The 72,089-nt window shown below is 44.0% G+C and overlaps 1 protein-coding gene, 1 long non-coding RNA gene and 1 pseudogene across 5 annotated transcripts; 1 reads left to right on the top strand and 2 right to left on the bottom strand.

The window, feature by feature from the left end:
- Positions 1–13,729: 13,729 nt before the first annotated feature.
- LOC131808924 (uncharacterized) lies at positions 13,730–19,085 on the bottom strand. 3 transcript variants are annotated; one of them, XR_009344993.1, is made up of 4 exons: positions 18,811–19,085; positions 15,191–15,286; positions 14,737–14,840; positions 13,730–14,652 (listed from the first exon to the last, which is right to left on the bottom strand). It is a non-coding gene; the product is annotated as an uncharacterized LOC131808924 (long non-coding RNA). The 3 variants fall into 3 exon arrangements; XR_009344992.1 differs by having other exon boundaries at positions 18,580–19,084; XR_009344991.1 differs by having other exon boundaries at positions 18,908–19,083.
- Positions 18,242–29,270, top strand: S100A10 (S100 calcium binding protein A10). 2 transcript variants are annotated; one of them, XM_059135232.1, is made up of 3 exons: positions 18,242–18,261; positions 25,775–25,927; positions 28,863–29,270. In XM_059135232.1, exons 1-3 carry the CDS (start codon positions 18,247–18,249, stop codon positions 29,022–29,024), a joined length of 330 nt encoding a protein of 109 aa, XP_058991215.1. In that variant the 5' UTR covers positions 18,242–18,246; the 3' UTR covers positions 29,025–29,270. The 2 variants fall into 2 exon arrangements, with proteins under 2 accessions (XP_058991215.1, XP_058991216.1); XM_059135233.1 differs by lacking the exon at positions 18,242–18,261 and adding an exon at positions 18,381–18,537.
- Positions 29,271–70,866: 41,596 nt separating this feature from the next.
- LOC131809061 (zinc finger protein 277-like) overlaps positions 70,867–72,089 on the bottom strand; it is a 2,121-nt pseudogene continuing 898 nt past the window's right edge.

Raw genomic sequence — 72,089 nt, forward strand, 5'->3', positions numbered from 1 at the left:
TCAAATAAATAAATAAAATCTTTTTTTAAAAAAATGAATATGGAGGGGAACGTGGGTGGCTCAGTCAGTTAGGCAGCTGCCTTCAGATCGAGTCATGATCTCAGGGTCACAGGATCAAGCCCCACGTGGGGCTCCCCGATCAGCAGGGAGCCTGCTTCTCTCCCTCTCCTCCCCGCTTGTGCTCTTGCTCTCTCACTCTCTCTCTCAAATAAATAAATGAAATCTTAAAAGAGAAGAAGGAGGAGGAGGAGGAAGAGGAGGAGAAAGAGGAGGAGTGGTGGGGGAGATGAGGAGAACAGAAGGAGGAGGAGAAGAAGAAGAAGAAAGATGGAGGGGCACCTGAGTGGCACAGTCGGTTAATCATTCTGTTATTGATTTCAGCTCAGGTCATGATCTCAGGGTTGTGGAATCAAAACCCCAGTCAGGCTGTGTGCTTAGCAGAGTCTGCTCATTCCTCTCCCTCTGCTCCTCCCCCTGCTCACTCTTGTTTCTAACAAAGAAATAAAATCTTAAAAAAAAAAAAAAAAAAGGACAAAGATATAGCAGATACATCAAGCCCCTTTCCTACTACAAACAATGCTAGATAAAATAGAAACCCCTCCCCCTAAAAAGTTGAAATACTTGGTTAATCAAAAGACAGAAAGAGAAGTAGTCAGATGCCAAAAGCAAAGAGGGAACTCAGAGCTATAAGAGTACACCAGAGTGGAGGCCATATGACCTAGGGCTGCAGTGGAGAACAGGAACTGAGCCCTTAGCTAAAGGAGACAACTATAAGGGACAACTATTCAAGAGTTGCACTGTCCATGCAGAGACTGGAAAACTCACCCTACCACCCTAGACAGCACTTGGAAGGAGCTCTGGGGTCTCTCATCAGAGAGACATCAGGGCACCACACCTGTGCTTCCTGAAGCCATGGAGTTCAAACCTACACTGCTCCCTGTACCAAATCCCCAGGCAAAGATACTAAGAAGCACTCCAGAGCAGTGAGCACTATAAACCCTAGACAAATGCAAACCACTTCATGAAGACAATCCAGCTATTTGGAGGATTTCTACAGGAGATAAATCCTGCTAAGTGGGCTCACAGACAAACATTGCATTGCCCATGAAGCACCAATAATTTATGCAGCAGAAGAGATACTTTGCACTCAAATAATGAGAGAGAGCAAGCAATCTGGACAGGACCTTAACATGAGCATGATTAAAATGTTCAAATAAATCAGGGTACCTGGGCGGCTCAGTTAATTAAGTGCCCAACTTTTGATTTCAGCTCAGGTCTCTATCTCAGGATCTGAAGGCCCTGAGTTCAAGCCTTGTATTGGGCTCCACACTGGGCGTGGAGCCTACTTAAAGAAAAAAAAAAAAAAAAAAAAAGTTCAAATAAACACAGCAAGAAATAGGACACATAAAACAAGAGCAGGAATACACGAATGGAAAAACAGAACCAAAGAGAGCTTCTATAAATGAGATATAGAGTGATGCAAATATATAAAGATGGTGAAGCTGGGCATTCTACCAGCAATTCATGGCCCAGCTCCAGTTTTGGGGGAGAAACTCTGCCCTCCCCCACCCCACCTGTCGCTTGGCTGCACCTCAAGATGACCTTGGTGCCTCACCGCCCCACGCACCTCACAAGCACCCTTTTGTACTGCCCCTGAACCTGGTGAGAGAAGTACTGGGAATTCAGGCAGAAAGACGGTGAGGACCACACCTGCACTGGGATATTGATAATTCATTCTTTGTTCTCTGTCCTCTCTAATCTCCTTAATCTCCCCCAGCGACTGCTGAAAGCATTCCCACAAAACTGCAGTCAAGAAAAAAAAAAACTCTGGGAGGGAAAGGCAAGTCTGCACTGGCTTGGAACTAACTGAGTTCACCTCGCAGGCAGTGAGGGCAGAGAGACACAGTGGTAATCTGGAGCCCGAGCCCCACCTCTCTCGGCAGAGAACTTGACCTTCCCAGAGAGAAGTGTTCCTGTTACCAGCTTCACATTTTATGCCCACAGCAGCTTAGTGTCAACACCATCATTAACCATGATCCACAAAGTCACCAGGGCTCCTGGTAAGAATGCAAAACAAAGGCAACATCATAGGAACCTTGCAAGTCCAGTCTGTAAAGAGATTAACTTTTGGCAAAGGAAGAAAACCAAATGTAAAAGTCAGGGAAGGTGTAAATTAAAATCAACCAGGCAGCAGAGGTTAGTTCATAAATGCTAATTCACCTGCTCTGCATTTCCTCACCACTAAACTTCCTCAGCTCCCTTGCAATCTGGCTGTTTTCTCCTCTCCAGCGCTCCAATCTCTTCCCCCGGGGTCAGACAAATCCTTACTGAATTAGCAAATCCAGTAGCAGGCTCTTCACCTTCCCAGTCCTCCACTAACAGCAACACTGCTGGACACTGGAGCTGAAAATCAGCCCCTCCTGGATTCTTACCGCACCATGAAGTCTCCTTCCCTTGGTCTCAGAATATGTGAAGTCTGGTTTTAGACAACTGTGTGATCTTGAGCAAGTTCTCCAAGTCTCTCCCTCTTTAGCGGGAAAGTAGAGATGACACCGCCTAGCCAAACTTACTCCCACGTTGTGCTAAGCCAGAAGGGAAATAGGAGTGTGAGAGTGCCCTTAAAGGAGAATGCTAGGTGGGAGGCCTGGGTGTTCAGTCAGTTGAGCGTCGGCCTTGGGATCAGGTCCCGATCCCATGACCCCCGGGATGGAGCCCCACATCCAGCTCTCTGCTCCTCCAGAAGTCTGCTTCTCTCTCTCCCTCTGCCTCCCCCCACTGCCCTCGGTTGTGTGCTCACTCTCTCTTGCTCTCTCTCTCTCCCCCCCAAAAATAAATAAAACCTGGGGTGTCTGGGCGGCTCAGTGGATTAAAGCCTCTGCCTTTGGCTCAGGTCATGATCCCAGAGTCCTGGGATCAAGCCCCATGTGGGCCTCTCTGCTCAGAGGGCAGCCTGCTTCCCCCTCTGCCTATCTCTGCCTACCTCTCTGCCTACTTGTGATCTCTGTCTGCCAAATAAAGAAAATCTTTTAAATAAATAAATAAATAAAACCGTTTAAAAAATAAAAAATATATATGATCAATATATACCTAAAAAAGTAACAAGAATTCCTTAATATAATGTTCAAATATTCTTCAATTATCTCCTAAAGGTATTTTCTTATAGCTTGTTTGCACAAACTAGAATAAAATAAGGTCCCCTTAGTGCAACTCATTGACATCTTACCGCTCTTTTACTCTGCAGTCTCTCTCCCTTTTCCCCCCTGTCCCTTGTTATTTATGTATTGAAGAAACAAGTTCATTTGTCTTGTGAGATTTCTCATAATTATTTTGCTAATATATTTCTGTGCTCATGTTTAATGTGTTCCTCTTCTCCTATACTTTCTAAAGATTAGAATCAGATCTGAAGATTGATCAGACTCAGGTTCAAGTTTTTGCTAAGAATACTTCAGCGCCTGTGTGTGCTTTCATCCTGCAGCATCTGTTTGATTCTCCTTTTGTGAAGTCACCAATGTTCACTGATGCTCATTATCCCAATCCATTATTTCATTAGAAGTTGCAAAATCAAAATAGTTTTATTCTATTCATTTTTAGTTATGATGTTTTTCAAAAGAGAAACTCTTCATCAACTGTTTGATTATCCTAAAAAACAGTTTACAGAGGAAGAGCAGGGTAAATCTTGATTCTTTCTCTTTATTTTGAAAATATACAGTTTTCAAAGTAACAGTTGGCTCCCAAGTGTGATACTGTGATTTATAATAAGAAACATATATTTGGTCCTTATCCCCATTTCTGGCACAGAGTTCCTAAAACTCTTGGGATCAGTCTTTTGTTGTGTTAAGGAGGTGACTTATGGAAAGCACCTGAGGTTGGGGCTAGTTACCAGGGGAACCAACCATGTGATGGAACAGCTGGAACTTTCAGTCCAGACCCCTGACTTCGAGGGATGGGACAGAAACTAGAGATTGAGATCAGTTACCAATGGCCAATGATTTAATCAGTCATGCCTATGTCATGAAACCTCCACAAAAACCCAGAAAGACAGGGTTCCGCCGAGAGCTTCAGGGTTGCTGAGCTCGTGCAGGTGCAGGGAAAGTGACCTTCCAGAGAGCATGGAAGCTCCAAGTCTCTTCCCACATACTTTGCTGAATACATCTCTGCCATCTAGATATTCCTGATTTACACCCTTTTATAATAAACCAGTGACCTAGTAAGTAAAATGTTCCTCTGAGTTCTGTGAGCCACTTTAGCAAAGTAATCAAACCTGGGGAGGGGACTATTGGAAATTTGAACCCACAGCCAGTTGGTCAGAAGCACAGGTGGCCCCCTGGACTCTCAATTGGCTCTGAGGTTGGGGATGGGCAGTTTGGTAGGACTGAGGCATGAGCACTGGGTCCCATGCTACCTCTAAGGAGACAGGGTCAGAATTCAGTTAAATTGTAGAACATCCAGCTAGTGTCAGAGAATTTCTTGATGGTATGGGAGAAAAAAAATGCACACATTGTGGCTGGTGTCAGAATCATTACCTAGCATTCTCTGAAACTGAGCAATGAGATCATTTTGTTATTTAGTTTCATTAGTAACTCACAGATTTAAGCATATTTAGTGTGTTTCAGTTGTGCTCTTGATGCTCCTATTGCTCATTTCAGCCCATGGAAGCTCTTTTGAGTTGGGTCCTAAGCCCTTTTGACATGACTCCACTAGTCTTTGAAAACTTCAGTGCTTTCCGAAATAAGGTGTTCCTGGCTCATCTTGTACATTTCCTGCACCAGATCTTTCTTCAAGGACCCCTTCTTCCTTTCAGCAACCCCTCTCACTCTTCGTTTCCTTTGCCAGCTCTTCTCCCTGTGCCTTAACTGTGTCCTCTTATGTCCATCTCCGCTTGTGTCCCTTTAATCTCTCCCATCAGTGAAAGTCTAACCAGTAATGCTTCAACTAGCACTTCATGCTGGTCTATATTTTCACATTCCTAACAAGAATAAGTTCTTCAACCTGGCTTGACTTCCACTGCACCTTTGATGTTTCTTCCTTCATCTGGAATTCAGTTTGACATAATTCAGCTTAAATTTATTGAGTATCTTCTATGTCCCAAGTGTTGTATTCTCATTGTTGATATTGGTAGTAATAACAGTAATAGCTAGTAACTTATGGAGTACTTATTACATGCCATACACTAAGAGTCTTATATACATTATCTATTATATTCTTTTACTAATCCTATAACATAAGCTCAATTATTAACCCCTATTTTACTGAGGTGGATACTAAGGCATAGAGAGAATCAGAACTTTTCCCAAGTCTCAAAGCAATTAGGGAAGAGACAAGGCCAGGTGGCCTGACTCCAGGTGATGGTTAATACTATGTGTCTACTTGAGGGGCGCCTGGGTAGATCAGTGGGTTAAGCCTCTGTCTTCAGCTCAGGTCATGGTCCCAGGGTCCTGGGATCGAGCCCCACATCGGGCTCTCTGCTCAGTGGGGAGCCTGCTTCCCCCTCTCTCTCCCTGCCTCTCTGCCTACTTGTGATCTCTGCCTGTCAAATAAATAAATAAAATCTTTTTTTTTTAATGTTATGTGTCAACCTGACTTGGGGAAGGGATACCCAGAGAGCTGGTAATACATGATTCTGTGTGTCTGTGAGCATATTTTTTTAAATCTCTCGTTTTTAAGATTTTATTTATTTATTTGACAGACAGAGATCACAAGTAGATAGAAAGGCAGGCAGTGAGAGAGGGAGGAAGCAGGCTTCCTCCCGATCAGAGTTCGATGCGGAGCTCGGAGCTCGATCCCAGGACCCTGAGATCATGACCTGAGCCAAAGGCAGAGGCTTTAACCCACTGAGCCACCCAGGCGCCCTGTGTGAGCATATTTTCAGAAGAGATTAACATTTGAATTAATAGACTAAGTAAAAGCAAATGGTCCTTCCCAATGTGGGGTGGGCATCCTTTAATCTGATCCCAAATAGAACAAAAAGGCAGAGGAGGGGAGAATTTGTCCTCTCTCTGTTTGAACTGAAACTGCCATCTTCTCCTGCCCTTGGACATCGACACCTGCTTCTTGAGCTTTCGGACTCAGGTGGAGACTTACATCATCAGCCTTCCAGATTCTCAAGCCTTTGAACTTGTACTGAGTTATACCACCAGCTATCCTGGTTCCCCAGCTAGCAGACAGCAGGTGCAGAGTCCGCTCGGCCTCCACCACCTCTTGAGCAGATTTCTACATTAAACCTCCTCTCGGTTCTCTTTCTTAGGAGAACCCTGATACTTTCCAAAATCCAATCTTGGCCACTATGCCATTCATCGTTTCTCTCCTCTCTGTGGGGCCTAATCCCACACATTCTACAGACTTTACCTCAGGTCTTACGTCTTCCAAAAGCCCCCACACCCATTCTGATCAGCAGGGCTCTCCCTCTCCTCTGAACTCCTGCACCACCAAGAAGCACCTGAGAACACACTGCCACGCATCTTTGTTCCACTCCAACTGCAGAGTCTGGTTCCCTGGGCCTGGGTACAGCCCAGGCTTCTGCCTTTCTAACAAGCTCCTGGGGGATGCCACTGCTGCTGGTCCATGAGCCACACTTTAAGTAGCCAGGGCTTAACAGATATATCCATATACCTTCATTGAGTATATTTTCCAAAATGTGATCAAGGGCTACCTCCCGATGCTACCCCTATTCTTTCTATTTCTGTATTTTCCATTTTCCTATCAATGGATACAGATAGCTCTTGTCATTAGGAAGACATAACTATTAAACTTTCAACATTCCTTATGATATTCAAAATAAAGTTCAAGTTTCTTCCCTCAGCACTGGAGGCGCTTGATGATCTGGTCCTTCAAGGATTCCATGTCCTGATCTCCTACAACCTGCAAACATACAACCCACATAACCATCAAACCTTCCAGATCATCTATTATTTGTCCACATGCCTCTTCCTTACTCCCTCATTCTCCCACCTTCCTAACCTGGATAGCTCAGACTCATCCTTCAGATTAGCCTCAAGGTGACTCCTCCTGCAAGAAGCCTCCTCCATCTCCCCCACCTCTGCTCTCTGCTCTGCACTCCTGCAACAGCCAAAGGCACCTCGGCCATGATGCTATTCACCTTTGCATGTAGTTTGGTCTGCCTGCCCCACTGGACTGAGATCCCCGAAGACAGAGACAATGTCCTTATTTCTGGATCCAAAGCTTTTAGTGTCAGGCATAAAGTTGGTGCTCAACTTTCTACCTGAATATACCTAAACGATCTATAAAATGCAATGATTTTCCCAAATATTGGTTACTGTTATCCTCACTTTGAAGATAAGCAGCTTAAGAAAGGTGAAGTGACTTGCCCTAGTTCTCAAAGCTAGTAAGTGGGGAAACCTGAACTCAAACCTCATCTTTCTAATGCTCTTTCTACTTCACCACAGCTGCTACCATTAAATATTAACAAGGAAAAAACAATGTTAGTGTGGGTTGGGTCGAGTTGTCGGACAACTGTTTCATAGTGGAAGTATTTCTGTCATTAACAGACCTTGATGACACATCTACCATTAACTTTTAAGAACAGATCAAGCTGAGAAGCATGAATGTGTTTTAAAACATGAAGGGATTTAACTCGTATTTGCTAGAGTAAGTGACAGATATTAAATCACGTTTTTCACAGAGAGAAGTTGGGCACAGTCAGGCTGAGCTCAGCTGTAGCTCTCCCCCCACTCCATTCTCAGGTATCCCAGCGGTTCTTAAGCAAAGGGTATGTGGCTCCAAGCCACAGCCGCTGTCCTCAGCAGCTCGTGTTGAACAGTGATTTACACTCTCTGCCAACATCCCCCACAGTCTGCTCAGAAGACACCACACACCAAGACAAATCTCTGTCCCCAGGAAACCTACAGGCTGTGAGGGAGACAAACAACTTCATAAGCAATTTCTACACCCCGTGATAAGGGCCATGAAGTACCAAGGGAGGCCCAAGGACTAATACCCAGCTCCAGTCTGGGAGGATTCAGGGAAGCTTCATGATGGAAACAACATCCGACCAGAACCTGGAGGGTGCCCAGCTCTGCAATCAGCTAATATTTACTTCCACCTCCTGATCTCCCTTCACTGTCTTCCCTCACAGCTTGTCTCCTCACCTGTAGCACAAATTCCTCTCAAGGACTCCATCCCAGCATTCCCTGAAGTGCCTTGCCCAGCAACTACAGCCTGCTTTCCAAATGCCAGTATGACATTCTCATCACTAGACGAGCCTGGCCAGGAAAACCTCTGCGGGCACTAGGCATCCTGCCAGGACCTCAGCCTGACCACCAGCATGTGCAGGAAGCCACCAGGCCCTGTCCAGGGAAGCAGGCTCTGTATAGCATCAACTGGAAAAACCAGTGTCTACAAGCTCTCCCAAGTCACCATGCCCGGGGTAGGTCCAACAATTTGAGACTCATCACAAAGTAGGTCATTTCCACCTGGAATCCCACCAGCCCCTTGTTCAGCATCTTCCTGTGCCAACCAGGGTCTCCTCCCTGCATTTGGCAGGCACACAATGATAATAGGTGCCCTGGCTGGAAAATTCCAGGGGGTTGTGCTCCTTCCTCTTCCCCGTGTCCCCAGCTCAATAGGAAAGCCCCGCAGATTCTCCTGAAGTTTGTTCTCAAACAGTGTGCACCCTCCTGCCCATTGTCACCACTGTCATCTGAATTCAGGCCTCCATCATCCGAATTCAGGCCTATGTCATCCCCACCATCATCTACTGGCTCCCCCTCCCTGCTCGATTGGCGACTATCGCTTCTGTGGTTTAATTGTGTCCGCAGTTTAAATCTTTAGCACCCACTCAAGCCCTTTCTAGTTGCACTTACTTTCTCCAAATGTGTCCCAACATTCGCCCCTCTGTGGTTCTGTTCCTATTAACCCCCAAACTGCCCTCCTCTCTGTGAGTGTTCCACGTGTCACATCAATGTCTATCAGAGGGAAGAGCACCCAGCCTTCAAGGCTCACTGCAAGCCCTGTGTCTCTCCCCTGAAGTTATTCCTAAGGGTCCTAGCCGATAGGGAGCCTATGCTCTGAATCCTCCTGGTCTACTGTCTACACTTGTGCAACACTGGCCACATATGGGACCTCCTATCAGAGCTGCTCATGTTTCTGCCTAGATTCTGGTTATAATCCGAGGCAGCTAGCTGTCCTCATTGTTGCTCTATCCAAAGAAAGGCAAAGAGGGGTGGTGGCAAGAGTGAGACTTTGAAACTAGGCTTAGTGTGGGTTCTGATAGGGCCATAATATGCCCTGAGGTAAATTACTTAATCTCTCTGAGCTTCTGCTTCTCCTCTGCAAACAGACTTAACCTCGATCATACAAGCAGTCTGGGAGACTAGAGATAATATATGCAAACCACAGTGATTTACAATGACCGTAACAATCAATCTGAAATACTTCTTGAGGTGACTACACAGAACAAATAAGTCAGAGTATTGCAGACTATAAAATTATCATGTCAATTTTTTAAAGATTTTATTTATTTATTTGTCAGAGAGAGAGAACATGAGCACGAGCACAAGCAAGGGGAGTAGCAAGCAGAGAGAGAAACAGGCTCCCTGCCAAGCAAGTAGCCCAGTGCAGGACTCAATCCGAGGACGTGCTTCATGACCTGAGCTGAGGGCAGAAGCTTAACCGACTAAGATAGCAAGGCAACCCTATTATCAATTTTTAATACGTGGAATTTGGATTATATTTCTGTTCTTACAATAGGACTAGTATAGACCTCAAAGATGCCCCTATTGATTATCAGCAAACACATTCTCCAATAACTAGGCACTCTGAATTTCAACCTATCTTGCTCAAAACTGTTAAAATGAATTTACTTAAAAACCAACCAATAAAATTGGTTGAATTCTATGCCCTATTTGAGGTTTTGATCCCTATGGCACCAAGCACTACTTTAACCTAAATCTCTACTTTTGGGACACCTGACTGGCTCAGTCCATTAAGAGTCTGTCTCCAGCTTGGATTGTGATCCCAGGGTCCTGGGATCCAGTCCTGCATCAGGCTCCCTGCTAAGCAGGGAGAGTGCTTCTCCCTCTGCCTGCCACTTCCCCTGCTTGTGCTCATTCTCTCTCTCTCTGACAAATAAATACATAAATCTTTTTTGTAAAATAAATATCTACTTTCATTTTTTGTCTGCTGTTTGTTTTTCTGGTATTTTGCATCTTATACATGGAAAATTCCTGGAACCTGAGCTATGCTACCAAAGGCATGGGCGAATAGGGCAGGGTGCCAACCTAAATCACAGCCTCCATCACAAACCAGCTAGGTAAATTTGCCGGCCCCATATTCACTCCTGGGGGCCCTGGAGCAAGGTTTCCTGAGCATTAGTCTACTGGGGCCACGCCCAAGAAAACAACATGCACAGCAGAGCTACTCACTCCGCGGCCACTAGAGGGTCCCACAGCATTAGGTAGGAAGCAAGGACACACCTTCTCCCTACTCAAATCGCTGAAGGCGCCTCTTGCGGCCCTCGCTTTCAGACCGGAAACAGGATTGCCAGGAAACCCCAGAGTCAGCTGCTGGCTGACGCTGTGGAGGTATCAGTTCTGACAAAGCAGCCCACTCTTTTTCTTTTCTTTTCTTTTGCTTTCTTTTTTTAAGATTTAAGATTGATTGATTTCTTTGAAAGAGACTGAGAACTCACGCGGGGAGGGGTAGGGAGGACAGAGAAATTTTAGCAGACTGCTCAGCCGAGCTCTGAGCCTGAGGCCGGGCTCTATCTCACAACCTCTAGATCACATACGCCCACCCCCACCCCAGAGATCGCTGACCTGAGCCAGCGGAAACTTGGTTTCCGACTGTGCCACCAGGAGCCCCCTCACTAAGCAGCCACTTTTTACAAAGGGTTTGACTCACGAGGGCCCCATAGGTCTGAGCCCTCCCCTGCCACGATCCAGTATCACCAATGAGCACAGTCTCTGTGGCTTAAACAACTTTTTTCCATACAGCCCGCAGATTTTTTGCCTGCTCTCAAGGGTTAATAAAGGAAAAGGATTACAGCCCACAAGAAGCAGCTCCTCCCCTGCAGAGTCTGCCCCCAGCACCAAGCATTCTTGGAGTTCAGACAAGCTGGTGTTCTATTACCTAACTCAAAGTGCACGGGTCTTTATTCTTCCTCTTTGCAAGAGACCAGGGAAATCGGGATCTCTGGTGATGAGAAAAATGGAGCTAAAGTTCCCAGATTTTTCTTTTTTAGCCACCTCAATCCATAACACAAATGGATTCACAAACTTTTTTTTTTTGGGGGGGGGGATTTATTTGAGAGAGAAAAGGGGGAGAGGTACAGAGGAGAAAGAGAGAGAATCTTAAGCAGACTCTTCGCTGAGCCCAGAGCCTGACCTAGGGTTCGATCTCACCACCCTGAGCTCATGACCCTGAGATCACCACCTGAACCAAAACCAAGACTCAGAAGCCTAACCAACTGTGCCACACAGGTGCCCCAGATTCACAAACTTATAACAAATTTTCATTCAGGTTTTGATTATCTCTTTTGGAGCATTGCTAAGAGAGTAGAATATTCAGGAAAACATTTTTAAATAATTATAAGACCTGGGGCACCTAGGTGGCTAAGTGGATTAAGCATCTGCCTTTAACTCAGGTCATGATCTCGGGGTCTTGGGATGGAGCCCTTTGTCCAGCTCTCTGCTCTGCAAGGAGTCTGCTTCTCTCTCTCCCTCTGTGCTCACATATTCTCTCTCTCTCTCTCTTTTTCAAATAAATAAAATCTTTTTAAAAAATAGTAGTAAGTATAAGACCTTGAGGGATTGGTTTCTACCATTAGGATGACTTCACATAAATCACCTCATATAATTCCCATAATAATTACCCCCCCCCAGGATAGGAATTTAAGAAATTTTATAGATGAGGAAACAGAAAGCATAGAGACTTACCTGCCCATGGCACAAAGCAACCCAGCATAACCAGGATTCTATACAGGCTCATCCAGCCCAACCCACCAGCCACTTAATAATAATTATGGTTAATGTTAGTGTGGTACTTACTATAGGTCAGGCACTCAGCTAAGCATTTGCAAGCATTTTTTCATTTATATTCATGACATCCCTGTGAGGCAGGTTCTAAGATCAAGTCCCTTCTCCAAATGAGAAAACTAAAGTTTGGAAAGGTTAGGTAACATGTGTGAGATCACATGGCTAAAGAGAGGCATAGAAACTAGGATTCACCTCAATTCTGTGCTCATAACCACCATGTTAAGACACAGCAGATTGTGCCTTCACCTCATGTCCTATCACTCTCCCCTCTGCTCCCCACCATGCTGCAAGCACACCCATGGCTTTTCAATTCCCCTGCCCACCTCCCAGTCTCTGCACTTGCTTTTCCCTCCACAGGGAAAGCTTCCTCCTAGCTCCTGTTCTATTTGCAACCCTAGTTCCTTCTCTTCCTCTATGTCTTCAGTATACTCTTCCATGACTTTTTTTTTTTTTTTAAAGATTTTATTTATTTGTCAGAGAGAGAGAGAGCAAGCAGGGGGAGCTTCAGGAAGAGGGAGAAGCAGACTCTCCACTGAGCAAGGAGCCTGATGAGGGACTCCATCCCAGGGGCCTGGGATCATGACCTGAGCTGAAGCCAAACACTTAACCAAACTGAGCCACCCGGGTGTCCCTCTTCCCTGACTTTTTACCTAAAACATGTCCCCTTTAATCTTTCTCTCATTCAGACTCTTGTTTTTCCCATCATGTTCCTCATTACAACCTACCACAATTTTTATATTCGTTTAGTTTTCTCCTTTGCTTGTATTTTGTTTGTCTTTCCCACTAGAATGTAAGGCCTTGGAAATTTTTCTGTCTTGGTCATTGACATAGCCACAGTACCCAGACCATACCAGGTACCAGAAGGTGCTCAGTTAAAAGAAGAAGAGGTGGGGGGGGGGGGAGAAGAAGAAGAAGGTGCTCAGAACATATCTGATTGAATATAACCATTATAATGTGCAGTTCAGCTATAGAGGAAGCATGTAGTTTCCAAACCCAAGCTAAGAGTTCAGTGTCGTTGTTGTTGTTGCTGTTTTTAAGATTTTATTTATTTGAGAGAGAGAGAAAGAAAGAAAGAAAGAGGCAGACAGAGGGGAGAAACAGATCCCCCCACTAAACAGGGAGCTCGACATTAGGGCTCAAACCCAGGACCTCGGGGATCACAACCTGAGCCACAGGCAGACATGTAATCATCTGAGTCACCCAGGTGCCCCAAGAGTTCAGTGTTTAAAGGAAGGGAGGGAGGACGACAGACAAGCTACAGTCTTTCAACTTTTGCTGCCCCAGGAGACAGGTTAGCAGAGCAAATACAGCCTCTATTCAACCCTCAGGGGCCCTGGAGCGAAGCCTGCTCAAAGGCATTTGCCCACAGAACAGCCATGCTTGACCACCCGAGAGGTTCTGCCTCACAGAGGGGGAACCACGCAGAAGCTAGATCCACTGTGCAGAACCTGCTGCCTGCTAGGCAGAGCTGGGTGCCTTCATGGTCACTCGCTGCTTCATTTTTTTTCTGTCAACACAGAAGATCAGTGTCTATCCCTATTTTGCCCAGAGGGAGACTCAAGTTCACAGTGGTGTGATGATCCAGAGCCTGGTGCTAGAAAGTGGGATAGCAGCTCACACTCCTTTAACATTCTTCAGCAACTCCCTGTTACCTTCAAAAACAAGCTCCAAACCCCTTAGAAGAGTATCTCAGGCGCCCCAGGAAAGGCACCTCCTCTCAGGACTGGAGCAATTCCTAGGATAGAAGCACTCACTCCAGGATTCCATGCTCTAGCACATGCTTTTCCCTCCTGTCCACACCCACACAATCTAAGCCCTACTTGTCCTTTAAGATTTCTGAGAGAAGGGACGCCTGGGTGGCTCAGTTGGTTAAGCAGCTGCCTTTGGCTCGGGTTGTGATCCCTGGGATCGAGTCCCACATCGGGCTCCTTGCTCGGCGGGGAGCCTGCTTCTCCCTCTGCCTCTGCCTGCCATTCTGTCTGCCTGTGCTCACTCTCTCCCCGTCTCTCTCTCTGATAAATAAATAAAATCTTTAAAAAAAAAAAAAAAAAAAAGATTTCTGAGAGAAATCTATCCAAGCAAATAAACAGATGGGCAAAGGTATTTATTCAAAAATAGTCCTATTGTATATCATTATAATGTATGGCAGTTAAAAAAAAAAAACTGGTAACAACCTAAATGTTCAAAAAATATGGGAAAGGTTTAATAAACTGCTTTGCCCTATTTACAGTGTACCACACTTGGGGGGTTGTTGTTTTGTTTTGTTTTCTGGATTGCCATCAACCAGTCTAGACCAGACAACTGTAAATCTGTGCTTTTCAACTGAAGTACCACGGACTGCGGTGACTCCTTACCAGAGCTCCCTCACTGACAGGTCAAATTTTCTTTTGCTACAACTATGATTCGCAACAGTAACAGAGTTTCCCTGCAAACAGCTAGGCTGCACATAGTTTCTGTGAGCTACAGGCACAACTTGATGCACATGAAGAGACAAAAAATGTGTATGTTTTTGCCAGACCTGGGAGCACCATGCCTTCTGAGGACCCAAGAGATTCTCAGGGAGGAGAGCCAGTTCCACGAAAACACGCCACCATGCTGATGTGTGATCAGTTAACAGTGTAATTCTTCAACTCCCGACTTCATGAGCATGCTACCAAAATTTCTGGCACACAAAAGAATGCCATTCTATCTGTTAGGGTTATGTGGTAACAGGTAAACCCCCAAATTCCACAGTTTTCTTTCTCACCTACATAACTGTTCCAGTGAAGCTGGGCCTAGTTTGCAGGTGGTTTTCCTCCATTCAGTGATTCAGTAACTCAGGCTCCTTCCAACCCCCTAAAGCCTCGGCATCTAGCAAATGGGAAGAAAAAAATGTGGTAAAGTAACCTCTTAACTAATTTCATCTGCAAGTGACACACATCACGGCCAGTTCCATTCAACAGGTGACTAATCAGAGTCCCACCTGAGTGCAACAGGTGCTGGGATCCCAATTCCTGGCTGAGCAGCCACAGCCAGCTGACGGGAAGAGCACATTTCTAGTGAACAGGCCGCCCTCTGGGCTCTAACTACAAACCTCAAAAAGTTAAGAACGACCAAGTGACAGGTTTTGTTTCCACGCGGAGAAGAGGGACAACTCCCATTGCTGCCTCAGTGGTGGGACAATGCCCTCTGCTCCTAGCATTTAGTATACTAGAACATACCATAGACCTGGTGGAGAGCTTCAGCATTGCCTTCGGTTCACTCCAGGGACCACACTGAGTCAGGCCTCTGTTCCCATTCCTTGGATGGCTGTTAATCTAAAAAATAAAACTGCCAGTTATTTTACCAGCAAATATGGGTTTATTTGGGCACAGCAGAGAATTACAAACTGGGACAAGCAAACGTAGGCAAGTCAGAAGAACAAAGGAGGACTGCTCTTTTATAGAGGAAATTGGAAGTTCACAGGCACTGTTACAAACATCAAGTCCATTCAAGTAAAGTGAGAATGTGAAGGGTAGTGGCTTTTCATTGGCTGGGTTGTGACAGTCTCTCATTGGCTGGATTGTGCTAGAAAGCCTTCTCCCTCCCTCCTGAATAGTAAATAGTATCCACCTGGAACGTCCCTCTCTTCCTGTTGGGTCTGCCTTTGATGAGTGCTGAGCATGAGAGCTCCCCCTGCTGGCTTCCTGACTCCATTTGAAACAAGATTTTCTTTGATCTGCACAGGGCCATTCTGTCTTTTCCATTCTGCGCAGCTCCCCTTCCCGCTGCTACTCTACCATCCTGGCTGAGCAGCTCTGGCTCAGGCGCTGCTGCCTGATCCCGTTGGTTGTCACTAGGGAAACTGAGCTTGCGTCACTGTATGCAAATGGTTTACAAGGCCTAACTACTTTCTCAAGAAAGAACTGTTTGGGGGCACCTGGGTGACTCATTCGGTTGGTTGTGCATCTGCCTGAATTCAGCTCAAGTCATGATCACAGTGTCCTGTGATACAGCCCTGCCTCGGGCTTCACACTTAGGGGGTAGCCTGCTTCCCCCTCTCCCTCCGCTCCTCACTCCCCCACCCCCACCGCATGTGTGTGCGCGTGCGCGCTCGCGCGCGCGCGCGCGCGCGCGCTCTCTCTCTCTCTCTCTCTCTCCCTCCCTCCATCAAATAAATAAAATATTTAGAAAGAAAAAAAAGAAAGAACTGCCTGGCACAACATCTTCTAGAGGGAGAATATAGGCATGGCAGACACTTGGGACTTTATGGACCTTCCAGTACAAAAACATAAGAAGCTGCACAAAGACAGAGATAGTGGCCATCCTGCTGACCATTTTCACCACTGCATTCTCAGCACTTCACAGGGTTTCAAAAACCCGGTTCCCTCCATCTTTGGAACCAAAGCTACTAGGAACTGGAAGGCCTCAGCTTCTGGCACCAGCAACCAGAAGAAGAGAGTAGAGAAGCTACAGTGTAGACGAATAGGGATTAAAAAAAAAAAAAGAAAAAAGAATGAGTAAATGAATGAGCATGTTCTTGATAAATAATGACAGAAAATAGTAAAAAGAAAAAGAAGAGAGAAGGAAGGAAGGAAAATAAAGTATTATGAAACAAAAATAGAACACATAATTCTATAATCAGTGTGATCACAATTTAGAAATCTCACATCAAAAGCAAAAAAAAAATTTTTTTTTTTACTTATTTTTGACAATTTTCAGTGCTTCCTATCCCCTCACTAAATTACTACCACCCAACCCACCAATGCAGATTTAACAGCACTGTCACAATGGCTACCCTTTGCCAGTTCAGGCTGATGTCTGACAACTCTTCAAGGAAAAGTGAATGTGCTCCACTGGGGTAGAGAAAGCTTCGGAGTTCTTTCTTCTTGCATCTGGAGCTTTTTCTTTGCCACCTACTTCTTTGTTGAATAAGTTTTATGTTTGGGGAGAAATAGGAGAGAGAGCCTGGATCCAGATCCATTGCCTTTTTTCTGAATTTACTTTAGGGACCAAATTTGAGAATTTGGGTTCAATTTTTTTTAAGTCCCCCTCCCTTCCTGCAAATCCCCAACTTAGAAATGTGTGTGTGTGTTTCTCCATTCTTTTTTTTTTTTTTTTTAAAGATTTTATTTATTTATTTGACAGAGAGAGATCACAAGTAGGCAGAGAGGCAGGCAGAGAGAGAGAGGGGAGGAAGCAGGCTCCCTGCTGAGCAGAGAGCCCGATGCGGGACTCGATCCCAGGACCCTGAGATCATGACCTGAGTCGAAGGCAGCGGCTTAACCCACTGAGCCACCCAGGCGCCCTGTTTCTCCATTCTTGACTAAAACTTGGGGCCTGGGAAAAACTTAGAAAGTATATGGCAAAATTTTGAAGAACTCCCCCCTTGAACAGTCACCACCAGGGTTGCAGGAACCCAGTGTAAGTGAGAACTGAAATTCAAATTGAATTTTCCTAGCAAAAGCCAAGATGAGTCACATGGTAGCACTTGGAGGATTCCCCGAGTCTGTTCATTCCTTTAGGATCACTCACTCCACTCCTCCCAGGACCTCCCCTGGGAACAAAGGAAAACCCAGGACTTGGGACTAGGCCCTTTTCCACCAACAGCTGCTAGTAGTTTGCATTTAACCCTAAACAGCAGATAAACGAAATGGGGGGGAGGAGGAAAACACTGTGCATCCACTAGAAACCCTTGGGTTTTCTCTAAACTTCTTCCAGAAACTTCTTAAAGGGCTCCGAGAACCAAACAGGCAGATTACAGGACAAAAAGGAGGCTTAGAAACTTTGGTCTTAACAATGTCACCTACAACTGAAACTCAACTATACACCATGTGAAGCCATACACACTAAGGGGTCAATCCCTTGTCCAACAAGGGGCCTGTGTGGGAGCCGACAAGCCAAAAGCACCCTCCATCCCCCACTCTGCAGGGCAGGCGCCAAGCAGAGAACTGGCTTCTCTGCCAGATGTGGGCTGCCAGGGGCACAGGCCAAGGAGACCCTCCGGACTGCAGTCCTGGGCCTAATCTGCGAATAAAACGCCTTGGCTGTCGTTTGGGCTCCACGTGCCCCTCCCTCCCTGCGGAACCATCTAGAAACTAATTCCTAGACCTGTAGGTTACCGAAGAGCCGCCTACATCTGGTTCTGGGCCAGCGCACCCCACCCGCAGAACGGCTGGATTCTTTGATTTCCTCGCGCGCTCACTCTAAAACCAAACCCGAGAGGAAGGGCACGGCCCAGGGTGGGGATGCCCTGAACTATCCGAGAGCCCTCGAGTAGGAAGAGACGTTCACAAGAATGCTCTCAGGCGAGGTGAGAGCGGGCGGAGTCCAGGGCGCAGCGGCACCGCCGGGAGGGCGTGTGCCTGCGCCGGGTTGGGGTTGGGGGGTAACAGGAAGAGGAGGGCGGGGTGAGGGGGCGGGGTGAAAGGGGTGGGGTGAGCGCGCCCGGGGCACCGGCCCAGGCTCCTCCTGCCTCCCCCTCCCCCTTCCAACCCCTGCCCCTTACTAAGGCTCCCAGAGCGCCGCGTTCCGCTCACTGGCCGCGCGTCCCACCCAGCCAATCGTCCCTGCTGCGCCTCGGGCCAAGGTGAGTTCCGCCCGCCGCTCCCGGGCCGCCCCCAGCCCCGACCTGGCGCCCGGGGAAGCCCCCCGTCGGCTGTCGGGGCTCGCGCGGTGTTCCAGGCGCCGGCGGCTGCTAGCTGTCCACTTCTCAGCGCCCTGGGCCACACCCCGGCGAGGCGGGCAGCGCCCCTGCCCCGATCCTCACGGACTGGAGGAGGGGCGCCCGTCCTTTATTCCCGGACCGCGGTGTGGGCGCCCTGGGGCCTCTGCCCTCTCCTCCCTTTCCATTGCTCCTTACTGCCACTTTTCCACCAGTCTCCCGAGTTATCCGAAATCCCGCTTCTCGCCCCTTCTTGGCTGACATGTTTCTCTGTGGGCTCGAGCTGCAGGCTGACCTCTGGCCAGATGTGTGTGGCCTCCTCCTCTGAGCTACACGGACCGAGCTGGACAGGTTGGCAGCTTCCTAAAGGGCACTGCTCAGTCCCTCGGCCAGATGCTGCTGGTTGGGCTTCCTGTTGTTTGTGTGTAGGTCTATTTGTTTTCGTAACAAAGCTTGGCTAGCCGGCGGGTGGCGGAGAGGAGAATATAGGAAGGGATTTCCCTACTGAAAGGATTCCCTTCTTGCAATCCTCATTAAACAAGTGGAACTATAAAGAAGGGAAGAGTGGCCTTGATGAAAGACCTTCCAGCCCAAATTAATCTGGCCCGGTGCATGAGCAGAGATAGACTTGCCCTTGGTACCGGGTCACAACTTGAGCTTTGCCAAAGGAATGCGGCTTCCTCCAGCCCTGGACACTGCTAACTGTCCATTAGACTCCACCTAATTGAAACCGGGACTCTGAAAGGTGGGTGGTTGGGGCTGGTGAGGAAAGCTAAGGAAAGCCCAGCAGCTACAAGCTAGGCAGAGCAGAGCCCTAGGCCAGACTCTGAAATACATCAAGTCCACCTCCCCTTCCCTCTCGAGGGGAGCTGGGAGCATCCTGCAGGGCTGGTGAGCACAAAGGGCTCCCAGATTCTCCTAGAGCAGGCCCGTGACTCAGCTGTGAGACCATGCGGGTGTGGCCCCAGTGGTTCCAGATAGTCTGTGCAGATGATTCGGACAGAACACTTCCCGAAGAAGGGGAACTGTGCCATCTCAGAGGGCATTTTCCAAGAGGAAGTGAGTCACACCAGGACTGGCCAGCTATCTGAAGGAGAGGTTTCTGGACTGAACTGTGGGTGAGGGCAGCAACTGGATTGGCAAGGCCAAGGTGAGACGCACCCCTGTTGGGTGATTGGCCGGCATGCCTGCTGGCAGCCTGCCCCAGCTTTACTTGTGAGGTAGCTCTTCCCATTAAGATGTTTTTAGCAGCGGCTGCAGGTTTCCACCCCCTAGCTCTGCAGCTTGAGTTTCAGACTGCTGCAGTGGCTCTTTATACCCTGCACTTCAGAGGAGACCAGGCTCAAAAAACACCCAGACAGTGATCTTTGCCTCCACCATGTTCCAGCAGATTGCAAAAGATAATACCAGAGGCTGGGGCAAAAATGAGTTCATATAACTCATGGGAAATTTCTTCATCAGCCTGGCCCCCACAGATTCCTAACCTGTTTCTATTTCTTGTCTCTCCCGGATGGCATATATGCCTCCTTGACAGCCAGAAACTACTTTCTTCATCGTGGTCCTTGACCCATTTGAAGTTTCTTATTTCAGTCCTTCACGTTTTCTTGAGGATATTCTGGCCATAAAGTACGCTGATTTTTAGATGATGCTCTGCCCTGGCTTTTTTTGCAAATAATACAGGATGGGCCCTTTTCCTCCCAAGTCTGGCCTTTGACCAGCCCCTCAAGCAGCCGCCCCAGTGAAGTCAGCCCTTGGTCCTGGTGGAGCTAAGACTGGGTGCCTCCCTGCTTTCCAATGAGAGTTCCAAAAATGTGGCTTTTTTAGAGCACTGCCCACTTGGTTAAAGCACAATAGTTCAAAGTTGAGGGAAACAATGGAATCTTTTCAGGGTTTTGATGTGTAAGTTAGCACTCTGAGTGCTGGGAAAGCTGGAATGAAGGCTTAGCATCTTTCTTAAGCTTTTCATTTTCCTGAAGACTCAACAATTTAGGAATCTCATACCAAAAACAAAAAGAATGAATTTGCTTATTTTTTAACAATTTTCAGCACTTCCTACCCCTTCACTAAATAACTACCGTTCAGCCCACCAATGGTTTTTTTCTTTCATTTATTTATTTTCAGCATAACAGTATCATTATTTTTTCACCACACCCAGTGCTCCATGCAATCCGTGCCCTCTATAATACCCACCACCTGGTACCCCGACCTCCCACACCCCCGCCACTTCAAACCCCTCAGATTGGTTTTCAGAGTCCATAGTCTCTCATGGTTCACCTCCCCTTCCAATTTACCCCAACACCCTTCTCTCTAACTCCCCATGTCCTCCATGCTTTTTGTTATGCTCCACAAATAACCCACCAATGGTTTTAACAGCACTGTCACAATGGCTACCCTTTTCCAGTTCAGGCTGATGTCTGACAGATCTTCCAGGAAAAGTGAACATGCTTCACTGGGGTAGAGAAGGCTTCTGAGTTCTTCTTGCATCTGGAGCTTTTTCTTCACTGCCCACGTTTTTGATGAGGAAGTTTTATGTTTGAGGAGAGGCAGGAGAGAGAGCCTGGATCCAGATCCGTTGCCTCAACTCATTTTTTCTGAATTCTTTTTAGGGATCAAATTAAAAAATACCTCTGTGTTAAATTTAAAAAAAAAAAAAAAAAAAAAAAAAAAAAAAAAAAAAAAAAAAAAGGAAGGAAGAAAGAAAGAGCAAGCTTTCTTTTCTTTTCTTTTCAAAATCTCCAAGGCAGAAGGAAGGAAACCTCAAACACATTTTTTTAAATAACAGATGTTTGTTTTGACACATACCCTGCCAATTATTTTCTGGGTGGGCTGTAAGAAAACTAGGGTATGGACAAGACACAGAAGAGCAAAGTAAATCAGCTCTCTTGCTCTTTAGAAGTGTCCTTTTTGAAATTACGGTCTGGATCTGGGCATGGGTCCAGAGCAAACATTTGGGATCACTCAGGAATAGACACTTTTCTAAGGAGGCCTCATGCTCCCTGCTACTCCCAGGAGAACCAAAATGTACATTATTGTCACTCATTCTTACCACTCCATTGAGCAGGCTGTGGGAAGGCAGGCTGCTTAAGGAACCCACAATCTAGTGGGGAAAGAATCAGAAACATAATTAACTAGAATTCAGAATATATTTTTAAACAGTATGCCATTAGCTGGTGAACTCCCCAGTGGCAAGCACCAGGGAGAGAGAGAGAGAGAGAGAGAGAGAGAGAGAGTGTGTGTGTGTGTGTGTGTGTGTGCATACCAGCCTAACGTGCACAGCAGGTGCTCAGTGTAGGAGGACCAGAAATGGAAAATGTAATTACCACCACTGTGATTAAATTTGGGGAGTCCAGGGTTCTTTTCTGTAGAGAGAACTGCACAGAGAAAAACTAGAGTTCTGAGCCTCCATCGTAAAGACCTCTTACCCAGGCAAACAGGTAGGGAAGACACACAGACATCAGAATAAAATGACTCAATAAAAAAATGCAAGAACGATGAGGTAGTTACAGCCTGTGGAGTGCACAGTGTGAACCAAAACACAAGAAAACAGCAGGAGTGAGAAGAGAAAGAGAAGTCATGTTCAGGGTCTGGCCAGACCTGTTTAGCAGGACACATTTTTTTTCCCTGCGCTCACGGAATGTGCTTTTGTCTGTATCCTACTATTCCAACATTCACAGGCAGCCCCTGTGGGCCGCTTCCCCACTTCACCCCAGCTTCACATCCTTCTGCCGAGCTCTGAACTACAAGGGTTTCAGTGCAAACCCGGGTGGTCACACGTGCACTTCAGGTCCTGCCAAGGGGCTTGTCTGATTGATTCATTCATTCATTTTGCAAACGCTTATCTTGCAGTTCATAGAACAGAATAATTCACAGTTCTTCCCCTGGAGGATCTTAAATCTGAGAGGGAGATAGGTGAAAGTTAAATGGATTGAGTGTTGCAGGTGCAGAACTAGGTTGTCCTGGGTACGCAGGATGCTGCCCCCTCTTAGCCCCAGTGAAAATGGAATGGAGTGTGTTGTGTGATTGGGGAGATGGAAGCGCCAGATTCAGGTCCCTGAACTTGCTCCTCTAGTACCAATGGTCAGCCCTGCAGCCTACCCCACCCAAGACAGGAGAGCTACTGACTCAGTGGGGCAGCAGCTGCATTGGGGAAGAAGAGCTCCGTGACTCATCCACTAGCTAAGAGAACAGTTCTAATCACAACTTTTGCCCCTTTTCCTTCATCTTACTTGAAAACCAATGCTCTGGCTCCTTCAAAACAATAATTTGCTTGTAGCCTTGCTCAGTACTCTGGGCACTGGTTCCTGATGAGACCGTGGGCATCTCCTCTGCTTATCAAAGCCATTCACCTCCATGAACTCAGATTCCTGGCTAGTCACTGTTCTGCGTTCTTATTTCAAAGGTCTACCTGACAAATAGGGAGTTGGCTGGCTGCTGTTCTTACTACCCATTTGTTAAATAAAACAGCGATGGGGAGGGGAAGATGGGGGACACGTGGCTTCAGAGAAGAAAGCTTCATAATGAATGTGGACAAGTAGGAGTGGGACTGGAGTCCTCTGAGACCTGAGCGTTCACTCGAGTTAGACTGGCCTCACTCTCTCAAAGAAGATATTCAAGGGTCGCCAAGATTTCCTGTTTACAACTTATATTCCTTAGAAGTTCCTAAATTAGTCTGTTCTCCCATTATAGGGGTCCTTTCTATGCCATGTCCCCTTTCTTCTCTGGCTTTGCAGTGCACCTTCCCTCTGCTCTGTGCAGAAGGTGAGCTGGGTGTCTGGTGACCAGTACCAATTTCGGCACCTTTGCTAATCGGTTATGAAGAACCCTGCTGCTCTGAGCTTAGACACAGAGGGTTGTTTTTTGGGGTTTTTTTGGTTTGGTTTTTGTTTTTTTTTTTGTTTTTTGTTTTTTGTTTTTTTTTTAAATACCTCTGGTCACTGACTCCTTTTCTGAGTTATTTCAGACCTGGGTGGTATCCCACATCTTCCCTCCCCTGACTCGTTCAGCTCAGTTCTCTTAAATTGCTCAACTTCCAGAACAATCCAGGCAAGGGCAACTCCATCTAAGCACTGTGGGTTGCCATTGACAACCACTGGGGCTGTGTACGAAAGGAGGAAAAGGGTGTGGTTCCCCTGGAATTCATCTCACAGTGGACCTTGAAGCATTAATTTGCTGATCTTTCCAAGAGAACTGCCTTTTGGATGAATCACACCAGAGTCTGGCGTGTAGCATTCTCTAGAGTAGCACATTCTTTAGCATGCTGGTTCCTGCACTTATCTGGGGATTAAAGGGGTAGAATTTACAATTCAGAAGTATAATTGCTCAGTCCCCGTGGTCACCAACTAGCTCTGCCTTCTCCTCTGTAAAAAATAGCATTTAGAAATCTGTGTTGAACACAGATCCGTCAGCAGCAGGAACCAGACCAAAATCATGTTTCTGGTTTCTTTGGGCACTCTAGCCAGGGAAGGTGCCAGCCTCTCCATCAATCTGTACTCAAAACCTGTTCTTGTGCCGTGGGGTTTTGGGAGGCTTACTTATTTTTCTTTAAGATTTTACTTATTTGATAGAATGAGAAAGAGAGCACAAGTGAGGGGCGGCAGGGGAAGCAGCAGAGGGAGAGGGGGAAGCAGACTCCCTGTTCAGCCGGGAGTCCAATGTGGGGTTCAATCCTAGGACCCCGGGATCATGACCTGAGCTGAAGGCAGACACTTAACTGCTTAACCAACTGAGCCACCCAGGCTCCCCTTTGGGGGCTTTTTCTTTTGTTGTTGTTGTTTGTTTTTGGAGTGGTATGCTGCAATCTCCATTCAGGTTCACCTGTTTCTGTCTCTCCACTAGTGTGATCTTAAGTGATGTTGGCCAAAACTACTCTGTTCTGACAAAACATTCCTTCCAATGAAGCCAAAATCCACTGAGTTTGTATTAAGCACCAGGCACCGGGTCTTGATGTGGCATATGCCCCCAGATCATTGTACCTGAACAGAATGATCTGACATGTTTCCTTTCCCTTCTTTTAAACACTTTCCAATGGAAAGGTTTTGCTTTCCCACTGTGCCCCAGAATCAGAGTGGTTCTTCTGTGCTTCCTGCCAAAAACTAGGTCCCCGAAGGAGTTGGGGATATACTGTTACTTGTTCCTTTTCAAGAAACTAGACAATGAGCTTTGAGTAGCTTTGAGAACCTGCATTTTACTACCAGAGATGCAAGCAATGTGTTGCAATGAATAACAAGTTCAGACCTTTAGTAAAGAATACACGCCCAGAAAACAAAATTTATTTGTAATCAGATTTGTATTTTTCTTTTTTCTTTTTTTTTTCTTTTAAGACAGAGAGAGAGCACATGCATGGCGTTGGGGGTTGGGGAAGGCACACTGCAGAGGGAGAGGGAGAGAGAATGTCAAGAAGACTCTGCACGGGGTGTTCATTCGGTTAAGCATCTGCCTTTGGCTCAGGTCATGATCCCAACATACTGGGATCAAATTCTGCATTGAGCTTCCTGCTCAGTGGGGAGTCTGCTTCTCCCTCTCCCTCTGCTGCTCCCCCAGCTTGTGCCCTTTCTCCCTCTTTCTCTCTCTCAAATAAATAAATAAAATCTTTAAATTAAATACAATGAAGACTCCACACTGAGCAGGGCTTGATCTCATGACCCTGAGATCATAACCTGAGCCAAAACCAAGAGTCGGACACTCAGCCACCTGTGCCACCCAGGTGCCTTTTTAGCAGAATTCTAAACCTAGACATAAACTGAATCAGGTTACCTAGTTAAGCTTGGAGTATTAACCAGGTTTGACTGTGTGGGTTGTTGGTATTCAGACGTATCTAAGAGTCAGTCTCATGTACCAGTGGCAAGAGAAAAGATGAAACCTCTGCTCTTTCAGTAGATGCTTTGTCTGTTAAAAATGGGAATTGCTTTTCCAGATGATTAGTTTTTATTCTTCATTAGGTGATTGATGCAGACTTAGTGGGCAACTAGACAAATTCCTCATTTAGAGCACCAATACCTGAGGGGCCCATTTCCATCAGCAGGAGGCCCAACACCTGAGGTGCATGGGGCCAGAAAGGGTCACATGGATGACCTAATCCTCTTCCTTCCAGTTACCCACAGAAGACTGGCAATACATGTGTTTTAAAAGCTCATGTAAACTCTTTCTTTACATCTTTTAAAAGGTTTCAACAGACCTCACCAAAATGCCATCTCAAATGGAACATGCCATGGAAACCATGATGTTCACATTTCACAAGTTTGCTGGTGAAAAAGGCTACTTAACAAAGGAGGACCTGCGAGTACTCATGGAAAAGGAGTTCCCTGGATTTTTGGAAGTAAGTCCTGAAAGGCCCAGAAAGAACCAGGCATGAACACTGGGACTTCTAGTCTTGGTTGCTGTTCCTTCCACTTCCCATCCCTTCCCTGCGGAGGCCCCTAGTAGAAAAGTGTCTTTGTTCCTTTGCTTATTAAACATTATTGAGGGCCTACGGTTTGTAAGATGTCATAGGGGAAGCAAAAGGTAGAGAAGACACACTCCCTGCCCTCAAGGAGCTTACAGTATGAAGGTGAAATAAGGCTGCACACACAGAACCACAAGATGTCCATTGAGACAGAGACAGAGAAAAAGGGCCTCTCACCAGAGAGGCATCAAGTAGGAAGTGGCCACCTCAGGTCAGAAACCTGGCATTGGAGATCCCACATTCTCTGTTCACATCCACTCTGAGCAATTCATGTCTCTTCTTAGATCCCTTCAGATAAAGGCTTTTTAAAAAATAAGTGTCCTGCTCTAATCTACAAAGGAATGGTGTCAAGCATCTGCTGAATGAGAGCCAAGTGTGACTCAGAGATCACTGCTTTCTGCACTGAAAATGCTCTGAGAACACAGCTTGAGTCCCACAGACAGAGGGGCCCATTAGGACTAGGAGAGGACTATGCCATCAGCTCAGACACCTCACTCAGGACATTAGGCCACAAGGCATAGTTGTCCTTTTACATCGTAGCCCCTTAAGACGTGGCTGTGGTGTTTAACCGAAGGGGAAACATTGCTTGACAAAGTACTAGCATGAAATGCAAGCCCCTTTCTCCCTGCCACTCCTGTGGTCATTTGATAGGATCGTTACTGGGGCGCGTGGGTGGCTCCGTCAGTTAAGCAGCTGCCTTTGGCTCAGGTCATGGTCCCAGGGTCCTGGGATCGAGCTCCATGTTGAGCCCCATGTTGGGCTCTCTGCTCAGCGGCAGCCTGCTACTCCCTCTACCTCTGCCTGCCACTCCCACTCCCCCTGCTTATGCTCTCTCCCCCGCCCCCTCTCTCTGTCAAATAAATAAGTAAAATCTAAAAAAAAAAAAAGAGGAAAGGATTGTTTCTGTGCTTGGGGTAGAAAACTGCATTAGCCTCTAACAGGTGAAGGGAGCTGATGGTAAAGTGCTGAGTCCTGCGTCTTGTCAGCCCAGTGGTGAGCACATGAGTCGAGCCCCTGCCTCCCGAACCCATAAACATGGAGTTTTACAGTACGCTCTGATTCACATGTTATCCACGCCAGTTAAGTAAGTGGATAGGCAGAGCCTGACAGCAGGCTCACAGCCACACGGGCCACGATGCTAGCCCAGAAGGCTGCAGAATATGCCGCCACTCTGCTTTCACAGCCCCAGACCATGAATTAGATCTGGCTTTGTCCTCACACTAGCCAGGTGGCATTGGCTTCCGGGCCTCAGTTCCGGCCCCATACATGAGAGGGCTGGACACAGTCACCTCCACACTTCCGCTCTCGGGGATCCTCCCAGGCAAGCATAAAATGCAGGGGCATGTGTTCCTTGTAAACCTGCCCATCACACAAAGGCATTCTCCGCATACTAACTCCTTGTTAATTGTGCTGTTGCATAAAATGAGAAGTGAAGATGAAAATCATGTGAGACCCAGACTCTCCATCTGAAGGCTTGGTGGCATAAGAAATGTAAAGGACGTACAGACTCCGGAGTACAGAACGTGGCTGGGCCATTTATTCCAGGCACAGGTCCTAATTCCGGACACACCCACACTTGCTGCACTGATGGAGTATTTTGTTTCTAGAGTTGACCTCTGTGTCATCCAAATTTCACTCCTGACCGCAGCCAGGAAGCTGGGGGTGAGGCCAGAATTAACTGAAACCCACCAGAAGCGGAGGCAGCCACACAGAGTGAGTCGTAGGTGACAGCTTAGGGTGGAGTTTACAGTCCTCGAATGGGAAATGTTGCTGCTTTAGCATAGGGGGTTTCTGGGTGCAGTGTGGAAACATCCAGCACTCCTGAGACATTGCGCATGAGTTTCCTCACTCATATGCATAATCCGTGGAATTGCAGAGACTTCCCCTGAACACCTTTACACCTCCAGAGGGCCTCATTTCCCTCACTGGTTGATGGTCTGGCCCCTGGAAGAGCAGCCACACTACCACGTCTAACCATCCTCACCATCCTCACGAGGAGAAGGAGAGATCTGAAACTTACTGCCTAAATTATCTTACAAGATCTTTTCTTAAGGAGATTCCTTTTTCAAGGATTTGGCCACACTGTCAGAAACAAACACTTGTTAAGAGGATGTAGGCTGGGGCACCTGGATGGGTCAGTTGTTAAGCGTCTGCCTTCAGCTCAAGTCATGATCCCAGGGTCCTGGGATCGAGACCCGCGTCCAGCTCCCTGCTTCGAGGGAAGCCTGCTTCTCCCTCTCCCACTCCCCCTACTTGTGTTCCCTATCTCGCTGTGTCTCTCTCTGTCAAATAAATAAACGAAATCGTAAAAAAAAAAAAAATTGTAAAGAGAATGTAGGCTGACACGCTGCAAAAAAAAATGGGAACTTTAGGGTGGTTCTCAGGCAGAATCCTGTGATCTTGAAAATTGTGGAATTGGCTGAGGTAGAAGGAGAGCAGATCAGAAGGTCATGCCAAGTTCACAGCGGTATGTATATGCAGTGGACTAAGAATTAGGAGGCCTGGTCTAGCTTCTCTGACATGAATCTCCTCTTCCTAGAAATAGGCAATTCCTAATATCTCTATAGTTCTATGAAAAGAGACCATGAAAACTTCTTTCCTAGCTTATGAATTGAATATGATTTTACTGAAATGCTCCCTCAAGGCAGAAAAATACATTTAGGTGACCTCCAAAAATCACTTACAACCTAAAACAAGAGTTCAGATAATTGGAAGATTATATTAATTAATGGTTCTTAGCAGAGCAAATCAGAGAAGGTTGGCACAGTAACCACTGACCAATATTTCTTGCCTTTGTTCTTTTTTTCAGAATCAGAAAGACCCTCTGGTCGTGGACAAAATAATGAAGGACCTCGACCAGTGCCGAGATGGCAAAGTGGGCTTCCAGAGCTTCTTCTCGCTAATCGCAGGGCTCACCATTGCATGCAATGACTATTTTGTAGTACACATGAAGCAGAAGGGAAAGAAATAGGCGATATTGAGCACCACTCCTACCCAATGAGAGTTCTTCCGAAGGGTCTCTTAAGGAATCTGTCACACAGCTTCCCTCTGTATAAAGGATTCCATTGGCAGTTGGGGACCCTCAGAAAATTTACAAATAAAATCCAACCCCCATTTAAGAAGCAGAGAAAGAAAAGTCAGATAAGCTTTTGATTTTTATATTGTTTGCATCCTCTTGCCCTCAATAAACAAATTCCTTTTTTAGTTCCTCACTTGAGATGGATGGTTGTTCCTTCTTCAGAAATGCTTGGTCCCTGCTTCATTCCTGAAGAGCCTGCATGTCCTTGGGCAGCCTGCTTACTGCAGAGTGGGCAAAGTGGGAAAGCTGTCTCAGTTTAGCCTTAGGTCAGACTTCTCTGACTGATCTGCCCTTGGAGCTGTGTCTAGCTGAAGGACCAAAACTTCAAGGATTGAGAGAAGGCACTTCCAGAATATATCCTAATTTTATCATTGCTGAGCACCTTCTTGTCTAGTTAAGTCAGAGCCTTTCCAACAAGCACTTTGAATGTCTGAGATGTCAGAGTCCAATTTTCATTGTGGAGTTTCAGCAGTCTTGGGTAAAAATAAGCCTGTAAGACAACCGATCAAAAAACAGAGTCTGGTGTGATGCTTCAGTAACAACACACTAACATATGTTGAGTTGTCACGGGATGTGTCCTGATTAGATTGTGATGGCAGGAAACAGGCCAGCACAACTTACAGAATGGGGTAGTCTTTTCTGCTGAAAATGAAGTGCTGGTACCAATGTCCTAAAAAGCAGCCAAATGCTTCTCCCAGCCCTGTCTGCCTACTGCAGGCTCCGGCATATGTGCATTGTGTGCTATATGCTTACTGATAACAATGCCCTGTTTTTATGGAGAGACGATGTATGAATTGGTATATGAAATTGCTCCAGTTAAATAGGTTGGTGAAGATGGAAACATTTGTTCTAACGACTGGACACTTCAACAAAATTCTGGGGAAAAGCTCAGTATAAGGTCATCCATCCTCACAAGGAAAAATATGCAAAAGAGAACAGGGTAGTCCAAAACTAGCTTTGGGAAAAGGAAATCTGTAATCAAAGACACAATTCTACCATTTTATTTTGTCTCAACCGAGAAATGAGCAAGCTAAGATAACACAGCTTTGCAGCGATGGGATTAGATCAGGTTTACAAAGAGGGATTTATTACAAGGTATTAGAGGAAGGGTTGGCTAGCTGTAGAAACTGAGCCCAGGAATGTCATGTCACAGAACTGGGTCACTAAGGGGCCTGGACTGGGAAGCCCTTGCTACAGCGGGCAGCTCCAGAACGACGCCACCCAGATACCCATTTCCCTGCCTCTTCCCACACAGGACTTGGCTCCCACCTGAGACTCAAGGAAGTATATCTAATGAGCAGAACTGCAATCCCATCAGAGCCTTAACTTCCAGGGAGTCTGGGAAGTAAGAGTTTCACATGTTCCAACCTCTGCACATTAGGAGTTGACCCATCTACCGTGTCTACAACAATGATGATTATTTAAAAAAAAGGGGGGGGGGGCGGGCGCCTGGTGGCTCAGTGGGTTAAGCCTCTGCCTTCGGCTCAGGTCATGATCTCAGGGTCCTGGGATCGAGTCCTGTATCAGGTTCTCTGCTCAGCAGGGAGCCTGCTTTCTCCTTTCTCTCTCTTTCTGCCTGCCTCTCTGTCTACTTGTGATCTCTCTCTGTCAAATAAATAAATAAAATCTTAAAAAAAAAAAAAAAGAAAAGAAAAGAAGAAAAATCTCAGTATTAAAAAAAAAGATTTTATTGATTTTTTTAAAGAGAGAGAGAGTGCATGTACATGAGCAGGGAGGCTGGGCTAGGGAGAAGCTGGCTCCCCACCCAGGACCCAGGGATTGATCCTCACCTGAGCCAAAGGCAGACGCTGCACCGACTGAGCCACCCAGGCACCCCAACCACAGTGATGATTCTTAATTCTAAGGGGACTCTTCCAGCCTGTAAGTTAAAGACACCATGGCTCTAAGGAAGAAGGCTCCAAGAGATAACCTCTGACAGCTACAGGGAATGGAGAAGAAACTGACCCTTCACAAGCCAGCAAAATCTAGGTCTACAGGAATGTGTATCAACCCAGTAGTACCCCCTCAGTTTACACCTCCTGCCTCCTGGGACAAATGTATTTGTTGAGTATTACAAAATTGGTGTTCAATTGGCAACTGGACAAGTGAAATTGTAACACGAGGGTGTTACTGTGGGCTCAGATGTCCCCAAATCCTCAGCAAACTTTCACACTCTAAATCTCTACCTGAAAACAGAAAGAGAACTAGCCCAGGAAAGATTCTGGGGTTAGGGCAGAGAAGTTTATATTCATGTTCACAGTGGGTATGTAGATCCCCCCAAATTCTAAAGAAATGTGTTATTCCTAGAAGATGACCCCAGACACTGGCGTTCAGAATAGTCCCCACTGCCAGGGAAGCCTCTGGGTGTGTGTGCATGTTGGAGCTGGCAGGGGAAGGGAGAATAGCACACTTCCCTTATGTTAACCCCATTGCTCGAAACATAGAGTTTTGAGCTAGTACAATAAAAATAAAAATGGTATTTATGGTTCAAAACCCTACATGACTCTCCATGCCAACCTAAACAATGGATCCTGCAATCTGACCTACCAAAAGGGCCGTCTAGGCTTCTAGAGTCGCTGCCTAATGGCTCCCAGAGGGCAAAGCTGTGATTATGCCAACAGCTATCAAGAAGAACTTCTGGAAAATTCCACTCATTCTGCTACAGGGCTGAGTTGTAAAAGCAGATCCCGCCCCCCTCCACACCCAGTTCTGAAGGAAGAATGGATGGCAGCATGGAAATGCTGCAGAGCTGACCCTAAAACACACCTTTTCTCTCTTGGACCCCACGCCCTTGTCCAGGTTCCCTAAACATGAGCCAATTACCTGTGATTTAATATTTTTCTATTCAAATGTTTTAATATTTAAAATGTAATAAATTATCATTTTGATATTTAAATAAAATATCTAAAAATATTTCCTATTTTCCATTCTAAATCATCTCCATGAGAGAACAAGGGCAAGTATATAAACCTCTTTCTCAATCTGACCACTTGAGAGTTATTGTTCAGGTGCCTTCTCCAGCTCTTAACCTCAGAGGGATAGTTGTGAAGAGGAATTCATTCATCTAGCAATCATTTACAAAGGCTATCTATGGGAATGACTCTCAGCAAAGTTCTGTGGTGGTTGTAAAGAGGCAAATGTCCACAGCACCTGCTCAAGATTAGAATCTGGTTGAAAGATAGTATACAAAGCAGACAAAAAAAATTAAATAACAACACAACAGAACATTGGCAAGAGTGATTTATGATGGGCACTCTTGGTCACTGTTAATATGAAAGTAATTTCTACAGCCTTTGGGGGAGGCACATTTGGCAGTGTGCACCAGCACCCTTCAACGCTTTGCTCTTGACCTAACGTCTCTATCCCGGGAGAATTTATCCTAACAAAGTAACAAAAGATCATTACAAAGATTCGTATACAAAGATATTTATTTGATGCATCCATTTTTAGAGTAGCTAAAACCTGGGGACATCTGGGTGGCTCAGTCGTTTAGCATCTCCCTTCAGTTCCCTGGAATCAAGCCCCATATCGGGCTCCCTACTCAGCAGGAAGCCTGCTTCTCCCTCTCCCCTCTCTCATTGTGTCTCTCTGTGTGAAATAAATAAAATCCTTAAACAAACAAACAAACAAACAAAAGAGTAGCTAAAACCTGAATACAACTTTAAGGTCCAACAATAGGATTAAATAAATTGAGTATAGGGACACCTGGGTGCCTCGGGCAGTTAGGCGTCTGCCTTTGGTTATGATCCCAGGACCCTGGGATCAAGTCCTTGCTTCTCCCCCTGCCTACCACTCTCCCCGCTCATGAGCTCTCTCTCTCTCTGACAAATAAATAAATACTTTTTGAAATAATAATATATAAACATATATATGTATTTTTAAATATTTTAGTTTTTTGACAGAAAGAGAGTGCACAAGCAGGGGGAGCAGCAGGCAGAAGGAGAGGGAGAAGCAGGCTCCCCACTGAGCAAAGAACCTGAAGCGGGGCTTGATCCCAGAACCCCAGGATCATGACCTGAGCTAAAGGCAGACACTCAACCAATTAAGCCACACAAGGCGCCCTGGGATTCCTTTCTTTTTAAAATATGTGTGTCTGCACATGCATAAAAGACTAAAGGATATACATCCAGCTGTGTTTTAGTTTCTAAGGTAGGAGTTACTGGCTGGGGAAACTGTTGTCTCCAGGAAGAAGTTGATGAGATTATTTTAATTCCTTTCTATACACTGCTATGTCATCTAAATTTTCTACGATTCTACTTTTAGAATCTGGAAAACAAAATTCTAGTGTTTTTTAAAAGAATGTGTGTATTTATTGAGGATCTATGAAGATCTGTATGAGATACCTCTTAAGAACTATCTTATTTAGCCCTTACAATAACCTTGTTAAGGTTTTATAACACCCATTTTACAGATGACAAAACCAAGACTCTAGTAACTATCCCAAAGCCCCATAGTAAGTGGCAATATCAAGATGTGAACTTAGAGGCTGCGTTTCTTTCTTCCTATTCTGCAGTTGTCTCAAGGTGCTATTTGCATAAATTAAGTATCAAATATATTACACCATCAAAAGAGTGAGTGATCATCGTGGGTGGGGCAAGACTAGGCAGAAAAGATTACAGGGTAATCTAGTCTTTAAAGATTAGAGGAAATTCAGATAATATTAATATAGCTAATAATTATATAATTATATAATATAGCTATATAATTAATATAGCTAATATTAATTGAGCTTTTACTATGTTCTAGTGCATTACAAATATTAAGTCATTTGCTCCTCCCAACAACCAGTGAGGTAGGTACTGTTGGTTTCCACTTTGCAGGTGATTTGACCAAGATATGGAGCTAATAAGTGGCGGAGGCAGAATTTGAACCTAAACCATCTATGGTTTTAGCCACTCTTCCCTGCGGCCTTCCTGGACGTAGTAATGAGGGTACGGAGGAATGTCCAGGACACAGAGTCCTGGGAAGGTTAGAATGGAGTGTATTCATGTGAGAAAGGACATGAAGGTGAGACATGAAAGGTAGGTGATAAGTGAATGACAACTGGGAAATCGTAAATGATGTGTGAGCACTGATAGGGGAGGTCATTGGATTAAAAACACTACAAATCTAGGGTCTGGCTTATCGCTGCTCCTATAGGAGCCAGACCCTATTATCTAATAGGCAGTGATCGACAGTAAATATGTTCCTGCAGGGGTGTTAGGTGGCTCAGTCAGTTATGCATCTGGCTTCGGCTCATGTCATGATCTCAGAGTCCTGGGATCGAGCCCCGCATCGAGTGCCCAGTTCAGCAGACATCCTCCTTCTCCCTCTCCCTCTGCTCTTCCTCCCTATTTGTGCTCTCTCTCCTACTCTCTCTCTCTGTCAAATAAATAAATAACCAAAAATAAACAAATAAAAAAACAAACAAATAAATAAATTCTTGTGAATGTGCTTCTCACTTTCCTCTAGCACTCACATCCCAATCACACTCCAGCATACAAAACATAAATCTATTTTATTTTATTTTATATCTATCTTTCTAAGAAGCATGGAGAACAGGGAAGAAAGAAAAACACTGATCTCTGGCAAGTCAACCCAAAATGAAGAGAGGGAGAAAATCAAGATGACAGGGCCACAGGGTCTGGACGAGGAAGATGCCTCCACGGAACACTAATCCTCATGTCCTACCGAGATTTCCACTTACCTGAAAAATGATATATTCACTCTGACTGAAGCTACCCTGTATATTTTTTACTGCATGAAAGTGGGCAAAGTCTGGAAGCAGTTATGTAAAAGTAAAAACGGTAATATCATTAATGTTTTCTTTAATGACGTTATATAATTTTTCCAGTAAGATTGACCAGAGGAGGAAGAATCATTTCAGTTAGCTCTCTGGACCACAGAACTTGTAGTGCATAATGCGAAAATCCTACCATGTTACCCAAGCAGCTAATCCATGAGCAGCCCCTGCATTGTGGCTTCTTCCTGCAAAGGCTCAACCTGTTCCCATCAACCTCTTCAGGCATATCCATCAAGGCTCTGGAGCAGTAACAGCACTTAGCCTCAAGCCTGTTTTTCTAGAAGGAGGAGGAGGAGGATTCAGCATTGGTGTCTGTAGAGGACTCTGTTCTACCCTACATCCATTCGGGGTGAGTCAACGCACAAAAGGTTTCTTGGCTTTCTTTCAAATTTTACAACCTATGAGATAGATAACAATGTGATGAACAAAGGCAAAAGGAAAAAAAAAAATTGAGCTTTCTTATAACTGACAGTCTATTGACAAGTACTTGAGACAGAGTGACCTTCCTCTAGAAACTCAACTGCCTCGATGTTAATACTTTGCTAGAAGTAAAAGGCAACGTTAGCTTGACATGAGCCTGACCTCCAAGATCCTATAAGTCTCCTTTAACACATAAAATCCCTTTGGATTTTAATCCTTTATCTCTACCTACCCCCTACCCAGGATATATGTTATCTGTCATCCCCTAAGCATATAGCCCACCAGTACACATCTATAGGGTCCCATAACTAAGGTTTTACTAGACAGTAGTAAATGACTTCATCCTAACAGCTGCTAGCCCCTCAAGGTCTTGCTTCCAAATTCCTTAGAGACTTTGGCTATCCCTAATCCCTCCCACCTCAGAATATACAATCAGCTGCTCCTCATGAGCCCAGTGCAGCTCTTTCTGCCTGTGGGTCCTGTCCCTGTGTTTCAATAAAATCACTTTTTGCACTGAAGATGCCTCAAGAATTCTTTCTTGACCATTTGCTTCCAGACCCCAACATTTCCACTTTACAGGTGATTTCCTGTAATGAAATTTCCATTCAACAATGTGACTGCAAGCAGCACAGGAGTAGCGAATGACACAGAAAATGTGATCACTGGCCTGCATGGAGTCTGCAGGACAAGAGCTGCGCATATCAACAACACGTAGGTGACAGCAGGTAAGACAATGACGAAGTCTGAGTGCTGAGTGGTGGATGCCACCACCATTGCTGAGAGACCACAGTTTTGTGGAGAGAGGAGTCGGTAGAAAAGAACGGAGGGGAAGATCCACTTTGGGCAGGGCAGGGTGGGAAGAGCAGAGAGGAACAGAAAACACAGAGAAGGCAAGAATGAGCAGAGAAAGGCCGGGCCTGGCTGGGATGGGTGTGCTGTCAGATGCCGGAACGTGGGGGAGAGGGAGGACCGCATCACACCTGGCGGGGGAAAGCACATAGGTTTGACAAGGAAGTGATTTTTCAGCATAATTAATGTGACACAAATGACAGAGACACTAGAAAGAAGTCTGCCAATTAGGAGTCTGCTACTCAGGGGCACGTGGGAGTCTCAGTTGGTTAAGCGTCTGCCTTCAGCGAAGGTCATGATCTCAGGATCCTGGGATCAAGGCCCACATGGGGCTGTCTGTTCCGCGGGAAGCCTGCTTCTCCCTCTTCTTCCTGCAGCTCACCCTGCTTGTGCTCTCTCTCTCTATCTCTCAAATAAATAAATAAAAATCTTTAAAAAAAAAAAAAAAAAAGCCTGCTGCTCACTGGGCAGTCATGAAAAACAGCTGATCTCAATATGCTGATCTGTAATGATAAGGAGACATAATGTTAGAGCAAGTACAGGAGAGCGTTCATCTGTCTCTCTGTTAGTATGTCCATTAAACCACCATGTGGGGGGTAATGATAGTGGCGAATACCTGCCCATAATCACTTAAATAGATAAGAAACTGATAAAACCAGATGCTTCCCAGAAAAAAAAACAGGATGGCGGGGCAGGGTCGGGTGAGGGGAGCAGGAAATGGGAAGGAGAATATTTATGTGTCTCCTTTCATACCATTAGGATCTGAATTCATATACAAAATGAATCCATGTACAAAAGATTTAATAAAGTTTTACTTTAAAAAATAATTCAGGGACACCTGGGTGGCTCGGTTGGTTGGGCAACTGCCTTCAGCTCAGGTCATAATCCTGGAGTCCCGGGATCAAGTCGCGCATTGGGCTCCCTGCTCTGTGGGGTCTGCTTCTCCCTCTGACCTCTCTCCTCTCATGCCCTCTCTCTTTCTCTCTTTGTCTCTCAAATAAATAAATAAAATCTCTAAAAATAATAATAATTCATTGCTTTTTAAGAACTATCTTGTCTTTAATTAATATGTATTGTTTCAATAATTACATCACAATGTAGTTTTTTTCTAAGATTTTAACTGCACGTTGTAATAAGCCGAGTAAGAGAAGTGAGGTTTGGACGAGTACAGGAGGTAGGAAGGTAAGCATAGGGTGGAGCAAAATACCCCAGCCCCAGGTCCCTGAGCCTGTGCTTCCCCCACTGTGGCTTTTAGGGGGTGAGGTGAGGAGCAGTGACAGAGCCTACAGGTTACAGCATAAGTAGGAACACCCACTTTACTTGGTAATGTCCTCTCGAACAGTTTTCTATTAAAACAATCAGATCTTCAATACAAAACAGAAGACCTCAAAGAAAATTGAGGGTATTGCTTTTGGCTGCATTTTTTGGACACACCCCACTCCCCCCAACATGCACACACACGTACACGTGTTCACTTTCCTCCACAGCAAGCTGCACTGTGAGGGACCCAGTTGAGAAGCCTGCTTTAAGCAATGGGGCTCATCCCATGCCAAACAAATAGCCCCATGTGGTAAGTGCCCAACATCCTCCTCACACCCCCACCCTTGGACTCCCACCATTTACCCTGCCTTTGGGGCTGACTCTCGTGGCAGCCCCCATCCTGCTGGCATCTGATCACACTCCTATTTAGGGCCCTATTTCACCTTTAGTACCTGAAGCACACCCACAGTTTACCTGTGATGACCCTGACTTCTCTCCTTCACACAGAATCTTCCTAACCTATGCTTTCTCAGACTACCCTGGGAAATCTAGAACCTTTTACACTACTGCAGCCTTCTGAAGAACAGCACTCCCCACAGGCATTCTCAGGTCTCAAAATGAGGGGCCAGGGGGCGCCTGGGTGGCTCAGTGGGTTAAGCCGCTGCCTTCGGCTCAGGTCATGATCTCAGGGTCCTGGGATCGAGTCCCGCATCGGGCTCTCTGCTCGGCAGGGAGCCTGCTTCCTCCTCTCTCTCTCTGCTTGCCTCTCTGCCTACTTGTGATCTCTCTCTCTCTGTCAAATAAATAAATAAATAATCTTTAAAAAAAAAAAAAAAATGAGGGGCCAGGACACAAAAACAGTTTCTTAAAAATGTAATAGGACTCAATGACTGATTAAAAATGGATGGAAAATAGGGGTGCTTGAGTGTCTCAGTCATTGAGTGTCTGCCTTCAGCTCAGGTCATGATCTTAGGGTTCTGGGATCGAGCCCCGCATTGGGCTCCCTCCTCTGCGGGAAGCCTGTTTCTCCCTCTCCTACTCCCCCTGCTTGTGTTTCCTCTCTCGCTGTGTCTCTCTCTGTCAAACAAATACATTAAAAATCTTTTCTAAAATGGATGGAAAAAAGAAGTATTAGAAGCACCTTCAAAATCTATGCAAGAATATCAAAATCTAACGCCTAGGGCTGGGGGCCAGAATGACAGACTTCCAAAAGAAGACCACCTGTAATGAATCATTCTATACAAGGATTTGTCTAAGTCAGACCCTAACTTGGCCATGACATTATCCCGTAGTCTTTGCACATTCCCGCTGGGAGCTGCCAGCAACACTGCAAGTCAGGCATGTGACCTCCCCTGGCCCTGGCTTCTTATCCCCACTTCTCTGGCCTCCGACTCCCAGTCTGGTCACTTCTAGCTTCTCAGCGCTAACTGCTGTCACAGTGGGTCAGGCAGAGGGAGGGTCAAAGGAGCCACCTGAGTGGACACTAACAGATCCACTGACATCAGGGAAGTCTACAAGAGGGGTCTGCCGAGCACCAGGATGGGGACACTTGGAGGTAACTGGTGCAATAGGGGAAGTGGGGCTCTGGAGTCAAGTAAACCTATGCTCAAATCCTACTGGTTATTGTCAACTTCACGATGTATTGATAAGAATGGGTAACATCTATTACCCATTGTCTATTGTGCTGTGTTCCTGCCGAGCACATTTTTTATTTTGTTTTTAAGATTTATTTATTTATTTGAAAGAGAGAAAGAGAGAACACACAGATGGAGAAGGAGAAGGAGAAGCAGAGTCCCCACTGAGCAGGGAGCCGGATGTGTGGCTCGATTCCAGGATCCTGGGATCATGACCCGAGCTGAAGACAGATGCTTAACCGACTAAGCACCCGGGGGGCCCCTCTTTGTCTTATTTAATCCTCATAGAGATTCTTTGAGTTATGTATTTACAGTGTCCCTGCATTATACACAACGAAACCAAATGGGTAGAGAAAGAAAGTAATTTGTCCAAGGTCATACAACTTTTTTTTTTTTTAAGATTTTATTTATTTATTTGACAGAGACCACAAGTAGGCAGAGAGGCAGGCAGAGAGAGAGCAAGGGAAGCAGGCTCCCCGCTGAGCAGAAAGCCCAATGTGGGGCTCAATCCCAGGACCCTGAGATCATGACCTGATCCGAAGGCAGAGGCTTTAACCCACTGAGCCACCCAGGCGCCCCAAGGTCATACAACTTTAAGTGATAGAGCTGTGAGTCACATCCAGGTCAGACTCCAAAGTCTATGCCTCTAGTCAAATAACTAAACTGGGTAAAGAGGGAAGAAGTCAGAAAATCAGCTTTGAGAACCCAGTCTAGTTATTCTCCTCATTAGAGAGCAATAGTCCCTTCCTGTGAGGCAATAGCCCAAAATCAGGAGCCAGAGTTTCTGGGCTCTAATCCCAGCTTTGCTACTTAAAGGTTGTGTGACCTTGAATACGTTTGTGCCGCTCGGTGCCTCAGTTACTCCTATGTAAAATGGAGACAATAATAGAACCTATCTCACAGATTGCCCTGGGATTAATTTATTGCATCTACAACACCTGAAACAATACTTGGTATACGGTTGGCACTTATAATTCATCCCCAGCCAGAAGGTCTTTCCCTACTCCGACTCCTCAAGCTACATATAGCAAAGCTTTGTTGAAAGAGCAAGAGCTTTGGAGTCAGAAAGACTTGGGTTCAGATTCTTCCTTTGCCATCTACTCTGTGGCCTTGGGCAAGCTACCTGACCTCTCTGAGCCTCAGTTCCCTCATCTACAACACAGACAAATTGTACCCATGTGGTGGTAATTGTTGGGAAAGAATGACTAAGTTATACAAGATACACATGTTAGGGCTTCTCAGCCACACAAAGAGCCAGAGCAAGGTTGTTTATTCTAGCAAAGTCTTATTCAGGAAGAAAAGTCAGACCTTTGGTATGGAGTTGGTCAAACATTAATTAAAGACTGCCTCTCTGGCTAGAGCTCTACCAAATGGCACTGCCATTTGCGGCAGTAAAACTCTTCGTATCCTGGGTTATCAAGGCATGAAACAAGGACACAACTAGATTTCAGTCATTTTCAGGGCATTTCCTATGAGGCACTTAAGCTTTTAAAATATCAGAGGCGAATGAATATCACAGTTGCGATTCAAAGCAACCTTGGGATGGGAAAACCTAGGTTCTCCGCTGTGACTCTAGACAGATTACCTGACTTTTCCAGGCTTCTGTTACATCACTTGAAAACTGGGGAGGGCACCTGGGTGGCTCAGTGGTTTAGGCTGCTGCCTTCAGCTCAGGTCATGATCTCAGGGTCCTGGCATCGAGTCCTGCATCGGGCTTTCTGCTCAGCAGGGAGCCTGCTTCCCTCTCTCTCTCTCTCTCTCTCTGCCTGCCTCTCTGCCTACTTGTGATCTCTCTGTCAAATAAATAAAATCTTTAAAAAAAAAAAAATGGGGGAGAACGACATCTAGCCCCAGAGTTTTGTAAAGATTAAGACATAATATACAACCTACAGCATTCTTTCCTGCTTGTTTCTTGTCAAAATGGGCTAGACATCTCTCTTGCCTTCTAAGGTTAATCCCTCCTCCTGTGCTCTGGTTCTCACCTCCTCCCTGCCTTCTAAGAGATTTCCCTCCAGCAGTTACCTACCCTCCTCTGTATCTTCTTTCCAGCTCATTGCATTCATTCCCATCAACATATATATATGCCTAAATATCTCCTGCTAGAAGAAAAAGCACTCCCTCACATCCCAATTTCTTGAAAATTTCTTGAAAAAATTAATCTCACTTGCTCTCTCCATTTCCTCATCTTTTCCTTCTCATTTCTTTCTGACCCATATAAGGCCATACCACACCACTCAAAATGCTTTCATCCAAACCCAAAAAATCTCCCTCCAAGAAACAATCTCTACACCTTAATTTATCTGACCTTTCAGAAGCATTTACTCTTGTTAGCTATTCCCTCTTTTAAAACATTTCTTTCGGGATGCCTCGGTCCTGGGATTAAGCCCCATGTAGGGCTCTGTGTTCAGGGGGAAACCTGCTTGGGATTTTCTCTCTCCCTTTTCCTCTGCCCATCCCCGTGTGTTCACTTACGCTCCTTCTCCCTCTGTCTTTCAAAATAAAGAAATATATCTTTAAAACAAAATTTCCTTAGGTTCCACGGGTCTCATTCTTCTTATTTTCCTCCTACCTCTCAGGTTCATTCTTATTCTGCCTTATTAGCATTTCTTTTTTCTTCCTTAAATGTTGGTCTTTCTCAAGGACATTGCATAGTTCCTCTCTTCCTACTTTAACTCTGTCCCTGGGTAATCTCATTTACCACCACCACCCCCCATTCAGGCATCGTTAGTAGAGTAACACCTCCACCTGGATGTTCCACAGGCCTCTTGAGCTCAGCATAAAAACTACATCCTGGGTTTCTGGTCTAGCTTGTAAGTCACCACTTCATCCCAACAAGTGAAAAACTGAACAAACTAAAAAACCAACCACCCTTCTTAATGTCCATATCATCAGAGAAGTGAGGTCACAGGCAAACTGCTGCCCCCGCAAATGGAGAGATCAACAGGAAGATACACAACTGGACCAGAAACCTCATGAATGTCAAGGTAGGGAAACCTGAAATGTACTGAGTGTCGGAGCCTCAGCACAGGTGAGTCTGAGAGAGAAAAGGTCCAGGGAGATTCAGTCCCTGGGAGCCTCTCACACTCCTGAAAGTTTTACCTCCTGAGCTCTATCAGGTTCTCTCAGTGAATATTAGAGAAAAATCCCCACATGTTTCCAGCACAGGAAAGAGAAGGGGAATCATTCTGAAATACTCCAAGCATTCTATTCCTCTTAACGAGGTCTGCCCTCGGGAGAATCTATTAACCAGAGCCTAACCTCTGCCAGAAAGAGAGAGGAAATACCCAACTCCAGTCCACTCGAGGCATTCTGCCCCATGTGAGGGGGTGGAGGGATTGAGAACCTACAGGAAGTTCATAGTCTAAAGGCATAGGTTCACTGAGACTAATTGCAGGCCCACAAAACACTCCTTCTCCCCTCACACCTTACCACTGTGTTATTAAAGACCTATTTACAGCAGTGCCTTTGACCCATTACATCATGCCTGGCTACCAAGAAGAAATTAAAAGACATACTTGAAGGCAAAAGAGGGGTGCCTGGGTGACTCAATTAGTTAAGCATCTGCCTTCGGTTCAGGTCATGATCCCAGGGTCCTGGAATTGAGCCTCATAGCTGGCTCCCTGTTCAGTGCGGCGCCTGCTTCCCCCTCTCCCTCTGTCTCCCAGCTCATGCTCACTCTATCCCAAAAAAATAAATAAAATCTTAAAAAAGAAAAAAAAGCGAAAAGAAAGAAAGAAAGAAAAGAAAAGAAACAAAACAGAGCAAGCATTAGAACCAGATTCAGACAAAAGCGCCTGGGTTAAAACCTCTGCCTTCATCTCAGGTCATGATCCCAGGGTCCTGGAGTGGAGCCCCACATCTGGTTCTCTGCTCAGCGGGGAGTCTGCTTCCCCTTCTGTCTCTGCCTGCCTCTCTATCTACTTGTGATCTCTGTCTGTCAAATAAATAAATAAAATCCTTAAAAAAAATTATTTATTAAAAAAAAAAAAAGAACCAGATTCAGACAAAACAGGGATGTTAGCATTACCAGACCAGGAATTTATTTTTTTTATTTATTCTTTTTTAATTTAAAATCAATTAATTAACATATAATGTATTATTGGTTTCAGAGGTTGAGTTCAGTGATTCATTCAGTTTTATATAATACCCAATGCTCATTATATCACAAGTTCTCCTTAATGCCCATCACCCAGCTACCCCATCCACCTATGCACCTCCCCTCCAGCAACTCTCTGTTTGTTTCCTGTGATTAAGAGTCTGTTATGTTTTGTCTCCCTCTCTGATTTTTATCGTGTTTTATTTTTCCATCCCTTCCCCTATGATCCTCTATTTTGTTTCTTAAATTCCACATATGAGTGAGATCACAAGATAACTGTCTTTCTCTGATGACTTTTTTGCTTAGCATAATACCCTTTAGTTCCATCCACACTGTTGCAAATGGCAACATTTCATTTTTGATGGTTGAGTAGTATTCGTGTGTGTGTGTGTGTACCACATCTTCTTTATCCATTGATCTGTCAGTGGACACCAGACTGGAAATTTAAAGCAACTGTGATTAGTATGCTAAGGGCTCCAGTGGGTAAAACAGACAGCATGCAAGAACAGATGGGCAGTATAAGCAGAGAGATGGGGATTCTGAGAACCCAAAAGAAATGTTAGAGATCAAAAAAACTTATAATAGGGGCACCTGGGTGGCTCAATGGGTTAAGCCTCTGCCTTCGGCTCAGGTCATGATTTCAGAGTCCTGGGATCGAGCCCCACATCAGGCTCTCTGCTCGGCAGGGACCCTGCTTCTCCTTCTCTTTGCCTGCCTCTCCGCCTACTAGTGATCTCTCTCTCTGTCAAATAAATAATTTTTAAATCTTAAAAAAAAAAAAACCCACCTATACTAACAGAAATGAAAAATCCTCTAATGGGCTTAGTAGTAGCCTCGACACAGCTAAGGAAAGAATCTCTGGGCTCAAGGATAAGAATTACATTCAAATTCTCCTCAGAAACCATGCAACAAGGAAGAGAATGGAGTGAAATATTTAAAGTGTTCAGAGAAAAAAAAAAAAACCCAGCATCCTAGAATTCTGTACCCTGTGAAATTACCCTTCAAAAGCGTAGGAGAAATAAAGAGTTCTCAAACAAAAAATGAGGAAATTTGTTGCCAATAGACCAGTCTTGCCAGAAATGTTAAAAGAAGTTCTTTGACACTCATGAAAAAGACTGAAGAAGACACAAAAAGATGGAAGACAATTTCATGCTCTTGGATCAGAAGAATAAACATTGTTCAAATGTCTATACTGCCTAGAGCAATCTATACTTTCAATGCCATTCTGATCCAAATTCCACTGGCATTTTTCAAAGAGCTGGAGCAAGTAATCCTAAAATTTGTATGGAATCAGAAGAGATCCCAAATTGCTAAGGAAATGTTGAAAAAGAAAAATGAAACTGAGGGCATCATGTTGATTGATTTCAAGCTTTACTACAAAGCTGTGATAACCAAGACAGCATGGGACTGGCATAAAAAACAGACACATAGACCAGTGAAACATAGTAGAGAGCCCAGATATGGACCCTTAACTCTATGGTCAAATAATCTTTGACAAAGCAGGAAAAAATATACAGTGGAAAAAAGACAGTCTTTTCAATAAATAGTGCTGGGGAAATTGGGCAGCTATGTGTAGAAAAACTCAGACATTCTCTTCTACCATACACAAAGATAAATTCAAAATGGATAAAAGACCTCAACATGAGTCAGGAATCCATCAGAATCCTAGAGAACATAGGCAGTAACCTCTTCAACATTGGCCACAGCAACTTCTTTCAAGATATGTCTCCAAAGGCAAAGGAAACAAAAGCAAAAATAAACTTTTGTAACTTCATCAAGATGAAAAGCTTCTGCACAGCAAAGGAAACAGTCAACAAAACAAAGAGCAACCCACGGAATGGGAGAAGATTTTCGCAAATGACAATACAGACAAAGGTCTGATATCCAGGATCTATAAAGAACTCCTCAAACTCAACACCCAAAAAACAGATAATCATGTCAAAAAATGGGCAGAAGACATGAACAGACACTTCTCCAAAGAAGACATACAAATGGCTAACAGACACATGCAAAAATGTTCATCAGCATTAGCCATCAGGGAGATTCAAACTAAAACCACATTGAGATACCACCTTATACTAGTTAGAATGGCCAAAATTAACCAGACAGTAAACAACGTGTGTTGAAGAGGATGTAGAGAAAGGGGAACCCTCTTACACTGTTGGTGGGAATGCAAGTTGGTGCAGCCACTTTGGAAAACAGTGTAGAGATTCCTCAAGAAATTAAAAACAGAGCTTCCCTATAACCCTGCAATTCCACTACTGGGTATTTCCCCCAAAGATAGAGATGTAGTGAAAAGAAGGGCCATCTGTACCCCAATGTTTATAGCAGCAATGGCCACAGTTGCCAAACTGTGGAAAGAACCAAGGTGCCCTTCAACGGACGAATGGATAAGGAAGATGTTGTCCATATACACTATGGAGTATTATGCCTCCATCAGAAAGGATGAATATCCAACTTTTGCATCAACATGGATGGGACTGGAAGAGATTATGCTGAGTGAAATGTCAAGCAGAGAGAGTTAATTATCATATGGTTTCACTTAATTGTGGAGCATAAGGAATAACATGGAAGACATGGGGAGCTGGAGAGGAGAAGGAAGTTGAGGGAAATTGGAGGGGGAGACAAACCATGAGAGACTGTGGATTCTGAAAAACAACCTGAGGGTTTTGGAGGGGTGAGGGGTGAGAGGCTGGGTGAGCCTGGTGGTGGGTTTTATGGAAGGCACGTATCGCATGGAGTACTGGGTGTGGTACATAAACAATTACTTCTGGAACACTGAAAAAAAAAATTTTTAAAAATAAGTAAAAATTAAAATAAAAAGAAGTTCTTTAGAGAGAAAGAAAAGGATGTAGGTTAGAAATGTGGATTTACATCAAGAAAGGAAGAGTTTCTGAAAAGGAATAAATAAAGGTAAAATTAAAACTTTTTTTTCTTATTCTTAATTGATCTAACACATAGTAAATTGCTCAGAATAATAATAGTAATAATGTGGAGCACCTGGATGGCTCAGTCAGTTACACATCTGCCTTTGGTTCAGGTCATGAACCCAGGACCCTGGGAGCAAGTCCTGCATTGGACTCCCTGCTCAGTGGAGAGCCTGCTTCTCCCTCTCGCTCTGCTGCTCCCCCTTCTTGTACTTGTGCGCTCTCTTTCTCTCTTTCTTTTTATAATAAATAAATAAAATCTATTTTAATAAAAAGTGATAATATATTGAATTATGTAACAGGAAGAAAATCGGTAAGGATATAGTTGAACTCAACAGCACCAACAATCAACTGGATATAATTGATATCTATAGACCACATCATCCCACAACAGCAGATTAAACATTCTTTTCAAGCCCACAGGAAGCATTCACCAAAACAGACCACCTTCTGGACCATAAAGAACACCTTAACAAATGTAAAAGAATAGAAATCATATATTGTCTACTCTCAGACCACAGTGGAATTAAACTAGATACCAAAAACAGTAAGAGAGCTGGAAAATCCCCAAAGACTTGGAGATTAAACAATATACTTTTAACTAACACATGTGTCAAAGAAGAAATCTGAAGCAGAATCTTAAAGTATTATCAACTAAATGAAAATAAAAACACAACTTATTAAAATTTGTGGGATGCAGTGAAAACAGTGCTTAGAGGGAAATTCATGGCATTAAATGCATGTATTTAAAAAGACAAAAGATCTAAAATCAATCACTTAAATTTTCCAAACTAAGCTTGGCAGAATGGCTCCTACAAGGAAAGGTGTCAAGAAGAAGAGCCTCCTGCCATCAATGAGACAGTGACCAGGGAACAAACCATTAACATCACAGGTTGATCCATGGAGTGGGTTTCAAGAAGTGTGCCCCTTGGGTACTCAAAGAGATCTAGAAATTTTCCATGAAGGAGATGGGAACTCCAGATGTGCACATTGACACCAGGTTCAACAAAACTGTCTGGGCTAAATAAATATTCCATATTGTATCCATGTGTAGTTCTCCAGAAAAAGGACAAGAATAAAGATGCACCAAACAAACTCTATCATTGGTTACCTATGTACCTGGCTCCACTTTCAAAAGTCAACAGTTAATGTGGATGAGAACTAACCAGAATTGTCAAATAAATGTATAAAACTGGAAAAAACTAAAAAAGAAAAAGTAATCAAATCAAATCAATCATCTAAGCTTTCACTTTAGGAAAATAACAAAAAGAAAAGCATATCTGAGGTAGGCAGAAGAAAAGAAATAATATGAATTAGAGCAGAAAGCAATAAAACTGAAAACAGTATTATCAATCAAAAAAGCAAATGAGGGACGCCTGGGTGGTTCAGTTGATTAAGCAGCTGCCTTCGGCTCAGGTCATGATCCCAGCGTCCTGGGATCAAGTCCCATATCAGGCTCCTTGCTCCGCAGGGAGCCTGCTTCTCCCTCTGACTCTGCCTTCCACTCTGTCTGCCTGTGCTCACTCTCACTTGCTCTCTCTCTGACAAATAAATAAATAAAATCTTAAAAAAAAAAAAAAGCAAATGAAACCAAAAGCTAGTTCTTTGATAATACCAATAAAACAAAAAGGAAAGGTAATACAGATTACTAATATCAGAAAGAAATGAGGACCTCACTGTAGTTCCTAATCATCAAAAAGATAATAAAAAATTACTACAAGGAACTCTATGCCCACAAATTTGATAACCTAGATGAAATGGAACAATTTCTTGAAAGACACAATCTGCCGAAACTCACACAAGAAGAGAGATAGACAATCCGAGTAGGCCTGTATCTCTTTGTGAAATTGAATCAATAGTTAATAAGCTTCCAAAACAGAAAGCACTAGCCCCAGATGGGCTCACTGGTGAATTCTACCAAGCACTTAAGGAGAAATTATTCCAGTTTTATGTAATCTCTTTCAGAAGATAGAAGCAAAAGAAATACTTCCTAACCCATTCCATGAAGCCAGTATTGCCCTAATACCAAAACCAGACAAAAGCAAATGTTTACAAAAAAAAAAAAAAAAACCTACAGATCAATACCTGTCATGAACATAGATGCAAATCCTCAACAATATATTAACAAACCAAATCCAATAATGTGTGAAAAGAATTGTTTACCAGGCCCAGGTCAGATTTATCCCACATATACAAGGCTGATTCAACATTCAAAAATCGGTTAATGTCATCCATCAAATCAGCAGGCTGACAAAGAAAAATCATTCAATTTGCAACAAGAACATCTGTCTGCACAAAAATGAATCTAGACACAGACCCTACACCCTTCACAAAAATCTACTCAAAATGATCACAGACCTAAATGTAAAATGCAAAACAATAAAATTCCTAGAAGACAACATAGGAGAAAATCTACGTGAACCTTAAGTTTAGCAGTGACTTTTTAGATACAACACCAAAGAAATGATTCATGAAAGGAAAAACTGATAAGCCAGACTTTACTAAAATTAGATTTTCAGCTTGGTGTAGAGACACTGTCAAGAAAAGGAAAAGACAAGCCATGTACGGGGAAAGATACCTGCAAAAGACATACCTGACAAAGGACTGTTATCCAAAATATGCAAGAACTTTTAAAACTCAACAATAAGAAAATAAACAAGCCATTACAAAAATGAGCTAAAGACATTAACAGTTATCTCACCAAAGTAGGTGTAGAGATGGCAAATAAGCCTATGAAAATACACTCCAAGGGTTCCTGGGGGGCTTAGTCAGCTGGGCAGCCAACTCTTGGTTTTGGCTCAGGTCCTGATTTCACGGTTCCTGGGATGGAGCCCCGCATCAGACTCTGCAATCCATGGAGAGTCTGCTTGAAGAAATTCTCTCCCTCTGTGCCTCCCCCCACTCGCTTGCGTACTCTCTCTCTCTTTCTCTAAAATAAGCAAATAAATATTTAAGAGGGAAGAAAAAGAAATAAAGAAAAGAAAAGATACTCCACCTCACATATCATTAGGGAGATGCAAAATAAAACAAGGAAATATAGCACTATAACCTACTAGAATTGCCAAAATCCAGAACACAGGATATGAAGCCACAGGAACTCTTCATTCATTTCTGGTGGAAATGAAAAATGTTATAGCCACTTTGGAAGGCAGCTTGGGGACTTCTTACAAAATTAAGCCCATTGTGTTTTTGTTTTTTTTTTTTAAGATTTTATTTATTTATTTGACAGACAGAGATCACAAGTAGGTTGAGAGGCAGGCCGTGGGTGGGAGGGAAGCAGGCTCCCTGCTGAGCAGAGAGCCCGATGCGGGGCTCGATTCCAGGACTCTGAGATCATGACCTGAGCCCAAGGCAGAGACTTAACCGAATGAACCACCTGAGCATCCCATATTATTTTTTAAATAAAGATTGTATTCATTTATTTGATGGAGAGAGAGAGAGAGAGCACAAGAGCAGGGGGAGTGAGAGAGGGAGAAGCAGGCTGAGCAGGGAGCAGCTCCTGGCTAAACAGGGAGTCCGACTCAGGGCTGGATCCCAGGACCCCTGGATCATAACCTGAGCCTAAGGCAGACACTCGACCAACCAAGCCACCCAGGCACCCCTAAATTAAGCATACTCTTGCCATGCAATCCAGAAGTCACTCCTTGGTATTTCCCCAGAGGAGCTGAAAAAACTTATGTCCACATGTTAATAGCAGCTTTATTCATAATTTCCCAAACTTAGTAGCAACCAAGATGTCCTTCAGTGTGGCTAAATAATGGCTAATAATAAATGGCTAAATAAACTGTGGTACATTCAAACAATGGAATATTATTCAGCTCTAAAAAGAAATGAGCTGCCAAGCCATTAAAAGACACAGGGAAAACCTAAATGCATGTTAGTAAGTGAAAAAAAAAAAAAGTCTGAAAAGGCTATGTGATGTATGATTCCAATTATAAGACAATCTGGAACAGACAAAACTATGGAGCCAGCAAAAAGATTAGTAGTCACCAGGAGTTGGGAAATTTGGAGGAATGAATAACTAGGCAGTGCACAAGAGATTTTTATGGCAGTGAAACAACTCTCTATGATACTAGAATGATGGATATGAGTCATTATACGTGTCTCTAAACCCATAGAATACAAAACACCACGAGTCCACTGTAATGCACTCTATGGACCCTGGGTGATAAAGATGCATCAGTGTACATTCATCACGTATAACAAATGGACCCTCCAGTGGGGGGGCTGCTGGTAACAGGGGAGGCAGCACATATGTGGGGGTATAAGGTGGGGGCATACAGGAAATCTCTGTACTTGCCACTCAGTTTCACCTAAAAATGCTCCAAATGGTAAAATCTATTAAAAAAACTGTTCATCATCTCCCCTCCTCTTCCTTCTCCCCTCCCCACACACAAATTATAAAGCTGACCTTTTCAGGGTTCTTGGTTTCAAACAAAATTCACTCAGGCTTATTCTAGCAGAAAGTAAATTTTATTAAAATAACTCTGAACTGGGGAGACTGGGTGGCTCAGTTGGTTAAGCACCTGCCTTCAGCTCAGGTCATAATCCTGGGGTCCTGGGATCGAGTCTCGTGGGGAGTCTGCTTCTCCCCCTGCCTACTGCTCCTGCTTGTGCTCCCTCTCTCTGTGTCATATAAATAAAAATGAAAATAACTCAGGGGTGGCTGGGTGGCTCAGTGGGTTAAAGCCTCTGCCTTCGGCTCGGGTCGTGATCTCAGGGTCCTCGGATCAGGCCCCGCATCAGGCTCTCTGCTCGGCAGAGAGCCCGATTCCCCCTCTCTATCTGCCTCACTTGTGATCTCTTTCTGTCAAATAAATAAATAAAATCTTTTTAAAATTTTAAAATAAAAAATAACTCTGAACTCATCTGTCTACTTCAGTTTTGCCCCATCAAATCCACCCTCTCCATTCAGCCAAGATCAGCTTTTTAAAATGCATTGTTAATGGGGCGCCTGGGTGGCTCAGTGGGTTAAACCTCTGCCTTCAGCTCAGGTCATGATCTCGGGGTCCCAGGATCAAGCCCCATATCTGCCTCTCTACTCAACAGGGTGCCTGCTTCCCCACCCCCCTGCTTGCCTCTCTGCCTGCTTCTGATTTCTCTGTCAAATACATAAATAAAATCTTAAAAAATAAAAAAAAATTAATAAAATGCATTGTTAAACACCCTGCAGTAGATCCCATTTGTTCTTGGACGATGTTTGGACTTCTGGGAGATGCTGTCGGTGCTGTGCCACATCCCCACTGCCCACCCTGAATATCTGCTCCTGTTCACACAATGACTTCCAGAGGTCCTGTCTCTCAGCCTGCCATAAGTCGTACTCTGAGGAGCCAGGGACAGGCCAGAGTGGAAGGAACTAAGATTCCCAGGTGCAACCTCCAACCAATGAGGGGTGACAGTGCTGGATAAATGCCCTCCTGGACCAGTGTGGCCACTCAGAGGCATGTCACCACCCTCTCCAGTGTCTCCGTGGCGCTGAGCTTTGGCTGTCCAGAGCCATACCCTGCTGGTTAACACTTTCTTCCCTTCTGCTTACTTCCCCATTCTTTCATTGTGTTTCTTGTAACCCACGTTCAAATAAACTACTTCTACTTGCCTTGGTTTCTGCTTTTTTTTTTTAAGCCCCTTATGTGGCTTATAACCCCTTCATCATTAGGCCCTTGCTTCCTTTTCCAACATTAGCCTTTGCCGCTTCCCAGTTTGTACTCTGTTTTCAAGGGGCAAACAACTTCTTTTAGCCTCCTTCTAGGCCTTTGCACATACTATCCTCTTAGAACTCTCTCTCTCCTACTCTTCATCAGACCAAATCCTATTCAACCCTGATAGATCTGCTTAAACATCACTTCCTCCAGGAAGCCTTTCTGAATTTCCAGCCTCAGGTTTTATATTCCTTCCATTTGTTTTCTAGGCACCCTGCTCTCCCTCAAACACAGCACTTGTCATATCATTTTGAAAAGTTTCTTTAATTCTCTCCTGCCACCAGTACTCTATGTTTCAGTAGAGTAGAGACTGTGTCTTTCCTGTTCATCATTGCACCAGAACAATCTAGCATAGTTGTAGGCCCAAAGTGAAACTTTATGAACAGGCCTGGCACATGACAGGTGCCAAAAAAGTGTTTGTGGGAATGAAAAAGAAAGAAGAACCAAAATGGCACTCAAAACAAGGTGCAGCATAACTTGACTAAAAACTGACAGGCTGCCGCCCAGAGAGGGAACACGAGTGATAGCCTCTGACTTCCACTGGCCTCCTGCCGGAGTCACTCTGTGGAACACAGAACGGACCCACCTCCAACTCCAGACATCATGGAGACAGCTTTCAATAAAAAGGGCACAAACTACCTAGGTCTCTAGATAGTGTTGCTGTCAAAATAGTTCATAATCCCTGAACTGACTTAGAGTTAGCCTGAACAACTTAGCAGCAAGCCCACCAAGTCTAATAACACATTTCTATAATTTGGCAACAGAACAGACTGGCCATATCACAGCAGGCTCACTGCTGAGTCAACAGCACAAGAAAGTCCCGTCCTGTCCTGCCCCTTTCCTTCAAGTGGTGACAGGGACTGCCAGTCAGCAAGGCAGAAAAGGTGTAGAGTGGGGACAGAGACCTGATATTTAACCACCCTAGCCCTGAAGTTAGCACATCCCTTCCTCACCTGAGAACTGGTTCCACAGGCCCACCAGGCTGCAGGGGCACACATGTCTTTGGGGGGTCAGCCGGCAGCCTCTGCCACGCTGCCATAAGAGTTATCTTAGGAAACTGAAGTTATCTGAAGAGCACTGGGATTTCCTTATCAATACAGCTACAATAGGTAGGTAGCTTCATCATATCAAATGGAGACAGAGTCAAAGATGGACATCTCGATCCTCGCACTATCCTCTCAGTATCTGTGCGATATTCTCTGTCCTCGTTGGTTTCCCCATCTCTAAACTCACCCTGCTCCACCCTCAACCTCCACTTCCAACTGATCTTACAGTTTGCTTTCAGAATAACTGCTCTAGATTCAAACCTGCCCCATCAGTGGCCTCCACCGCCTTTAGGGTGAAATGTACATTCCTCAGCGTGGCACGAAGGGCCCCCCAGGTTCTGACTTCACCGCCCTCCAACCTCGCTTCCTGACGCCCCCTCTCCTGCTCTGTGCTCCAAACTACCTGCGTTCCACACGGAGCCAGGCTACCTCATGCCTTCATGCCTGCCTACAGATCATTCCCCTATCTTCCTGGGGAGAGCCCGTGCTGTCCTTCCAGGTCTGACTCAAAGGTCTCTTCCTCCGCAAAGACTTCTTTGAATCCACTTCCACCCTAACCACAGTTAAATATTTTGTCCTTTGAGTCCCCACTTGTCTTTGCACATACATTGATTATCACACTTGGCACAAAACACTACACTTACTTGTTTATAGTCTGTCTTACCTATTCTGTTAGACCAGTCTTTTCACCACTATGTTCTCAGAGGCTGACATAATATCCACTATGTCCTAGGAACTCAGAAATAGTTTTGATGAATGAATTAATGGGTGTAGATACTTGCAAAGGAAATCCTGAGAAGTGACATTCTTTTGCTGCTTATGGAAGCCAATGGAGAAGGATCGTATCTCCGAGCCAATAAATATGCCTCTGGGCTTCTAATTTCAATGCAGCTTGTAATAGAAAATTCATGACCAATTTCATTCTGATTTCAGATTGGGTTTGGGAGTCAAAACAGAATTTTCTCATTTCTACCTATCCTTCTTCACGTGTTCATAAGTTTAAACCGCAGATGCAAAACTAACCCAGACCCCTGGATGCAGGAGCAAGTAAGAGCAGTCAACACAACAGAGAACGCACACAGCCTAAATAACTTTTCGTGGATGAAGATGAATCAAATTTAAAATTTTTTAATCTCCTCTTTATAACAAGAACCAGATAAAAACTGGTTAGTTGGTTTTATTAAAACTTTTTAGAAAAAAAGCTGAGTAGTCACACTTTTTCTAAATGAAAATGCCAATGCTGACACCAAAAGTAGAAGTTTTCTAAGTATCAGAAGATGATGAATTAATATAACTTTTCCTAGCCTGGTAAGTCTTTTATCTAAATCCTATGTCAAATTTTGATTCTTGAGTTTAACTATATATCTGTAGTCCCATCCTTCATGGCTCAGACCTGGCAATTTTATTAACCAGGAAGATGCCAGGAAGTAACATCAATTGATATATAATATGCATCAGGTATTATGTTGGATGCTTTACATATATTTATTTATTTATTTTCTATTTATATATAAATATATTTTATATTTATATCATATTAAATATATATTGTAAGGTTTTATAGGTGAGATAAACCCGACACCAGGCAAAGTGGGTGCAAGGCAAGATTTATTAAAGGCACTCTCCGGCGAAGTTTCAGGGCTCAGGAGAAGAGGAGCCAGGAAAGTTGCACCGGGAGGAGGTGGGCACTCAGGTGAGGTTCCGCAACTCTGGAAAGCAAGAGTGGGGGAAGTGGAGCTAGGAGGGAGTCCTTTATTGGTCTCCTGCATAGGTATCAGGTATCAGGTTACCTATGGAGACGTGACCTGGGCATGCATCCTTTTGGCAGGAGAGTCAAGGGTTAAGGAGTGGGGGTGGGGGGGTAGGCTGGAAGACAGCGGGACCCAGCCGCAGCGGTCATTTCCATTGCTCCTCCTGCACTCCGGGAGCCCGCCGACCCAACATATTATTTATTTATATCATTACTATATAATAATATATTATTATATTATATATATAATAATATAAGTATATAGCAATATAAATATATAATGGTATATTTATATAAATATAATTATATTACTATAAATATAATATTTAATATAAATATAATGTATACATATCATATAATATATTAATATAGAAATACATATTTATTTATACATATTTTTATATATATGGTATATATATCATTTTTAAAATCTCCCTTACAACTCGTAAGGAAGTGTGCTAGACCCTGGATGGGTTTTACGGTGCCCAGCATCTGAATCCCCTGCATATATTTTTCTTTTAAGATTTTATTTATTTATTTATTTATTTGAAAGAGAGAGAATACCAGAACAGGGAGGATCAGAGGGAGAAGCAGACTCTCCCCTGAGCAGTGAGCCAGATGTGGGACTTGATTCCGGGATTCCAGGATCATGACCTGAGCCAAGGCAGTTGCTTAACCAACTGAGCCACCCAGGCGCCCCTCCCCCGCATACATTTGAGGAATTCCCTGTCCCATGAGTGTTGCTGGAAACAGTCTGCCAAGCCAGGTAATCACTTTCCAAGACCCCCCCCCCTTGCAACTGGAAGTTAGCAAGAGGCCCTGGGTCAGACTGTCAGACTGATGCAGACCTGAATCAGAAGCTAGTAACCCAGAGAGGCAGGAACTATAAAGAATCTCTGCTAGTTAGATTCTTACCTATGTCCACATGGACTAGGAAACCCACTGAAGGGAAGATATCAGGGATGAAGAAGCCATAGACCAACATGGAATTCAGAACAAGGAATTCAAATACTGTGGAATGCAGTAGTTTCTTCTAATGTCACTGGACAGAATAAAGAAAGAACAATAAGCTCAAATTCTCACATTTTACCCTTACAACTGGACTAAAATCCAAGACTTTATATAACTTTGAAAATAAAGCTCTCTTATGTCTATTTTCCCACAATTAAAAAAAAACAAACAAACCAACCTCGGGGCACCTGCCTTCGACTCAGGTCATGATCCCAGGGTCCTAGGATCCCAGGGTCCTAGGATCAAGCCCCGCATCAGGCACTCTGCTCAATGGGGAGCCTGCTTTCCCTCCTCTCTCTCTGCCTCCCTCTCTGCCTACTTGTGATCTCTGTCAAATAAATAAATAAAATCTTAAAAAAAAAAACCTCAAAAATTTGATTATGGGGCACCTGCATGACACAGTCCTTTGGGAGTCAGAGTCTTGGTTTCAGCTCAGGTCATGATCTCAGGGTCCTGGAATTGAGTGCTGCCTCAGGCTCCATACTCAGCACAGCGTCAGCTTGGGATTCTGTCTCCCTCTCCCTCTGCCCCTCCTGCTCAAGCTCTCTCTCTCTTGAATAAATAAATCTTAAAGAAAAAGGCTTGATTCTGTGGGTCACCAAATTAATTGTTGACTCCACAGTGTTGCAGAATCTTTTATGCGGGATTTAGGGTACTGAGCAGAAAGAATTTAACTCCAAGTGCTAGAATTGGGAAATACACCAGCATTTGGCTGACTCAGAGCACTCAAAAACCTCACTCTCACTGAGTCTTCCTCATCAACCAATCCCTTCTGGTCCAAAGAGATGTTCTCAGCCCATGATCTTGCAGCTGAAGGGAGGCATGGTGCACGGGGAAACCAGGTCATTGCCCACAGCAATGCTCATTTTCTCTGAGTCTCTAACTAGAGTAGATCTCAGATGCCCTAAAGAGCCAATTAACAGGTCAGTCTTCTGTGCAACCTGTGAAATAGGCTTTGTCCTATTTCAAGGACAAATAGGCTTTTGTCCTTGTTCCAGTGTTGATGAAGTCCCAGAACCTAAGTCAGGTTCGGTGGGGTGAGGAGGTTCGGAATTCTTAAGACGTCATTGGTGCAAAATGGTGGTTTATTAAAGCACGGGGACAGGGCCCGTGGGCAGGCGGAGATGCGGCTGCCCCGGGTTGTGAGGGGTGGTTGGTTATATACGCAGGAGTTGGGTAGGTGAGGACAAAGGGTTATTGGGGCAAAGAATACTATCAGGATATTGAAGGCTTAGTTACTATTAAGTAAAGACAATTGGGAGTCTCCTGGTGGAATGTTACATTCCTGCCATCAAACATCCTTGTTAATGAGATTTAGGTTTAGAAGAAATTTAACTTTATTTGCTTTTCCTTCTACCTCCGCCTCCTTCGGTTTTTATGGAGGGGAGGGTGACATTAGGCTTGAGAAACTGAGTTCTGTGTCTTTGGAATTTGGGCTATTGATAAGGTAACTTCTTTGTTTGTAAATCTCAAGGATATTTGCAAACCAAGGGAGACTCCTGTCTTGTAGAATTGTGATCTTAGTAAGTTAACTATTTATCATTTTATGGCAGTCAGGGGTGCCTGAGGAATGCTACACCTATGGAGGGGAGCGGATGGAGGGGGGGGGGGTGCAAGGCGCCAGCTCTTGCTTTGTCCTCAGCCAGCCTCCTGCTCCCTCATCAGTGTCACAGATTGATTGATTCTGAATATCAAGAGGACAGAGGGAAGCTGCCACATAATGAGGCTGGGAACAGGCTGGCAGGATCCAGAAGCTCCTTGGGGTAAGTCCCAGTTATCCTTGGGTTAGGAGAGAGAGCATTTTAAATTATACAAAGTTTAGTTGCATTAGGTTGTGTAGGAGGAATTTTTTCTTTTGAAAGTATAAATATGGGAAAAAGGAATCAGGTCAATGTTAGACCATCAAAGGGAGGGACTCCAGCAGTTGTTTGGTTGGTTTGGCTAGCCGGCATCTGAACTTCTTTCTCTTGTTTGGAAATTCTCCAGTCCTAAAAGTTTTGGTGGATTGGAAGAACCCACTTCTCACTATAGAAGCTGAAATGCTACACACTTGCTTCCCCGGACCCCTTCACGGTTAGGGAATAGCAGGCGACTTAAGTTCTGTAAGCAGACACACCTTATCCCCATGGAATTAGAAATGAGTGATGCTAAATAGCCCAGACCATAGAGAATCTGCTGGCAGATTCGGCAGAATCGGCAGGCAGAAGGGCGGCAATGTTGAGTTTCCATGACTAGGAGTGCCATCTGGCAGCCAGCATCCAACCCCTGAATCTTGTTATGTCCACCAGACTGTCTGTGTGACGTACTTGTGCTTCGATCCTGGCAGCGGCCTGACCTGCCTTGTTTGTACACACTTTGCTTTCTTGAGATATGCTAAGCTCTCCAAACCCTTTCTAATAAATTATTTTTCTGCTTCAGTGCACGAGGAAATGTGTAGTTGGTTCATTGTGATACCCTAAGAACTCTGATGCAGGTGGTTATTATCTCCTGGAAATCAAAACTTGAGAGAGGTTAAATTGATGAGGGAGCACGAGGCTGGCTGAAGAAAAAGCAAAAGCTGGCGCCTTGCACCCCCCTCTCCATCCGCTCCCCCTCTGTCCTGTGTGTAGCTTCCCTCAGGCAGCCCTGACTGCCATGAACAATAAGCAAATAGTTAACTTGCAGAGCTCACAATCCTGCTAGACAGGAGTCTCCCTTGGCTTACAAATGTCCTAAATCTCACTAACAAAGATGATTTGGTGACCCCCCACCAAAAAGTCTCCCAACTATCTTAATGTTCAAGGCTTGTCTAAAGACAACATTGATCCAGCCGCAAGGGCAAGGGCAAACCCCTCTTTAGCATATGAAAACTCCACTGACACCTCCCTTCCCCTCACCTTCCCCCAACCGCAGGGTACGTCGTAACCTGCCATCCCTCACAACCCGGGGCGGCAGCTCTTCCTACCCACGGGTCCTGTCCCCGTGTTTTAATAAACCACCATTTTGCACCAAAGATGTCTCAAGAATTCTTTCTTGGTCATCGGCTCCGGACCTCAGCCCACCGAACCTCACCTAGGTTCTAGAACTTCATCAAAATGACCCACAAAAGAACTGAACCAGGGAGTGGCAGGGCTCCGTCTCTCTCGTCCATCTGTTTTCCATTCCAGCACACAGCAATATCCAGAACTGGAATGTTTCCCTCTGAAGAAAAACTGCTCGAATCAAAGATGCTGTCACATTAACATGGAGAAAAATTACAACATTTTAAACGGGGATTAGGAAAAAAAATCATTTTTTCCCAGAAACGTTTCCCAAATCCTGCTTATCAGAATCCACCACAAGAATGGAAAGCACTGGAATGTAGTACTTCCATCCCTTTCAAAACAAAATCTGTTTCCTTTGTCTGCCACAGCATGCCAGGAAAAAAAATGTCCCTAAGAAAGCCTCGAAAAAGTCATAGTGGTGTGGTTTGAAGGTTGGGTTCAGAGCTGACAGCCAAGAAAGAATTCCTGAGGCGTCTCTGGTGCAAAAAGGTGGTTTAATTGAAGCACAGGGACAGGACCTAGGGGCAGAAAGGACTGCTGCCCTGGGGAATGTGAGGAGCAACAGTTTGTATAGTTTGGAGCTGGGGGAGGTAGAGACAAAGGGAAGTTTCCAAAAGGACTTGCAGATGCTAAAGAAGACTCCCAGGACCTAGAGGCTGGGCTATTGTCAAGCTTAAGTTATTTTTCCCTCCAGCAAAGCATTACTGCTAGGACAGTTGGAAGGAATGACATTCTGGAGCTAAGTCCTGCTCTGCCTGCCTCAAGTATTTGTAATTTGTAAAGTTTTTTCTGGCGAGATAAACACAACACCAGGCAAAGTGGGTGCAAGGCAAGATTTATTAAAAATGCTCTCCGGTGAAGTTTCAGGGCTCAGGAGAAGGGGAGCCAGGAAAGTTGTGCCGGGAGGAGGTGGGCACCCTCGGGCGAGGTTCCACCACTCTGGAAAGCAGAGTGGCGGAAGTCGTGCCCAAGGCAGGGAGGAGGGGGCTTTTAAGGGGTCTTGGGGAAAGCTCAGGGGTCTTTGGGCAAGTTTCCCTTATTTGGATATCCCGCCTGCTCATCAGGATCCCATTGGTCCACGGGAGCCCGGGGCGTGGGTCTCAGATTCCTGCTTGGGCCTTTGTTCTCCTGTCCGAGCTCAGGTCTTGTGGCAGGAACTTTCGCCATCTTTAGTAGCCCTTCCTGCCAGCCCAACATAATTGGCTGCAGGTTTTAAGGAAATTTAATTTTACCTACATTTCTTTTGCCTTTGTTCCCCACATCAAAAGGACAGCACCTTTTTCCTCCTGCTACAAACTAGAAGCCATCTTTTGGATAATTAATTGACTAAAAGGACTTCACTCCAGGGACTGAAGTGAACCCCAAATTCACAAGAATTTGAAGTTAGCTTGATGACTGTTTTTGAATAAACAATGCCCAACCTCTTTGTCCCAAAAATCACTGGGCTAGTCACATCTTACACAGAGTGGGCACTCCATAAATACTGAGTGAATGACTACATCTTCATCATTCCTGTATTAGGAGTTCAAGGGTGCTTGGGCAGTGTGGTCTGTTAAATATCTGACTCTTAGTTTCAGCTCAGTTGGTGATCTCAAGGTTGTGAGATCAAGCCCTGCGACGGGGGCTGGGTGCTCAGCATGGGTTCTGCTTGAGTCTTTTGTCTTCTCCCTCTGCCCTTTCCACTGTGCTCTCACTCTCTCTCTAAAATAAATAAATCAAAAAAAAAAAAAAAAAAAAAAAAAGCTTTCAAAGCCCTGTAATTTGGAGTTCAGGTCCTGTAGAGAGCAAAATGGAGTCCCTCATGTCAAGCAGCAGTCTGTATCAAGCAACGCTGCAAGCAGCTCAGGCACTGCGGCTGGGAGACATTGCTGGACCAAAGTCAGCTGGCTGCCCAGAACCAGAGGAGGTCTGCAGAGACCTGAAAATGATGCAATCCCTTTAAAAAGGAAGGATTTGAGCAGCAAACCATCAGACTCTTCGGACCTGACACCTCTATATGTCTGACCACTTTAAAAAGGCAACTGCCCCCGAAGGTTCTGCCTGATGGATCTCCGGACAGAACTGAGATCCTTCCCTGCTTGAACATCAGAAGCAGTAAGGGCCAAGAGCCAACCCAGACCAGACTGAGTCCTCATCTCAGCTGCATGCCCACAGACTGACTTCTCGTTCAGTTCATTAACTTCCCACTTCTGTTAGCTTGTTTGTTGTATGGCTTGTGTTCTCTGCCTGAACATGAGCTGTGTAAGAAGCCAGGTCTAATCCCATGGTGAATGGTCACTGAGTTTGGAATCCTGAACCTGCTTTGTCATTGCGATTTACCTTTGCTTTATGAGTGAGTAAAGCTGACATCGTGGAAAGACACAACTCATGTGTGCACCTTCATAGCACGCTCATGACAGGTCCTAAGTACATGAAGGATCTGAAAAACAGAAATTCTTTTCTTTTTTTGTATTTTTGCTGTCTTCTTCATTTCTTTTGTTAATGCCCCAATTCCATTCCCTGATGTTGCTAGTGCTGAAGAAGATGAACTGGGAGCAAATAAGGCATGACCAACAAAGCCAGACTTTCTAAAGTATGCCTAGAAAAGCAGATAATTCCAGCGACAGGGATGAAAAGCTCTGGCCCAGAAAGGAGGCTGTTTTCAGCCATTGCTGATGGTTCTCAGAGAACATATACTAATAGAATTAGACATAATATTTTCTTATCCCTGAGCTGAAGAAAGGGAAGAGCCAGCACCCTCAGTGTCCAGGATTCCCCTCTACCTATTTGGGGTGGGGGTGGGGAATAATTTGTATCAGATAAATATTTACATTCTGTCCAAGATCAATATTCAGTGAGTCTGAAGATAAACCTAAGATCCACTCTGCACCACAATCTCCCACTCCTGTTTCGTATCCACCCCCTCCCCCTTTCTGTTATTAAAAAAAAAAAAAAAAAAAAAAAAGGCAAGCACCTTGGAGGCTCAGTTGTTAAGGTGTGGCTTCAGCTTGTTGCAGAACCTGGACTGGATCCTGGCAGAAGAATCAAGCGGCACTCGGAGACTTTGGGGGACCGGCGGTTTATTTAACACTGGTGGGCTCAGATGACATTGTTCTCCAAAGGTCTGAGCCTCAAGCACAAGCAGGGAGGGGGATTTATACCCTTCTACTTCTCATACTTGGTACTTTAGGCGCAGGCAGGAAATGGGGTAGGAAAGAAGTACCCAGATGGGCTTTGAGACAGGGACTGGAATTCCCTTGTTGGTTTGGTCAGCAATCTTAGAGTACAGTATTTTCCTATCATTCCCCGCTTTGATGTCCCTTTAAACACCTAGTTTGGAGGGCATCATTATCATCTATTACCATGGCCCTGCAAGGCTAGTATTTGGGCAGTGGCTCGCCTGGTAATAATGTTTTCTATGAACTTAGCAATCTGTCTTAAGGCTCCTAAAGCTGCTCAATAAGCAATAACAAGTTTCTGGGAGAAAGTCCAGTCAGAAGGGAGAGCAATGTAAAGTCCAACTCCCGAGGTGAGGATGCGGTGTCATGCCAACAATAGCCAGGGACCACGGTGAACAGATGTCCATCAGTCGGTGGGGTCTCATCAAAGGTGGAGCTGGAACAGGTCCATAGGATCTGGTTGGGCTTCCCACTGTGTGATTCATGTAGCTGGTGAGGGTCTTCTTTACTCTAGAGTGGTGGACCCATTCGGTGACACCTAAGACCCTGAAGGCAGTAGAGGTAGTTAGAACAACAGTGTGGGGCCCAGTCCACCATGGTTTGAGTGGGTCCTGTCTAAAGCTTCTCAGGAGATGCACATTCGAGTTTTTCCCAAAGCCTGGAGATGTTGGGACACCTCTAAGTTTCCAATCTGTTTGAGGTCTCCTCTAAGCCTACTTACTATGGGGGGTGGCCTGCCATAGAGATTTTGAGGTGAATTATAACTGCGGCAATCTTTTAAATCCAGTTAACTAGAATAAACGATATCAATGACCTCCAACAGTTATGCTCTACAGAAGTGTAACGTTCAGGTCCAGGCATAAGGGTAGCTGGATTTTAAAGTCTGACAGGTTTTAGGTATTATTTTTAGGTATTATTTAAGTATTATTTCAGACATCTCTATCAGTGTAGCCTGGTATTTAATAAGTTGGCCTCCATCATCCATTGGCGGCCTTTGGTTTCTAAGACAAATCTGGACCTAATGCAGTCATTACTGTCAGGGACTGTCCCATAGTGAAATTTGAGGCTCCTTTTACAAGGAGGGCTGTTCTATGCTTAGCTAAAGACTTTGTTTGTGATTGTACCTCAATAGGGGTGGCTTCTAGGATAAATATGACTAAGGGATGAAACCAATAAGAAGCCCTTTTCCTGAGTGGTCCAGCCTTAACAATATCCTAATTACAAAGGATCACTGGCATGTGGGAGAAAACCTGTCAAGAGATAAGGGGAGTCCCACATGCATCATCCAATCCAATCATAAAGAAAGTGGGGTCATCTATTATCACCACAAGTCCCTAGTTAATCCTATGGGGTGGGTTATGCTTCTGGATTTTAGTCAATATTATTATTCCAGCCACACAGAACTGGTCAAGGTGATAGTTAAGTTATATAATTGTTGGGGAATCAATCCCATTTTCCAGTTGTTTTGTTGAGGAAAATCTGAGGTGACCGAGGAAAACTCAAACGCCACACGGGAGAGGAAGGAAAACGTAGCTTTATTAATGCTAGTGGGCTCAGCGGGATTCCTTCCCAAAGCACCCGACAGGGTTAGGAGTGAATTTTTATGATTACAGGTAATGGGGGATGGTAGCAGGGTGTTTTCATGGTCTCTCAAGGCCCGGATGCTTTCCCAGTCTCTCAAGGCCAAATGGCCCCTTCATGTGGAAGTATCATCTATGTGGAGGTGTCTCAGGAGAGTGCTAAATCACTCCAGGGGACTGTTTCTTTTCTTTTTCTTATTCAAACAGGGTCAGGCATCTTGTCTTTTTCTTCTGTCTCAGCAGGAGCAATGACTTGTTATCTTATCTTAGTCAAATGGGGTGGCTATTTGGTCTTTTCTTGGCCTTAGCAGGCACAAAGGAGAACAAGGAACGGAAAGGGGCTGGAGCCGGTAGTCTCTATCAGCCTCAGTTTAATTATGTGCCAGGGAGTCCTGTTATTATCCCCACTGAATAAAAAGCAAGAAGATCGTCTAAATGAGCTATTATGTAACTTCTCTGAAGTTTACCTCAAGTTGTCTAGGTTAGGTAAACAACATTAAAAGACAATCAAATCTAGAATCCACAAGGTATGTTATTAAAACATAATTTTGCAGGGGTGCTTACGGTTAAAGGGTTAAAGCTCAAAGGGTTAAAGCCTCTGCCTTCAGCTCAGGTCATGACCCCAGGTTGCTGGGATCCAGCCCCCACATCAGGCTCTCTGCTCAGCGGGGAGCCTGCTTCCTCCCCCCCCCCCACCCTCTCTGCCTGCCTCTCTGCCTACTTGTGATCTCTGTCAAATAAATAAATAAAACCTTAAAAAAAATTTTTTTTCTCTCTAAAATAACCCTCATTTCCAGAGACGGCCAAATCAGGACTAATTTATCTGAAAAACAAGTCCAGTTTAAACAGATTTGGCCTAATTATTTTCATAAGCTCAGCAAGAACAGTGAGTGATCATTATAGATCTTTTAGAATCTGCTTTGCTGGAACTTCTTATAAGGAATCTCTAGGTTGAACTTTTAGTAGCCTCTCCAAGCCAGAAGCCAAGCCAAGTACTTGCCATCAGACATGCCTGCAATACCTGTCAATTGGGGCAAATTCCTCTTCCTGAGGTCCCCAAAGTATCCTGAGGTTCCCATACCTGCCAGGAAGTGGCATTCTTTACTCACCTGGTGAGGCTGCTTGGAACTCTGTAAGCAAGGTATCAGACCAACAGTTCTAAGGGGCTTTATGGCTCCAGGTTTCATAAAGTCAACCTAAGTTCCTTAAAGTTGTCTGGTCATATCTGAGTTTATGAATGTCTTTCTCAAATATGACATTCCAGTCAAAGCTTTGGTAAAATAACCCATGTTTCCAATGGTGTCCTGTTACAAGGAGAACAGATTCTTATTGAACTTATGCAAATGACTGATTGCCATGGAAGAAAGAATACTTACTGAGACCTTTGGAGTTTCAGAGGGTTCGGATAGAAAAGCTGAACACTTTGATTTGTTTACAAATGAATATTTTTGCATTTCTGTAAGTCACAGGTAACTTAAGTAAAATTTTTCTTAGTCTGGAGGAGCAAACATTAGAGCATGAGCAATGTCTAAAATAAGACACATAACACTATAAATCTTTTAGTTCATTTAGTCCCATGTTACTAATTCTGGTTTAGTTTGAATGCAGCTTTAGTTAGTTCTGAAATTTCTTACTCATTTCAGTTCTGATCTTAAAGGTATTGAGTACCTGTGTTGTCCTAAAAGTCCTTTTTATGAATCTCCTTTATCATAAAATAAAACTCATTTGGGTGCCTGGGTGGCTCAGTGGGTTAAGCTGCTGCCTTCGGCTTAGGTCATGATCTCAGGGTCCTGGGATCGAGTCCTGCATCGGGGGTCTCTGCTCAGCAGGGAGTCTGCTTCCTCCTCTCTCTCTCTCTGCCTGCCTCTCTGCCTACTTGTGATCTCTCTCTGTCAAATAAATAAATAAAATCTTTTTTTAAAAAATAAATAAATAAAATAAAACTCATTTTATGGGAGAATTAGAACAATTATAAATGACAAAAAAACTCAGAAATGGGCATTGTTAATGATCTGATTCGAAAGTTCACTATGGAGAGGAGTCAAGATGGCGGAGAAGTAGCAAGCTGAGACTGCTTCAGCTAGCCGGAGATCAGCTAGATAGCTTATCTAAAGATTGCAAACACCTGAAAATCCATCGGCAGATCGAAGAGAAGAAGAACAGCAATTCTGGAAACAGAAAAACAACCACTTTCTGAAAGCATATTTTCCTGGGGTTGTTGCCACCCTTTTAGTATTTTACTTGCCCCTTCATTTACTCTTATCTGGACAAAATGACAAGACGGAAAAATTCAACACAAAAAAAAGAACAAGAGGCAGTACCGAAGGCTAGGGACCTAATCAATACAGACATCGGTAATATGTCAGATCTAGAGTTCAGAATGACAATTCTCAAGGTTCTAGCCGGGCTCGAAAAAGGCATGGAAGATATGAGAGAAACCCTCTCGAGAGATATAAAAGCCCTTTCTGGAGAAATAAAAGAACTAAAATCTAACCAAGGTGAAATCAAAAAAGCTATTAATGAGGTGCAATCAAAAATGGAGGCTCTAACTGCTAGGATAAATGAGGCAGAAGAAAGAATTAGTGATATAGAAGACCAAATGACAGAGAATAAAGAAGCTGAGCAAAAGAGGGACAAACAGCTACTGGACCACGAGGGGAGAATTCGAGAGATAAGTGACACCATAAGACGAAACAACATTAGAATAATTGGGATTCCAGAAGAAGAAGAAAGTGAGAGGGGAGCAGAAGGTATACTGGAGAGAATTATTGGGGAGAATTTCCCCAATATGGCAAAGGGAACGAGCATCAAAATTCAGGAGGTTCAGAGAATGCCCCTCAAAATCAATAAGAATAGGCCCACACCCCGTCACCTAATAGTAAAATTTACAAGTCTCAATGACAAAGAGAAAATCCTGAAAGCAGCCCGGGAAAAGAAGTCTGTAACATACAATGGTAAAAATATTAGATTGGCAGCTGACTTATCCACAGAGACCTGGCAGGCCAGAAAGAGCTGGCATGATATTTTCAGAGCACTAAACGAGAAAAACATGCAGCCCAGAATACTATATCCAGCTAGGCTATCATTGAAAATAGAAGGAGAGATTAAAAGCTTCCAGGACAAACAACAACTGAAAGAATTTGCAAATACCAAACCACCTCTACAGGAAATATTGAAAGGGGTCCTCTAAGCAAAGAGAGAGCCTACAAGTGGTAGATCAGAAAGGAACAGAGACCATATACAGTAACAGTCACCTTACAGGCAATACAATGGCACTAAATTCATATCTCTCAATAGTTACCCTGAATGTGAATGGGCTAAATGCCCCTGTCAAAAGACACAGGGTATCAGAATGGATAAAAAAACAAAACCCATCTATATGTTGCCTCCAAGAAACACATTTTAAGCCCGAAGACACCTCCAGATTTAAAGTGAGGGGGTGGAAAAGAATTTACCATGCTAATGGACATCAGAAGAAAGCAGGAGTGGCAATCCTTATATCAGATCAATTAGATTTTAAGCCAAAGACTATAATAAGAGATGAGGAAGGACACTATATCATACTCAAAGGGTCTGTCCAACAAGAAGATTTAACAATTTTAAATATCTATGCCCCCAATGTGGGAGCAGCCAACTATATAAACCAATTAATAACAAAATCAACGAAACACATCAACAACAATACAATAATAGTAGGGGACTTTAACACTCCCCTCACTGAAATGGACAGGTCATCCAAGCAAAAGATCAGCAAGGAAATAAAGGCCTTAAATGACACACTGGACCAGATGGACATCACAGATATATTCAGAATATTTCATCCCAAAGCAACAGAATACACATTCTTCTCTAGTGCACATGGAACATTCTCCAGAATAGATCACATCCTCGGTCCTAAATCAGGACTCAACCGGTATCAAAAGATTGGGATCATTCCCTGCATATTTTCAGACCACAATGCTCTAAAGCTAGAACTCAACCACAAAAGGAAGTTTGGAAAGAACCCAAATACATGGAGACTAAACAGTATCCTTCTAAAGAATGAATGGGTCAACCGGGAAATTAAAGAAGAATTGAAAAAAATCATGGAAACAAATGATAATGAAAATACAACGGTTCAAAATCTGTGGGACACAACAAAGGCAGTCCTGAGAGGAAAATATATAGCGGTACAAGCCTTTCTCAAGAAACAAGAAAGGTCTCAGGTACACAACCTAACCCTACACCTAAAGGAGCTGGAGAAAGAACAAGAAAGAAACCCTAAGCCCAGCAGGAGAAGAGAAATCATAAAGATCAGAGCAGAAATCAATGAAATAGAAACCAAAAAAACAATAGAACAAATCAACGAAACTAGGAGCTGGTTCTTTGAAAGAATTAATAAAATTGATAAACCCCTGGCCCGACTTATCAAAAAGAAAAGAGAAAGGACCCAAATAAATAAAATCATGAATGAAAGAGGAGAGATCACAACTAACACCAAAGAAATACAAACTATTATAAGAACATACTATGAGCAACTCTACGGCAATAAATTTGACAATCTGGAAGAAATGGATGCATTCCTAGAAACATATAAACTACCACAACTGAGCCAGGAAGAAATAGAAAGCCTGAACAGACCCATAACCAGTAAGGAGATTGAAACAGTCATTAAAAATCTCCAAACAAACAAAAGCCCAGGGCCAGACGGCTTCCCGGGGGAATTCTACCAAACATTTAAAGAAGAACTAATTCCTATTCTCCTGAAACTGTTCCAAAAAATAGAAATGGAAGGAAAACTTCCAAACTCATTTTATGAGTCCAGCATCACCTTGATCCCAAAACCAGACAAGGATCCCACCAAAAAAGAGAGCTATAGACCGATATCCTTGATGAACACAGATGCGAAAATACTCAACAAAATACTAGCCAATAGGATTCAACAGTACATTAAAAGGATTATTCACCACGACCAAGTGGGATTTATTCCAGGGCTGCAAGGTTGGTTCAACATCCGCAAATCAGTCAATGTGATACAACACATCAATAAAAGAAAGAACAAGAACCATATGATACTCTCAATAGATGCTGAAAAAGCATTTGACAAAGTACAACATCCCTTCCTGATCAAAACTCTTCAAAGTGTAGGGATAGAGGGCGCATACCTCAATATCATCAAAGCCATCTATGAAAAACCCACCGCAAATATCATTCTCAATGGAGAAAAACTGAAAGCTTTTCCGCTAAGGTCAGGAACACGGCAGGGATGTCCATTATCACCACTGCTATTCAACATCGTACTAGAGGTCCTAGCCTCAGCAATCAGACAACAAAAGGAAATTAAAGGCATCCAAATCGGCAAAGAAGAAGTCAAATTATCACTCTTCGCAGATGATATGATACTATATGTGGAAAACCCAAAAGACTCCACTCCAAAACTGCTAGAACTTATACAGGAATTCAGTAAAGTGTCAGGATATAAAATCAATGCACAGAAATCAGTTGCATTTCTCTACACCAACAGCAAGACAGAAGAAAGAGATATTAAGGAGTCAATCCCATTTACAATTGCATCCAAAACCATAAGATACCTAGGAATAAACCTAACCAAAGAGACACAGAATCTATACTCAGAAAACTATAAAGTACTCATGAAAGAAATTGAGGAAGACACAAAGAAATGGAAAAATGTGCCATGCTCCTGGATTGGAAGAATAAATATTGTGAAAATGTCTATGCTACCTAAAGCAATTTACACATTTAATGCAATTCCTATCAAAGTACCATCCATGTTTTTCAAAGAAATGGAACAAACAATGCTAAAATTTATATGGAACCAGAAAAGACCTCGAATAGCCAAAGGGATATTGAAAAAGAAAGCCAACGTTGGTGGCATCACAATTCCGGACTTCAGGCTCTATTACAAAGCTGTCATCATCAAGACAGCATGGTACTGGCACAAAAACAGACACATAGATCAATGGAACAGAATAGAGAGCCCAGAAATAGACCCTCAAATCTATGGTCAACTAATCTTCGACAAAGCAGGAAAGAATGTCCAATGGAAAAAAGACAGCCTCTTCAATAAATGGTGCTGGGAAAATTGGACAGCCACATGCAGAAAAATGAAATTGGACCATTTCCTTACACCACACACAAAAATAGACTCAAAATGGATGAAGGACCTCAATGTACGAAAGGAATCCATCAAAATCCTTGAGGAGAACACGGGCAGCAACCTCTTCGACCTCTGCCGCAGCAACATCTTCCTAGGAACAACGCAAAAGGCAAGGGAAGCAAGGGAAAAAATGAACTACTGGGATTTCATCAAGATCAAAAGCTTTTGCACAGCAAAGGAAACAGATAACAAAATCAAAAGACAACTGACAGAATGGGAGAAGATATTTGCAAACGACATATCAGATAAAGGACTAGTGTCCAGAATCTATAAAGAACTTAGCAAACTCAACACCCAAAGAACAAATAATCCAATCAAGAAATGGGCAGAGGACATGAACAGACATTTCTGCAAAGAAGACATCCAGATGGCCAACAGACACATGAAAAAGTGCTCCATATCACTCGGCATCAGGGAAATACAAATCAAAACCACAATGAGATATCACCTCACACCAGTCAGAATGGCTAAAATCAACAAGTCAGGAAATGACAGATGCTGGCGAGGATGTGGAGAAAGGGGAACCCTCCTACACTGTTGGTGGGAATGCAAGCTCGTGCAGCCACTCTGGAAAACAGCATGGAGGTTCCTCAAAATGTTGAAAATAGAACTTCCCTATGACCCAGCAATTGCACTATTGGGTATTTACCCTAAAGATACAAATGTAGTGATCCAAAGGGGCACATGCACCCGAATGTTTATAGCAGCAATGTCCACAATAGCCAAACTATGGAAAGAACCTAGATGTCCATCAACAGATGAATGGATCAAGAAGATGTGGTATATATACACAATGGAATACTATGCAGCCATCAAAAGAAATGAAATCTTGCCATTTGCGACAACATGGATGGAACTAGAGGGTATCATGCTTAGCGAAATAAGTCAAGCGGAGAAAGACAACTATCATATGATCTCCCTGATATGAGGAAGTGGTGATGCAACATGGAGGCTTAAGTGGGTAGAAGAAGAATAAATGAAACAAGATGGGATTGGGAGGGAGACAAACCATAAGTGACTCTTAATCTCACAAAACAAACTGAGGGTTGCCGAGGGGAGGGGGTTTGGGAGAAGGGGTTGGGATTATGGACATTGGGGAGGGCATGTGATTTGGTGAGTGCTGTGAAGTGTGTAAACCTGGTGATTCACAGACCTGTACCCCTGGGGATAAAAATATATGTTTATAAAAAATAAAAAATTAAAAAAAAAAAAAAAAGAAAGTTCACTATGATACTGTAGACAAAGAAACTCAAGTTATCCTGCGACCCATTGACACATAACAGTTCAATAATTACAATATCAAATGATGATCTATCAAAACTTAAAACTTTGGGAAATGTATAGAATCTCTAGAATAGTTATAGCACTTACCCAGATGTAGCCCAGAGTTTATCATTTGCTTAGCAGTACTTCCTGAGTAACTTAACATACCAAGGAAAAGCCTAATAAGTTAAAGAGATTTCATTTACAATTTATTTTTGTGTGTGTGTGATTTACACGTCCCCTTTATTTAAAAAAGGAAAAAAAAAATTTAAAGCAATCTTTTCACCTCATGTGGGGCTCAAACTCATGACCCCTGAGATCAAGAGTCACATGCTCCATCAGCTGAGCCAGCCAGGTGTCCCATATGTCTTCCATATTATAGATAATTGAGCCTAATGAAATGAGATCATTTATAATGATTACATAGTAAAACTTTATAGCCAAAAATTTAAAAAGTCCTCATTTTATTTTTTGCAAAGTACTTTTAAAATTTTTATTTCACCAAGGACTAATCCTTATTTTTCTGAGTTTGTCTCATAAGAGAAAAACATGAGAAGTTGCATTTTCTTCTAGTTTTTCTGTGGCATTTTCTTCTAGTTTTTCAAGCCCTCGTGTAGTAGCAACTGGTTCAAAATATTGCTTTGTTTCAAAGCACGCAGTTTAGATATATCTTCACTGATGATGGTAATATTTCCATTTTGTTCTGGAGATGTCAGGTCACTTTCACTGTCAGATAGTGTACACAGTAGAGCGTCATTTTCATAGGTTGGAAAATAATACTCTGGTTGATCCCATGTCTTTCTTTCAGGAAGAAGTGATGTATGTTTAGCTTCTTCCATATGAGTCCTTAACTCTGCTTTGGATTTGAATTTCACATGGCAGCCATAACATCTACATTGGTGAATTTGTCTCCAGATGAAATTGACCAGTTTCACTTGCTGGTAGAAGTTTAATCCAAGTTCTGACTTTATTTTGAGGAGATCAAACTCGTGAGCATCCTCCATGTGGACACATAATTTCTCAATGGTTTTTGCTTGCTTTTCACAAAATAGGCAGCAGAGTCAGGGTGTTCTTCCCAGTCAGACCAGTCATCTTCCTGATGGTCTAGCAACTCCTGGTCATCTTCCAGTTGAACTTCCTCCCACAATCTTCCAAGTTCCAAATAACTAATGACATAAAATCGGTCATATTCTCTGATCTTAGGATTAATCCTCCGATGCTTTTTCTCATATGATCTTTAAGTGTATTTTTGCCCCCGAAGGTCTTCTCACAGTACGCGCACTGCAAGTTGTCCAGCTTTTT

Source organism: Mustela lutreola, chromosome 10 (genome assembly GCF_030435805.1).
Source record: "Mustela lutreola isolate mMusLut2 chromosome 10, mMusLut2.pri, whole genome shotgun sequence".
Classification (NCBI taxonomy): Eukaryota; Metazoa; Chordata; class Mammalia; order Carnivora; family Mustelidae; genus Mustela; species Mustela lutreola.

Excerpts from the sequence above, each read along its gene's own strand:
- S100A10 (XM_059135232.1), top strand. Across the intron at positions 25,928-28,862 it reads AGTTCCCTGGATTTTTGGAA|AATCAGAAAGACCCTCTGGT; the intron begins GTAAGTCCTGAA and ends TCTTTTTTTCAG.